The following is a 72,089-nucleotide window of genomic DNA, read 5'->3' as shown; positions in this document are numbered from 1 at the left end:
TCTTCTCAGATTCAATAATCTGGTTATACATGCTCTCAAAACCCATAGGAAAAAATGATTTAGATTTAGATTCTTTTCCATTATAGATTATATTATATTTAGATTCTTTTCCATTATAGATTATGACGTGATATTGACTATAGTTCCCTATGCTATATAGTAAACCCTTGTTGATTAATTTACGTAGGCCATTAATTTTGCATAAATCTGCATGGCCAAAACTTGGAATATAGTTTGTTTCTATAGTATATATAGATTTATATAAATCTATATCTATATAAATTTATAGATTATATTTCTATTTATATCTATATAAATTTCTGTAGTACATAGCTTCCAATTTATATAAGCTTGCTAGTTATTCAGAAACAGTGCACTATTTCCTGCTAAAAGAAAATTGTTACAGAAAAAAGATCTGGGCTCATCAGCAAGCTGCACACAAGACATATGCCACTCAGAATGATAGCATTTCAAGCAGCATGGTATTTGTCGTGAAGCATATTTAGACAACTTTGAAATTAGGTTTCTTCCTCAAAATGTCCAAACCATGTATTAAAGAGGGAACAAACAGAGATGTGAGAAACCACACAGGCTCTTAATGAAGACTTGAGTGATTGTCACTCTGACTGCGGCTTCCTTCCGTTTAGTCTCTAGTTTTGCTGGTAATCCTGCCCCACCTGGCTTCTGAAGCAGGAATGCTGGTTCGCTGTCAGGTGGGCAGGTGCACTGTGGAATGAGAGGAGAGAAAGCACCACAGCCTTGCTCTCAGCTGCTGTGTCCCCGAGGAGATCAAGCAGCTTTGAATATGTATCCTATTTGTGCAGCTCGCCATGTAAGTATACTTATATATGCCCTCCTGTGTTTATACTTGCACGCATGTGTATGGCTGGGTATGAAAACTATAGGTTTGTGACAACAAAATTGAATGATGCCATTGGGTTGCCAGCATGTTCACCTGGCATCTAGAGATGCTTTCAGAGCTGGAAGTTTCTGTGTGCACACAGATAAGATGCTAACACTTCTCCAAATGTAGTTTGTCTCTTCGTTTGGGGTCTGGGCATGAGAGGATTGCTCTGGGAGGAAGTTCAGTTCTTTGAAATACTCTTGGCTTCTTTCTTCAGAGGCTGGGGCAGTAAACTTATCTTCTCCTGCTCTCAGGTGGCTTCAGTGACAAAGAGCTTGTCAGGCAGAGACCAAAGGCCAACTGCATGTTGTATTATGAGCCTCTGTCAGTCCACACAGCCAAAAGGTTGGTGCTGAAGGAGCAGCAGTCATACAGGAAATTGGAAATTCTGTACCTGCATCTTCAAGATCTCCTGGTGGGAGAGGATGGAAGCTGGTGATCAGAAACCAGTTTGAATTCATTCTGCCATTGAGAGCTGTTTCTGGAGGTTTGTGCATACTCCTGGAAAGCAATTTAGAGAAGAAAATAATCTATTTGCTGGCAAAGGCAGTAAATTTTGTTATGGAAATGAATTTTAATAACTGCATTATCTATGTTGGCATTAAAGAAATGAATCACCAGGAGTTCCCGTTGTGGCTCTGTGGGTTAAGAATCTAATGCTATTTCTGTGAGGATGCAGGTTCAATCCCCGGCCTTGCTCAGTGGGTTAAGAATCCAGTGTTGCCACAAGCTGCAGCATAGATCATAGATGCCAACTTGGATCTGGTGTTGCCGTGGCTGTGGTGTAGGCTGAAGCTGCAGCTGTGATTCGGCCTCTGAGCTGAGAACTTCCGTATCCCACAGATCTGACAGTAAAAAGAAGAGAAAAGGAAATGATTTGTCATACATATTAATCTATCTGCATATATACACATACCTCATACATACATACACGCACATAAATATACACATGTCCATATAGATATCTAGATTGACCTCTATAGACTTGGGTTAGGTTGAATATAAAAGTAGAAAAAAGTATCGTGCAGAGAAATGTGAATATAAACCAAGTGGTTAATTAATACAACCGACTTTCTGTTTAAAATGCCCCATCTTTCTTATTTTCAGAGGTGTTTGCAGGGTTTTAGAATGATCAGTAGAAAGAACTGTGCTTTTCTTGCTGGGGTCACTATTTTCAAAGTCAAAGAACTCTCCAGGCACCTCGTTTTCTCGTGTACTAAATCAGAGGGTTAGAATGGAGTATTTGACAGAACTATTTTGCTTCAAGATTTCATCAGATGTGTTTGGCCCGTATCCTTCCCCTCCTGCATCTCCTCGCCTTAGAATTTTCCTTCCCTGTGCAGGGCTTCCGAGTTGACCCCACGCAGGGTGAGCGTGGCCCAGATGATACGGGTTTCCCTTCCCTGGTCCAGGGGTGGAAGCCTGCTTTTAGAAAAGCAAGAGCTTGAGGGGAGGGTGGACCCCGTACAGGAGAGAATTGCTCTCCCTCTGGGAGTGCGAGGGCCTGGGCTTGTGTTGTGTCGGGCTGCTGGGGGACAGTTTTGCTGGGATGTGGCGCAGAGTCTAAGTGAGACTAAAACGAGCGAAGAAGCAGCTGATCAGGGGGCCAACTTCTGTCCGTGTCCTGTCCACCCACCCAGGACATAGAGATTTGAGCACTCTTTTTTTCCAACATTTGAGTAAGGTCTCTGTGACTTGAATTTTTAAAACAGTGGAAAAGAGCTTGATGTCTTTTTTTTTTTTTTTTTTTTTTTTTGGTTCCCGTTATTACAAAAAAGGCTTGTGAATTTTATGTTTTTAATTTAATTTTTTTATTTATCTATTCTTTTTGTCTTTTTAACCACACACGCAGCATATGGTTGTTCCCAGGCTAAGGGTCGAATTGCTAACACCACAGCCACAACGCCAGATCCCAGCCGCCTTTGCAACCTACCCCACAGCTCATGGCAACGCTGGATCCTTAATCTACTGAGTGGGGCCAGGGATCAAACCCACGCCCTCATGCATACTAGTACAGTTTGTTACTGCTGAGCCGCAATGGGAACTCCCAAGCTTGTGAATTTTATAATGTCTTTAAGTTAAAGGAAAAATAAGTCTGTTGATTTCAGGATTTACACTGTATAGGTTTTTTCTATTTGTTTGTTTAAAACTAACGCATTTTTTATGGCATGCACGTGCCAAGAAATCAAGACAAAGTCATAAAAGAAAGAAATGAACAAGGGGTAGAGGAGTCAATATTTATTTGATAGATTTACTAAAATAGTGACTATTCATTATCTCTAAACATGGTACAACTTACAAGAAAATGTACTTTTTTATATTAAAGTCGTCCAAGCAGATCAAGCAATGCATAATCCTTTGTAGTCTTCTCACCACAAAAAGTAAGAACAAGTGTTTTGTTTAGGGGGAAGTTGGAATTTTAAGGCCCCACCGTTTTTCAGAGTTAAAGATATGCGCTCGAGAGGAAAGCATTGGGCTATTTAAAACCCAGACTGAACATGTCCCCACAGTGTCGGCTTTTACCCAAGGGTGAGTGGGAGCCAGGGCGGGGTTTTAGCAAAGAAGAGAAACCTCTGTGGCTTATATTCCGAAAGGCTCCTAGCTGCGGTGTGAGAACAGACCCTGGGGAAGCTAGAAGATGAGCAGTGAGACCAGCATCACCGACTCTGCGACCTCCGGGCGCAGCTTACGCGTGATTAACTAAAGCACAGGAGGTTTAACAGCCGTTCACGGAGACGGGAGGACACCTGTCCCGAAGGTATCCACACCCCTAAAACAGACCGCACCTATGCCTCACATTTTAATATTTTTGTATAATTTGGAGGTATAACGTCTGTGTCATTGAATTTGTCGACAAATTATCCCCAAAAGTATCTCATTCATTATCTTATGTAGTCCCATGCCCTTGCTAAATAATTGTATGTTTTGTTGATAGAGGCATTACCTTAAGCTTAAAATCATATTCACTGCTGACTTTTTTGTTTGTTTGTTTGTTTTGGTCTTTTCAGGGCCGCAGCTAGGGCACATGGAAGGTACCAGGCTAGGGGTCGAATTGCCACAGTCACAGCAACACCAGATCTGAGCCTCATCTGCGACCTACACTGCAGTTCGCAGCAATGCTGGATCCTTAATCCACTGAGCGAGGCCAGGGATTGAACCCAAGTCCTAGGGTTCGTTACCACTGAGCCACTGGGAATTCCTGATGATATTTTAACAGTTAAATTCTTTCGTTTCTACTCTGTGGGGTTTAAAGTAAATTATATGGCTTAAGGATTATGAGTTTGACATCTGACAACCTATGATATGAGTCCAAATTCCGGTTTTACTCATTTTGTTTTGTTTTGCTCTTTGTGTTTATACTCATGTGTTTTCTTGTGGCAAGAGAAACTTGTAAAAAAAAAGACAGAGACCTAACTGGAATCTCAGTGGACATTTAAGGAATAAAGCGTGGGGATTGGACAGTGGAGGCAAGGAAACTGAGCATCCGGGTAGACAGTGAGCCGTCAGGTTTTGAAGAAAAATAAAAGCACAAATGGAAATCCTGATAAGAGAGTGGATGGTTGCTGAACTTCAGATTTTAAAGAAACGAAGAGTTAAAAAGACCAAGGTCTCACATGACAGACCCGGAGTCCTTATATTATTCTTTTATTTACAAATATAAAAGTAATTGACTCAACTAGAGCATATCCAAGATGCTTGACCCGTTTTAAACGACACACAGGTAATCTCTCTCTGCCAGCTCTGGATCTGTGGCATATTTTCAGAGTCAGCTTCCTACACAGTGTAAACTTGTTTTTGCATCACTGCAGAGCATATGGCTAAAACGTGGTGGGGGGACCATTCAAGACGAGGCTGAAGAGGTTTGCAGAGACCCGATCACAAAGGGCCCTTCCCTCTTTTTGTATTTTAAAACTTGGGCAAGGAGCTCCCACTGTGACCCAGAGTTTTAAGAGCCTGACTAAGATCCATGAGGACATGGGTTCGATCCCTGGCGTGGCCCAGTGGGTTAAGGATCAGGCATTGCCACAAGCTTTGGCATGGGTCGCAGATGCGGCTAGGATCCAGTGTTGCTGTGGCTGTGGTGTAGGCCAGCAGATGAAGCTCTGGTTAGACCCCTAGCCTGGGAACTTCCATATTGCGCAGGTGCAGCCCTTAAAAAAAAAAGAAAAGAAATAAAACTTTGGCAATTTACTATCTTTATGTCTCTATTTCCTCCTTTTTAAATTGTTTTCATTTTTGGCCACCCTGAGGCATACAAAGTTCCCAGGCTAGGGATCAGATCCAAGCTGCAGTCGCAACCTAGGCCACAGCTGTGCCAATGCTGGATCCTTTCACCCACTGTGCCAGGCCAGAATTGGATCCTGCATCCTGGTGCTGTAGAAATGCCGCTGATCCCTTTGTGCCACAGCGGGAACTCCTATGCCCTCATTTTTGAGGTGCAGCTAATAGTGACAGCCTGTTCATTATGGTCATGGGTCAAGCATAGTAGCCAGCATAATGCCTGGCACTTTAAATGAATGCACTTCTTCTCGATCTTAATATTCTCATCTTTTCCCCAAATCCTCTTAACATTATTCTGTAATAAAACAAGAAAAATGGAAGAGGGAGTATGAAAGTGAGGGCAGAAAAGACAGAGGATTAAGGCGTATGCTTATATTTGAATCTGATACAGCGTGAAGGGGACACTTTAACAAAACTATTTCAATTTGTCATGATGCACATAAAGGGCGGAGGGATGTCCCTCGGCCGCCGGGGATTCGAGGTTCCTGGCTGCTTTAGGCGCTGGATGTGAGCGCCTGACCATCCCATTCATCTTCCGCTAAAAGAGCTGTTCGTCCTCTCGTTCCACTTACCCTCAGCAGGCTGCCCGCTCCACACTTGGTGCAGCTCGTCCATAAACCCGATGTTCACGTTGCATAGACTGTGGAAAAATCCATCCCGAGTGAGCCCGCTAATGGACTCGTTTCCCAGCTCATTTTGTGAGTGTTGGGGGCCCCTCCCAGCCTTTGGTTTGAGTCAGCCCCGGAGGAGCTGCTCTGAAGCACCTGCGACCTTGAAGTTCCCGCCCGTCGTGAGGTGTGAAATGACAACAGCCGCAGCTTCAGGGAGCTCCTGGATTATATCATTTCACATTTATAATAAGTGGTATCAAATATCCAAATCCCTTACAAGAGTACCGCCGGGACACCCGCTTCTCGATTCTGGATTTTGGGGGGTTTTGTTTCTGGGGCTTTTTTTGCTTAAAATTTTACTGATTTCATTTCTTTGTGTTGAAGGAAATCAATATATGTACTTCCAGGATTGTTGATAATAATACAGCCAAGAATAATATAAGGAATAAATACGTATAGAGTGTGTGTGTGTGTGTGTGTGGGTGTGTGTGTGTGTGGGTGTGGGTGTGGGTGTGGGTGTGTGTGTGGGTGTGACTGTGTGTGAGTGTGTGTGAAGAGTGTGACCCAAAAGGAGAAAAAGGAAAAGAAGTCAGCTCATCTGGGGAAAATTAAGGAGAAAAGGAAAGGAAAGCTTCTGGCTTAAGGAAGTTCTTGCCTCTTGGCTTTTTCGCATTTAGTTCTCACAGTCCATCACCTGGTCTGGCCCCTGGAATCCTCGGATCTTCCAAACCTTCACTTCAATTTCAGGATTAAGTTCTAGGCCAAAAGCGGACTGATGCCAGGATTCCTCCTGGAGCCTCCTGCGAGCACGTGGATCACTCAGAGGCCCAGCAGCTCAGATTGCTTATTCACTTTCTCTTTCTTCTGCTTGTCCTGCAGACTCCACAGGCCATCCCAGCGCCCTCGGAGGGACCCTGGGGCAGGACGCACCCTGTCCTTGACCACACGGGCCTCATGTTGACACAATGCGAACATCGAGATGGGCACAGACGTCACTGCTCACAAAGGAAATTAACTTCCAACCGGAGAAAGACCAAAGTTCTTACAGGGAGTTCCCGTTGTGGCTCAGCTGTAACCAACCCAACTAGTAGCTATGAGGACACAGGTTCGATCCCTGGCCTCACTCAGTGGGTTAAGGATCTGGCGTTGCCATGAGCTGCGGTGTAGGCCGGCGGCTGCAGCTCTGATTCACCCCCTAGCCCCGGAACTTCCATATGCTGCAGGTACAGTCCTAAAAAGAAAAAAAAAAGTTGTCACAAACATTTTTTCTTTATTTAATGATCGTTGCAAAAACAGCTTTTCAGATTATTTTATTTTCAGAAAGCATTATAATTAAAAAGTATGTGTTAATATCTCTTAATGGACATTCGTTGTAGGATTTTGATGTCAGACGTTTTAACAGGGATAACTGAATATATTTTTCACTTTGTCATCTAACAGGTACATATTTTTTATGTTGTGGAATCAACAGATTGGAGAATATGCCAAGAGTTTATCTCTGTAATATGCACAAATGTCCCATTTCTGCCTTTTTAATCATGAGTTAAGAAACAGATAATTATTCATATAATGCTAGTAAGGAAACATTTTCCATATTATATCATATCGTGAGCATGAATATATTTTCATATATTATGAGCATGAATGAAATACAGGAAGAATCTTTACAATATCAAAAGAAAGTTATCATTGAATATCTCCTTTTGTTTCATCATACAATTACAGGGCATCAATCAATTGTCATTTAGTTACAAGAGAGGATTCTAACTACTATATGCAAAATGCAGTGATATAGAGACATAATTCCTGGATTAGGACAGCTTAGATCTTCCTAAGGTATGTAAGCATGTAAGTGGACAAATAGTTAGACCAAAACATTGGAAAATAGGATGCATTACAGTCATAAGTGAGGTGAACTTGTATTGTTATTACTATTGCTTTTTAGGGCTGCACCTGCGGCACATGGAGGTTCCCAGGCTGAATCAGAGCCGCAGCTGCCGGCTTACACCACAGCCACAGCAACGCCAGTCACACCACAGCAATGCCAGATTCAAGCCGCGTCTGTGACCTACAGCAGAGCTCACGGCAGCACCGGCTCCTTAGCTCACTGAGTGAGGCCAGGAATCGAACCCACATTCTCAAGGCTCCTAATCAATTTCATTACCCAGTGAGTCACAATGGGAACTCCCTATACTTGTATTATTGATAAACCATGTGGAAAAGACAAGATTTTCAGCTCAGGAAACCCTAGTAAGTATCTAAGTTAGCCAATCATCATACTAGGTGTTGAGGATCTGGAGGAGAAAACAAAAAATAAAGGGCAATACAAGCCATGACTTCAGGAAACGTATTGCCTACCAGGGGCAATGGAGTCAAAATGTACTGGAAGACCTGACACCAAGCTAAGGCTTTGCGTTTCAGCCTGTAGTTAGGAGGGAGCCATCAAAAGGTCTTAAACAGAAGAAGACTTGAGTAGATTTCAAATTAAGAAACGGTACAGAGGTGGTAGTGTTTTCGACAGATTTGAGAGGGGGCAAGAAAGGAAGCAGAGACACCCTCTAGATTTTTACCTTTGCAGGTATATTTGAGAAACATTTATGTGTGGAATCAACAGGAATTCCTGGTGTGTATGATACTAGAGCTTAGATGGGTGGCGGGGAGCAGAAGAGCAGGACTCCCAACCATAAAATGTGGGTATTTTGCCAATAAGAATAGAGAACATGAAGGAGCCCACTGTGGGTGAAACAGGAACCGCAAGGGAGAATGCATCAAAGAGAAGTTATCTCCTACAGAAGAGCTGTTGAAAAAAAGAAACCTAAAAACCTCTAGGCCGAAGGGGTGTGCTATTAGAAGTCTTCACAATTCTGGAAGGAGAGAAAGCAGCAGACATAGTAAATATCTGAGTTAAAGTAATGGAATATTTTTCCACTGCTAAAACCTTTAAAATATGTATGACTTTGGAGCATAAAAATTCTAACCTTGTCTGGGAAGAGAGCAATATATGGAGATGTAACACACATGGAAGCTATAACATCCAGGGGCGTCTGGATGATTCTGTTTGGTTGTAAGTCTTCCGTGTTTTACTTGGTGGAGTTAAATTTTAACTTGAAGAAAACTGTGATGTTAGGCATGTGGATTTTAATCCCAGGGATGGACCGTTTTAAAAGAGTGAAAAGAGACGTCACTAAAAAGTAGCTATGCTAAAATGAAATATTATTTTTTATTTTATTTTTATTAAATATAGTTGATTTACAGTGTCGTGTCCATTTCTGCTGTACAGCATAGTGACCCATATATATATATATATATATATTTACACACACACATTCTTTTTCTCATACTATCTTCCATCATGTTCTATCCCAGGAGATTGGATATGGTTCTCTGAGCTGTTGAGTAGGACCTCATTGCTTATAAAATGAAGTATTAAAAAATATTCAAATGCACAGAAAAGAAGGCAAAGGATTGTCCTGCCTGGGCTGCCACAACAGAACTACAGACCGGGAGCAGCTGAAGCAAGAGACATCTATTTTCTCACAGTTCTGGAGGCTGGAAGGCCATGGTCAAGTGCCAGCAAACTCCCTTGCTGGTGGGAGATGTCGCCTGGGCTTGCAGGTGGGCTGCATCCCATTGTGTGTTCTCCAGACCTCTTCTTTTTTTTTTCTGCCTTTTATCATGATTATTATTATTTTAATAGTTGCTTTAGACCTCTTCTCTGTGTGCCGCTGGAGAGAGGGAGAGCGAGCAAGCCGGGAAAGGACACTAATTCCATTTGATTGGGCCCCTCCCCTCACGACCTACTTTAACCTTCATTACGCCCACAAAAAGGCTCTATCTCCAAATACAGTCACCATGGAGCTTGGGGCTTCAACATATGAATTTGAAGGCATCAACATTCCGTCTATCACAGCAAGGAAAAAGAATCAGAGCAACGAAATGAGAGGTGATGCTCAGAAAAGAAGTAACAACATGGTAGAATGAAGCCCCCCCAAAATCAACAATTACATTCAATTTAAATAGTCTAAACATACTGAGCGAAGGATAAAGATTAAAACAACACAATAAAAAATTTTAAAGACTCAAATATATGGCATTTGCCAGAAACCCGCTGTACGCATAATGGCATAGAGAGGCTAAAAGTGAACAGGATAGGAAGAGATGTAAGAAATAGACCCTGCAAATACTAAGCAAAGGAAAGCTGGAGTGACTATATTAATATCACACAAAGTAAACATCAAGAAAAAAAGAATTGAAGGGATAAAATGAGACATTGCGGAAGGATAAAGGCTAATGTACCAAGAAGACATAACAATCCTACATTCGTATTCACGTAACAACAAGGATTCATAATTTTACATTGCCTAATATCATCAAAAATCCAGTTGTTGTTCCTATTTCCACAACGGTCTGTACTTTGAGCTATACTTAAAAAAAATCATTGCAACAGTCCTTGAGGAAATGCAGAGGTTGGGTTTTCTAGACAAAGACTTTAACGCAACTATTATACGTATGGCCGATGAACTAGAGGCAACTATGTTTAAAAAATTAAAGGGGAGTTCCGTCGTGGCTCAGCGGTTAACAAATCTGACTAGCATCCATGAGGACGCAAGTTCGATCCCTGGCCTTGCTCAGTGGATTAAGCCTCTGGTGTTGCTGTGAGCTGTGGTATAGGTCAGATCCTGCATTGCTGTGGCTGTGGTGTAGGCTGGCAGCTGCAGCTCTGATTCAACCCTGAGCCTGGGAACCTCCATGTGCCGCAGGTGCGGCCCTCAAATGAAAGAAAAAAAAAAAGAGTTAAAGGGCAGGCGTTCTCTTTGTGGCTCAGTGGTTAATGAACCCAACTAGGATCCCTGAAGATGTGGGTTCAATCCCTGGCCTTGCTCAGTGGGTTAAGGATCCGGCATTGCCATGAGCTGTGGTGTAGATCAAAGAAGCGGCTCAGATCCCACATCACTATGGCTGTGATGTAGGCCGGCAGCTGCAGCTCCGATTTGTCTCTTAGCCTGGGAACCTCCAGGTGCCACAGGTGTGTCCCTAAAAAGCAAAAGAGGGGGAGGGGCAGCTCCATATATAATGATACAGAAATTATGAAGAAAAAACAAATAGAAATTCTGTAATTGGAAAGTACAGTAACTATAATGAAAAGCCCTCCAGAGGGGTGGAAAAGCATATCTGAACTGGCAGAGGAAAAATTCAGTTTACCTGAAGCAAGATCAGTTGGAATGATCACATCTGAAACACAGAAATAAAAAGAAAAAGAAGAAAAAGTGAGAGCTCTTCAGAGTGCTGTTGAATGTCACTAAGCGAATGAACACACAGAAAATGGCAGATCCAGAAAAAGAGACAGAAGTTACCAGAAAGAATATTTAAAGGAATAATGGCTAAAAACCCCTCCCAAAATCTTCTTAAAAATCTAGAAAATCTTAAAAACTGTTTAAAATCTTAAAGAAAAAATCATATAGAAAACAAATAGCAAAATGCATACGCCTTTCCTTCTTAGATACATACAGATGAAATGCAAAAGGATAAAAATGATATACCCGCAAACATCACCAAAGAGCTAGAATGTCTACACTAATATTAGACAAAATAGACTTTTAGAAAAAAAGAAAACTCTTACTGTAGACAAAAAATGAATTTTCATAATGACAAAAGGGCTTATCCATTAGGAAGTCATAACATTTATAAGCGTCCATCCACCTAGGAACAGAGGCACAAAGCGAAACCTGACCATGACCGACAAAGATTTATCCCAGGAATACGTGCGTTTAAAAATCATAGAGTCCATCGATGCAGAATAGAAATTTACATCTACAGGGCAGACGCAAAAAAAGCATTTGACAAAATCCAATAGTCCATCATGATAAAAACACTCAACAGACTAGAAACGGAAGGTAACTTTCTAAGCCTGAGAAAAGCATCAAGGGAAAACTCACAGCTCACATCACACTTAGCAGCGAATGACTGGATGTTATCCCCTAAGATCAGGAAGAGGACAGTGATGTCCACTCTCCACCCTCTTTTCCATGTTGCTCTTGAGTCTCTACATAAGGCACTTAGCCAAGAAAAAGAAAGGAAATATTTGTTATGGGCTTAAGAACATTCCTAGGGGTTCGTGTGTCTTGGCATTTGACCCAGAGTCCTGCCTATGGGCAAGGGTGCAGCCCTGGCCAGTGGGTAGGAAAACCAGCATCCTACTTCCCACTGAATTCAGTCTCCGTCAATCCACCAACCCAGACTGCTCCCACCCCGCAGCAACCCGAAGGAGGTCAGATGGCCAAGGACACGCTGTGCTGCTCTTTCAAGAGCCTGAGTCCCAGAATCGGAGCGTGGGATGCATTTGAAGCTCTGCCCCTTTCGTTCCACGACAAACAATCAGGAGAGGCCGAGATGCGGCACAAAGGTGCAGGCAGCCATCACCTCGCTGGGGCTGTGCAGCTGTGTCTGGACTGGGACTCCACTCCTTGACATTTCCCCATGACCCCTTGGCGCTGGCGACCCCTGACTGACACTGCAAATACTAGCTAAGGATGTGATCCACAAGGGGTCAGTTTCCAAAATGCACAAACAGCTTATACAGCTTAACATCAAAAATAAATAAATAAATAAATAAGCTGACAGGAGCTCCCGCTACGGCTCAGAGGGTTACAAACCCAACGAGCAGCCATGACGATGTGAGTTCAATCCCTGGCCGCGATCAGTGGGTTAAGGACACGGCATTGCCATGAGCGGCAGTGTAGTTCACAGACATGGCTCAGATCCCACCCTGCTGTGGCTGTGGTGTTGGCTTTCAGCCGGGGATCCAGTTCGCCCCCCAGTGCCTGGGAACTTCCACATGCCACAGGTGTGGCCTTTAAAAAAAAAAAAAAAAAAAAAAAAAAAAGCAGAAGATCTAAAGAGGCGTTTCTCCAAAGAAGGCATACAGATGGGCAATAGGCACATGAAAAGATGCTCAGCATCACTAATTATTAGAGAAATGCAAATTGAAACTAAATGAGCTATCACCCCACACTGGTCAGAATGGCTGTTATTCAAAAGTCTACCAACAATAAATGCTGGAGACAGTGTGGAGAAAGGGGAAACCTTTACTGTTGGCGGGAATTAAATTGGTGAAGCCACTATGGAGGACATTGGATAGATTAGATGGATAGATAGATAGATAGATAGATAGATCACGTTTCTATACACCTGCAACTACTACAACATTGTAAATCAACTACAAGTTTTTTTAAAAAAAAAAGGCATAAAGATTGGTGAGAAAGAAGTAAAATTACCTCTATTTGTAAATTTTGTAGTTTTCTATATAAAAAATCCCGAGGGATCTACAAAAATCTTATTATAACTAATGGATCATTTCAGTAAGGTGAAGGTCATAAGATTAATATACTAAAGTTGATTGAACTTCTAAACACTAGCAATTAACAATTCTGAATTTTTTTACTTTTTTAAAATCATTTATTTATATATCTTTTTCTACTGTACAGCATGGTGACTCAGTTACACATACATGTAAACATTCTTTTTTCTCACATTAAGTGTTCCGAGATAAGTGACTAAACAGAGTTCCGAGGGCTACACAGCAGGATCCCATTGCTAATCCATCCCGAAGGCAACATTCTGCATCTATTTATCCCAAGCTCCCAGTCCCTCCCACCCCCTCCCCTTCCCCTTTGGCAACCACAAGTCTGTTCTCCAAGTCCATAATTTTCTTTTCTTTGGAAAGGTTCCTTTGTGCCATATATTAGATTCCAGATATGTGATATCATATGGTATTTGTCTTTCTCTTTCTGACTTACTAAATGATGCAACTGACAAGGGTCTAATCTCTAAAATATGCAAACAACTTGTACAACTCAACAGCAAAAAGGCAACAACCCAATTGAAAAATGGGCAAAGGATCTGAAGAGGCATTTCTCCAAGGAAGATATACAGATGGCCAACAAACACTTGAAACAATGCTCAACATCACTGACTATTAGAGAAATGCAAATCAAAACTACCATGAGATACCATCTCACACCAGTCAGAACGGCCATCATTAATAAGTCCACAAATAACAAATGCTGGAGGGGATGTGGAGAAAAGGGAACCCTCCTGCACTGTTGGTGGGAATGTAAGCTGGTACAGTCACTATGGGGAACAGTATGGAGGTGCCTTAGAAAAATATACATAGAACTACCATATGACCCAGCAATCCCACTCTGGGGCTTATATCCAGACGAAACTCTACTTAAAAAAGACACGTGCACTTGCTTGTTCAATGCAGCACTATTCACAATAGCCAAGACATGGAATCAACCTAAATGTCCACTGATAGATGATTGAATTAGGAAGATGTGGTATAAATATATGCCATGGAATACTACTCGGCCATAAAAAAGAACAAAATAATGCCATTTGCAGCAACATGGGTGGAACTAGAGTCTCTCATCCTGAGTGAAATTTAATTAAAATAATTCTATTAACAATAGTACTCAAAAGGATGAAATAATTAGAATAAATTTAATAAAACAATTAGTATGTGTGCACTGAGAACTATAAATATTTTTTAATTAGGAAAACATAATAAATGGGAAGATACCCCACATTTATGGCTATGAAGGCTTCTTACTGTTAAAATGGCAAATTGGTCTGCTAATTCACCGAATTGGTCTACTAATTCACCGAATTGTTCTACTAATTCAGTGCAAGCCCTCTCAAAATCCCAGGTGGCTCTTATGCACTAATTAAAAAGCTGATCCTAAATTTCACATGAGAATGCAAAGGATCCAGAACAGCCAAAACCGTCTTTAAAAAAAAAATTTGGAAGACTCATACTTTCCAATTTTAGACTATTATACAAGACTGTATTAACAAAGACAGTATGATACTATCATAGGCTGGACATACAGTTCAATGTAACAGAATTGAGAATCTAGAATTACGCTTTCACATTTATTGTAAATTGAGTTTCCTGAAGGGTGTCAAGGGGAGTCAATAGACAAAGAACATTCTTTTACACAAATTGTGTGGGGAAAAAAATCCTTTAATTGGGGAATGGATAAATGAACTGTGGTTCATCCATACAATGCAATACTACGCAGCAACAAGAAAGAATGGGAGATTGAGACAGTCATCAATTAGGGTGTAGCTCAAATTCATTATGTTAAAACAAAGAAGCAAGACTCAGAAGGCTACATTCTGATCTTTACGTGTCATTCTGGAAAACACAAAATTATAGGGACAAATGGGCAGAGGATTTGACTACAAATGTCACTACTAGGAAGTTTCCCTGGAGGCTGAGGGACTCTTTTACATCTTGATTATGGCAGTCATTGCACAACTCCCTACCTTTGTCCAAAAGCATAAAACTGTACACAGAAGAAGAGTGAATTTTACGGTCTATAAATTTTAAATTACCGTACTTTTACCTTTAATTCAAGAAAAGAAGTTTTCTTTTCAAATATCATTTGTCACCATTCTCTTTGGTGTGATTTCTCAGGAGACAAGAATCCATTCATTTTGAAACTTTCTTTAAAGATAAATAAAAATTTTTTTTAAAAAAAGTACTCTTTGAACTAAGTTCATACCTGGAAAAATCTGACCAATATGTGTATTTTATGTATTGTATAACATTTTGCTCCCCCTTACATATTTGGGTCTCCATTTTGGAGAAGTTCAGAAATCTATCCCATACCAATTAAAACCTTGAATAAGGAACTAGTGGATTTTGAAGCACCTCCAAGGGAGTTGCCTTTAATTGCCCACTCATAATGATCTCTAGAATCCACTCCATCTCTTGCTAATGGGCTTCACATTAATATTTCATTTCTATAACAGCTTATAGTGAAAATTATTGCCTTGTTGCTCAGATGCCTATGAAGTGCTTCCTGCCCTTAAATTAAGACCACGCCCACCCAGTAGTTTTCATGGGAGAGCTCTCAAGGTGGGAGAAGGATGAAAGGAGAAGGAATTTTCTTCAGAGGTGTGGGCACGGCCCATTTCTCAGATGAGCTGACTGTGGGAAATAACAGATGGATATTTTGTCAGCAATTCCCACGGAGAGTTAAGGGCAATGGTATTTATCTGCTTCCTTGAACTTTTCTCTGTTTATCTTTCTCATGAGTTGCTTCAGTAACTTTCCTAAATTTGTATTTGCTGGTTGTCTTGGTTGTTTGAATTTCAGGAGTATTTAGCTAGCTGTTACAGACCCCCAAAGGCCATGGTTTATGAAGCTCAGTTTAACGTGTAGGCTTACTTCCAGGTTAGCCTCAATATCAAATTTTACTATAGTAATTACTATTAACCATAATTGTCATTATAGGCATCTCTAGTGAAATCAGAAGATCATAGGATTGTAGAATGTTAAGATAATTTATTTTAAAGAAAAGAAAAGAGAAAGCCATTGCTGCATGTTTTTATGGGAGCTCATCTGAATAGTTCCTGCTATTTCCTTGTCCCTGTTGAATCATATCCTGTGATTCAAGTTCAGGCATAACAGTTTTGCACAGCTCTGTCCCATTTAGAACGACGATAGTCTGTTGGTACAAAAGTACCATAAACAGTCTGAAATGATATAGATATTTGCCTGCGTAGTGAGTTGAGGAATACGTGTAAATGCTGCCAAGCAGCCTGTACATAGATTAAGGGTGTTTACTTTTAGGAGGAGGTTAATGTCTTCAGATTCAATTGGCAAAAGCACAAGGCAGTGGACTGAGAGGAAGCTGGGTTCATGCACAATTACACACACTGATTCATAAACAAAATATGGGGTTGAGTTAGCCTGGTCTTCTGACGATAACCAGCCACTCCTCTCGAAGCTTACCTGCTGGATGCGATCCATCTCTGGCGTGTATTGACCAAACTGTTTCCTGTGAGTTTTGCTGTGAACCGCAAGGGGAAGGTGATTAAGCAGTAAAGATCTTGGAATGATTGCTCAGGTATCTCAGTGGAAATGTGGTCAAAAGTCCTGGAAACAAAAGGAATGTTGTTTACTTCGTAACCAATGATTGAAAAATTAGCCTAGAGCCTCCGTGTGGAAAATGAAATGTTTTAAGACCCCTGAGACTCCTGGGGAGGTGGAATCACCAACTGGATATTTGATGATATTAAGAATTACTGTAAAATGTTAGGCATGATGACGGTGTTGGGGTTATATTTTGTAAAATGTCTTTCTTTAGAGCAAAGCATTGACTGCGGCTGCTCTAGGGTCTGGAATGGTTTCAGGATCATCTGGGGAAGAGAGAGTGGGGGGTTTCGATGGAGTAAAACTGGCTGTGCGTTGATGCCACCGAAGTGAGGGATAGACTGGGGGAGGTCCGTGGCATGAGGCTCGCTACCTCTTATCCTTATGTTACCTTTGAAATGCTCCACAATAACAAGTGAAATACGTCTATAGGTTTTTAGGAAGGAATACCAGCAGTGGCCTCACAAGTCTTTGGTTTTTCAAACTTATCACAGGATTGACGGCCCAGACTCAACATGGGGTCCAGACAACCAAGTTCATGTTTTTAATTGTGAGAAGGAATCTTTCTTTTCTTTTACTTTTTTTTTTTTTTTTTGTCTTTTTGTCCTTTTTTAGGGCTGCACCCACGGCATATGGAGGTTCCCAGGCTAGGGGTCTAATTGGAGCTGTAGCTGCCGGCCTACGCCACAGCCACAGCAACGCCGGATCCTTAACCCACTAAGCAAGGCCAGGGATTGAACTGCAACCTCGTGGTTCCTAGTCGGATTTGTTTCCACTGCGCCACGACAGGAACTCTGAAATCTTTCTTTTCCTGCTTTTGTTTGGGGAGAGGAGGACTATTTACTTAAGGATGTCTAATCATCGAATCATGTTAAAGTTTCTTTGCCTCAAAACACCTGCCAGTTCTCTTTTCGTTCCACCTTTTCTCTTCCCCTTGTCTGTTACCTGCTCTCCTGTTTTTGCCTTACCGCCTACCCTCTTCTACTCTGAGGTTTCATCCCTTATTTCAAACTGTTTCCAGTGAGAGTCAGCCCAGGACCTTATGTGTCACCACTGGATGCAGACTTCGTCCTCAGCTTCTCTGTCCTTAAAGATCACTTCTCTGATAACATTTCCAAGACAGACAGGGGTGTCGGAGAGGCTTTAAAAGGGTACATTTTCAGGAAGGGAAATATTAGCATTCTCCTTACCCCTACTTAGAATCTCATCAGCCGCCCAAATAACAGATCGGGGGCTTTGGCTAACCCATTTCCAAGGAGCTCAGGGATTCAACCTAAGTAAGCATGCTTATCTTTCCCGTCTCCTGGGCTACAGGGGATGTTCTAAGTTGCTTACTTGTTTTTTACTGTGTCATCGAGAACAGGGCTTGCAGGTGGGGTTGCCGATAAGGGAGAGGAGGAGGTCACTGGCAGCAGGTCTGGACCAGCCTCATGTCCTGTAGGAAAAATGCATTTAGAGGGAATGAGGCTTGAGTCACAACCCGCCTGCCATTTACTGATGTGTCATCTGGGATGGAGGGTTCAACCTCTCTGAAGACTCTTTCCTCAAGAGGAAACTGAGAAAAAGTAATATCTGATTTATAAATTGTCTGGAGGATTAAATAGACTGAGAACCTGTAAAGAAAGTACAAATCCAGTGTTCTCGCTGGAAGACTGCAGGAACCCACCAATATTAATCTCCCTCCATCTTTATACCATTCCTAGTCACCTCCGGCACAGAACTGGATACTAAAAGAATGAAATGGGATTGAATGTTTTAATCGCCTAGTTTCTGGAAGACAAACTGGATGTCTATTCATCTTCTCGTTTCCTGCTTCTTCCTCAAAAAAGAGAGTCTGGAGAATTTTTCTCTCTACTTATAATGAAGATAAAAGGGAATTCCATCATCCTGCAAAAAAAGGGCTCCTCAAATACACAGCCTATGGAGAGAAGGAAGTTGGGTTGGACAGAAAAGAGAGCATTGACTCAGAGTAACTGGATAGATGTGGAGATTCATTTATGTCTGAAAGGCAGTCAACTCACGTATGAAATGGGTATAATCCTGTCATTTCTGAGCACTTGCAAGTGCTGTTAGGACAATCAAATCGCTTATCAAATGAACTCAGAAAAATTATAACACACTTTATAAGCATAGAGCGTAAAAAAATTATAGGCCATGACATTACAATATACTTAGGCCTCTCAACACAATAATACAAATAAATAAATGCATATCTACACACATACATATAAACAAACAAACAAATCCTCAAACACTCTGCTATGTGATCCCAGAGGTGGGGGAGGAACAGAAAGTGTGATTCATCTATTGCCTTGGGAAAGGAAAGTTTTTATTGCCTTTTGCAGAGTTAGTCATGATAAAAAATTCACCTTTTCCTTGAGTTATAGCCTTTGCCCCACAGATTCAGGAAAAAGCCCTGAAAGCAATTCCCAAGTGGAGTTTGGACTCCAAGTGAAACAATTGATTTAAAAAAAAAAAAAAAGCAAGAACATACAGTGGAAGAAAGATCGTATCTTCAATAAGTGGTGCTGGGAAAACTGGACAGCTACACGTAAAAGAATGAAACTAGAACAGTCTTTAACACCATACACAAAAATAAAATCAAAATGGATTAAAGATCTAAATATAAGGCAAGATACTACAAAAATCCTAGAGGAAAACATAGGCAGAACACTCTTTGACATAAATCACAACATCTTGTTTTATCCACCTCCTAGAATAAGGTCAATAAAAACAAAAATAAACCAATGGGACCTAATCAAACTCAAAAGTTTTTGCACAGCAAAGGAAACCATTAAAAAAAGAAAAGACCACCCACAGAAAGGGAGAAAGTCTTTGTCAATAATGCAACAGACGAGTGTCCAATCTCCGAAATTTACCAACAACTCATACAACCCAAAAACAACCAAATATGACCCCATTGAAAAATGGCCAGAAGACCTAAATAGACATTTCTCCAAAGAAGACATACGGATGGCCAACAGGCACGTGAAAAAATGCTCAACTTCACTAATTATTAGAGAAATGCAAATCAAATCTACAATGAAGTACCACCTCATGCTAGTCAGAAGGGCAGGGCCCTCATTAACAAGTCAACAAATAACAAATGCCAGAGAAGGTGTGGAGAAAAGGGTAACCTCCTTCACTGTTGGTGGGAACATAATTTGGAACAACCGCGATGGAAAACAGTATGGAGGCACCTCAGAGAACTAAGTATCGAACTACCATATGATACAGTCATCCCACTCCGGGGCATATATCCGGACAAAACATTCCTATAAAAAAATTCATGCACCCCTATGTTCACTGCAGCACTATGCATGATAAAAAACATGGAGACAACCTAAATGCCCATTGACAAATGAATGGATCAAGATATAGTATATATACACAATGGAATACTACTCTGCCATAAAAAGGACAAAATAATGACATCTGTGGCAACATGGATGGAGACTCTCTTACTGAGTGAAATAAGTCAGAAAGAGAAAGACAAATACCATATGACATCGCTTATTTGTGAAATCTGAAACAGGGCACAAAGGATCGTATCTACAAAAGAGAAACAGGAAGGAATCAAGGCCAAGGAGAGCAGATGTGTGGTTGCCAGGGGGAGGAAGTGGGATGGACAGGGAGTTTGGGGGAGGAAGTGGGATGGACAGGGAGTTTGGGGTTGGTGGATGCAAACTGTTAGCTTGGAGTGGATGGGCAGTGAGGCCCTACGGTACAGCACAGAAAACTGTGTGACTGGGTCACTTTGCTGTGCAACAGAAATGGAAGAGACATTATAAATCAACTATACTTTAATAAAAAAATGGTTTTTTCCTGGCCAGAAGCCATCATTTTACTACAATTTAAATAATGATGTAATGCTTCTAACCTGAAAAACTTATGTCTTTGGAGCTTGGGATTTGGCCTCAAGTACTAAAATGAGTGGGTTATTATAGTAAGAGCTGCTGGGGAATAGAATCTTGGTCAATAAAATATTGTCCTACTGCTAAGAGAGGCACCTCTTTCTCATTGATTAATTAATATTAATAAATGGCCCTGGCTCCTGCAATGGCTGTATGCAAATAGACGAGCACATTTGAAAGTGAAAATAGCCTTGATTTGTGTTGTGTTCATTGTACCGTCTCAGCAGCAACAGCGAGCCCAGTAACAAAGTGTATTGAATAGATTTTCTTTCTTTTTTTTCCCTCCAGAAATGTATTTATTTCTTTAAATTTTGTAATGACGTTTATTTTTTCCAGTGGAACTGGGCCGCCTTGCTGTACAGTAGAAAACTGGCAGAACACTGAATACATTTTTGAGAGCCTCCCTGAACAGGGGTGTCCAGGCCCAAACCTGCGATCTGAGCCTCCCTCCTTGGTTCTCACCAGGACCAAGAGCCCTCGACTCTGTCAGGTCTGGACTTCCTTGTCCCACCGTGGTCTCAGTCCCCCGAGGGCTTGAAGAAGGACACTCAGGAGCACAGCTTCCTCGGGCGCTGGCATGTTTCCCTGGCCAGGAATCCGGGAAACACACCTCCCGTCTCACCTGAGTTTCGCCTCATTTCCAGCTCTGCCGTCACTTCACACAGGGCAAACCCTGACCTCCGTCTGAGTAGGACGTTTTGGTGCCTGTAGAAGGAACCACACTTGGGATTGTAAGGGGCTTACGCAGAGTATTTCCCACTCTGCACCCATCGCCAAGGCAGGGAAGACAAAAGCAGAGCCACCAAGCTCCAGAGACTACGGGGTTCGTTCACGGAAAGCGATGCTGACAAGGTCACCTGGATTGGATGTCAGAAGGGCAAAGAACCTGGTGAAAAGGTGTGGTGCCAGGAGGAGGTGAAGGGGAGCTTGGGGACATTAGCATGCCCATAGGAAAGTGACAAACGGTTAATGTTGAAGACTAGCAATGGGACTCAGACCAGGACTAAAGGGCCAAACTGAGTACTGTAGAGGCAACCCCAGTGCAATGAGGAAGTCTGGTCAGAAAACAATGCAATAAAGTGATGTATGAAAAAGTGGAAGGGTGATGAAAAGCAGGACCATGCGATAGTTTTCAATAAGACTCCTTGGTTGGGCAGTGTGGGCTGAAATAAAGGGCAGCCAAGAACAACAGAGGATATGCCTACTACGGTGAGGGAAGGTCCTGGGTCTGAGAAGAGGGTGGTTTATTCCTGAGCATGACGCAGTTTCTCTGTAGGAGGTGGTGGGCCAAGTTCAGCCCTGCTGGAGGACCTCAGGTCTCGTGATCAGCAGAAGGTCGAAAGTTGCAATGGGGGCTCTGGGCAGAGCCGTGAATTCTGCAAAGTCCCTCTATCAGCCCTAGCGAAGGGAAAAACAGAAGGCACCCCCTCCCACTCTCCTAATGGCTGAACAGGAGACGGGAAGCAAATGGAAAGGCACCCTTTCCATCTGCCTCTTAGAATCAACCTTGTTTAGAAATTGCTCTGCATATGTGTTGGTGATAAACAAAGCTAGTCCCCAAACTTGAAATGCAAACCTGACTGTCGGTCTGTTCTTGTTTACTGGCATTTGAAAATTTTTGAAATATCCAAAATTGATATATACAAAGGAAATGGGAGATTATGAAAATAGAGTGAGAAATCAGATCTAGCAAATCTGAAATTGTCTGTGTAGAGGTGAATACTGAAATTCTATAAATGATAAAAAGTGGAAAAAAGAGTGATACGATCAAAGGATATGTGATAAATTAAAAGTCCAAGTTAAACTTTTAACACCTAAAGAGGTAGTGGGACTCAACAGGAGGCAAATCCCCAATCCCCACCTGCTTTCACCATTTCCCTGGACCATTTGCATTCCTTACACATTTCTCTTTAATATTACACTATCTTTGGGTGTCAGATTTTATTTGTGGAATGGATGATAAGAGCAATTTTGAATGAAGAGTCTAAAAACATAATATCCACATTGATAACAACAAACCGAATTACCACCTAGTAGATAGATAAGGAATACAATGATGATTTAAATATGGTGTACTGAAATAAAAAATCACATCATTTTATAAGCCTGTTAGCATACTGTCTAATGATAGGATCAAGGAAATACTGGTTTCCTTGACATAGGTGAATTATTTGGAAACAAGAGACATGGGTTAAAATTGACCAGAATATTTAACTCAGAGAGCTTGATTTGAGAGAGAGAAATAAAAAACTGTCAACTTGCAAACACATCTTTTTTACCCTCGTTCACTGAGATGGTCATCAGAACCTTGGAAAAAAATGTGCCTCAAGTTATTATTTGCCAGTGTTCAGGGATGAAACTTTTCATTCAAGGGTCTTTTTATCAATATTGCTTAGCAGTTGTTAATGTCATGTTTAATTTCCCAAGCAGATTATCCTAGGCATAGAATGCTGGTCTGAAAGTTGTAGAAGTTGATATGACAGATGACCCTTCAAAACTTTTTCACTGGGTTGAGTGAAGGTCACCTAATGGAAAATGAAAATTATTTCAAAGGTAGTTTCAGTGCTCTTAGCGTTTGGTCAAACTTTTTCCACCAAAATCATTTCTAAACAAGCATTTTAAAACATTTTTATCAGCTTTCTTCCAAGCGCCTTAGAAAAATATGAGAACAGGAGTTCCCGTTGTGGCGCAGTGGTTAACGAATCCGACTAGGAACCATGAGGTTGCGGGTTCGGCCCCTGCCCTTGCTCAGTGGGTTGACGATCCGGCATTGCCGTGAGCTGTGGTATAGGTTGCAGACACGGCTCGGATCCAGCGTTGCTGTGGCTCTGGCGTAGGCCAGTGGCTACAGCTCCGATTCGACCCCTAGCCTGGGAACCTCCATATGCCGCGGGAGGGGCCCAAAGAAATAGCAAAAAGACAAAAAAAAAAAAAAGAAAAAGAAAAATATGAGAACATAAGTAAATAAACATGAAAATATCTTCTGTTCCATTCAAAATACTAGTTATAGAGATATTCTTCTATGCCAAGATCTGTGCTGGAGTTGGAGTCTTGAAAAGCAGATAAGATACTTGCATGCTTTTATTCTGGAAAAGGAAGGAAAATCTACATGCAGATTGTTTTGATACAATGTGGTAATTGAAATTACAGCCTCTGTACTCTAACCACACGGTATGAGGAATATGCAGAAGAGAGGTTCTGTGGGGATCAGAAAAAGCTCCCTAGAGAAATGGCCTCTGAGCCAAGTTTTGGGACAGCATGAAATAAGCCAAGTAAACAAAACATGTTGAATCACAAGAGCAAAATTCAAAATCAAGAAGCAGTTAGGTGTCAGTGTGAGTGTGGGGGGCCAGGCTGGGTGAGCAGAACCCGAACAGGGAGGGTGGACAGGTTGGTGCAAGCCGGATGCTGAATGACTGCCGGTAACTACCCCCTGGATGTATCAGTGCTTTCACTGACTCTGCTGCTCATTCATTATTGATGGACAGGAAAGGGGAGCATGAGCCATGTGATTCGTTGAGTTTAAAGTTTGGAAGCACAGGCACCCTCCTTCCCAGGGAAGAATGCAGGCAACTGGTCAACCCCATACAGGATTTTTGGCCGTTCTACAGAACGCACTGACCCGGGCAGAGGGGCAGAAACTAGACCCCGGGTATTACTGTCATATGTGGTCAGCTTTTGCAGGAAACAAACCTATTCTTAGTGGGACTGTAGGGGCCCAACTGATAGGACTTTCAGTACTTCTCCTCCACATACACCCCCTTGACCTGACGGACAAACCCAACAAGACAAACCAACACAGGAAGACCCATGAGAGGCCAAACAGTACCCTTCATTAGGCTGGTAGTGGGGTAAGTGGCTTGTCATGGGAATGGGAAGGCTCCCTGGTACTGACCCCAGCATTAGGCAGTGACTCCCTCATAGCCAGCCTCCCTGCCTCCAAGGGAGGCTTTCTCCAGTGAGGAGGGGCTCCTATAAACTGATACAGGTGCCATACGTGGCCTATAAGAGATGGACAATGTTGCTTAGTAAATTAATTGGCCAGGAGTTCCTATCGTGACTCTGTGGTTAACGAATCTGACTAGGAACCGGGAGGTTGCGGGTTCGATCCCTGGCCTCACCCAGTGGCTTTGTCGTGAGCTGTGGTGTAGGTCGCAGACGTGGCTCGGATCCCGCATCACTGTGGCTCTGGCATAGGCTGGCAGCAACAGCTCCAATTAGCCCCCTAACCTGGGAACCTCCATATGCCGCAAGAACAGCCCAAGAAATGGCAAAAAGACAAAAAAAAAAAAAAAGAAAAAAAGAAAAAAAATTACTGAATTGTAAGGAAAAAATACTTGAGTACCTACATCTGTCTTAGAAAAAATGCTTTTCCAGATTCACTCTGCATTCTGTAGCATAGAATTCCTACAAATGCAAGTCCTGTTCAGAAAACGAAAAAAGTCACCCCACTTAAAAAAGGAAAAATAGTTTTCTTGAACCTGTCTCACCTGCCCAGGAAAATGGCACTTCTCAGTGTGCTCTAATCTTCATAAATGTCCTTAAATCAAGTCTTTAAAGGAGACGGATATTCAGAAGAAAGACATCTCTAAGGTAACACACACAGTGAAGGTCATCCAAGGTCAGAAGTAATAAGCAAAGGTTCTAAAGCCTAAGCGATGGGGTTGGTTTTCTTTTCTGCCTTCCGCTGCCCTTCTTTGTACCTCTGGAAATGTCTAGCTGATTTTATGTTGTATGAAGAAACTGAAATGAGATAGAACACAAGGTCTTTCCTGGAAATAATATTTATGTAACTTCCTGACTTTAGAAAACCTGCCTCTTTTTTTTTTTTTTTTTTTTTCTCTCCAGAAGGCGGGGCAATGAGCCACAGCAGTAGACAGCAAAATAAAAAAGGAGGCGGGGCCTTTGGAAAGACTTCTGGAACTTCTTGATTACAAGGCTGGGACTTAATGCAGCATCATTTTACTCTAGTAGCAGATATGCTGGCTCCTACCCACTTACCTTAAAATCCAAGACACAAAACCGTGAGAAACACTATTGACCATGACAGACTCATGACATGGTCATGACAGACGAGTTCCCGTCGTGGCGCAGTGGTTAACGAATCCGACTAGGAACCATGAGGTTGCGGGTTCGGTCCCTGCCCTTGCTCAGTGGGTTAAACGATCCGGCATTGCCGTGAGCTGTGGTGCAGGTTGCAGACGCGGCTCGGATCCCGCGTTGCTGTGGCTCTGGCGTAGGCCGGTGGCTACAGCTCCGATTCGACCCCTAGCCTGGGAACCTCCATATGCCGCGGGAGCGGCCCAAAGAAATAGCAAAAAGACAAAAAAAAAAAAAAAAAAAAGAAAGCCAGCTTAAGGAAAGCTGACCAGGAAACAGGGCCCCAACATTTTATGTAAATAAATACCACTCTTCGCTCTTACCTAAAATGTGACAAGGGATTTACCTAAAGTTCCAGGGCCCCGAGTATACAGATGGACAAACTTCAAGAACCACAACTAATTCTAGGAGACAGATTTCACAGAGCTTTTTCCAGGAAGAAAAAATAAACAGTCTTTTAATAGCTCTTGTTAAAACAAAAACACATTGAAGCAATATTTACCCATGTATCAAAATAAGCTGTGAGTGGGTTAAAGAGTAGAAGATCAAAAAGCTAAAAATGAATAGACATGCAGAGAAATAACAATGCCGCCCTCTTTGGTGTATAGAAAGTAAGACTGATGCAGTTTAAAACGAATTTAAAAACTAAAAACTACAATGAACAGTGAAAATACACTTCAAAATATATTCTTCAAATGTAAAAACTAAATATAATAAAAACATGCTAACAAACTAGGAAATACATTTGCATGGGTTATCACAGATGCATCTTAACATTTATGCTAATTTCAAAACAAAACAACCACAGCCCCAACAGCCACATCTTTAAAGAATATAGGGAGTTCCCATCACGGCTCAGCAGTAACAGACTATGAATACACAGGTTTGATGCTCGGCCTCGCTCAGTGGATTAAGGATTCAGCATTGCCATGAGCTGTGGTGTGGGTTGCAGACGCAACTTGGATCTGGCGTTGCTGTGGCTGTGGTGGAGGCTGGGAGGTGCAGCTAGACTGGGAGCTTCCACATTCCGCAGGTGCAGCCCTAAAAAGACAAAAATTAAAAAGTTAAAAAATAAAGAATATTAACAAATAACTGCCCAAAATGAAAAAGCTAAAGAATGCAAACATATAAAACATCTTTAACTTTGGACAAAATAGAAATTACAAATAAAACAATTTAAGGTCAGTTTTATACTAACAAATTGGTAAAAGTTATTTTCATTAAAACATTTTTTCTGTAAATTGTTAGAGTTTATGTATGTATTTTTAAATTAAGGTATAGTTCATTTACAGTGCTGTGTCACTTTCTACTCTACAGCAAAGTGACCCAGTCATACAAATATATAAATTCTTTTTCTCATACTATCTTCTATCATGTCCTATCCCAAGAGACTGGATATAGCTCCCTGTGCTGTATAGTAAGACCTCATTGCTTATGCATTCTAAATAGTTTGCATCTATTAACTCCAAACTCCTGGTCCATCCCACTGCCTCACCCACGCCCTTGGCAACCATGAGTCTGTTCTCCATGTCTGAGAGTCCATTTCTGTTCTGTAGATAGGTTCATTTGCGCCATATTCTAGACTCCACATGGAAGTGAGGTCATATGGTATTTGCCTTTCTCTTTCTGACTTACTTCACCTAGTATTTTTGCTTTTAAAAATATGAATAAGCCTCTTAGTCTGCATAAAAATATCGATTGGTGATAGCGTGATGAGAAATGCATGAAACTACAGCTCACAGTTCCCCATCTTGGGTCCCTTTATCCAAATTGCAAAGGTAGTACCTGGAGAAGCTACTGGCATCAAGCATGTTGACCACATAAACGGATCCCAACAACATGACAATTTGCAGACAAGGCTACCTCTGACAGAGATAAGAGACCCAAATCAATATACAGCAACACCACATAATATTGCTCGGCCCTTAAAAAGGGGGAGAGAGAGAATATCTTTTGCAGCCACACGGATGGACCTGGAGCTTATATGCTGAGTGAAGTCAGACCAAGACTGATGGTGTATGATACACTATATGTGGAATCCAAAAAAACGTTACAAATGAACTTACTTACAAAACAGAGATAAACGCATAGACTTGGAGAACAAGCTTGTGGTTACCAAAGGGGAAAGGGGTGAGCGTTAAATTAGGAGTTTGGGATTAATATATACACTCTACTACGTATAAGATAACAGACAAAGACCTACTATCTCGCACAGGGAACTGTATTAAATATCTTGTAATGAACTATAATGGAAAAGAATCTGAAAAAAAATAGATAGTTATACGTCTAACTAAATCTCTTTGCTGTGCACCTGAAACCAATACGACATTGTACATCAACTATACGCCAATAAAAAATTTTAATTAAATAAATGCATAAATAAAAAGCAAAAGTCAAATTAAGAAAATACCTCAGGAATCAATTGTTGGGAGGCTCACTATGGCCCTAAATAAGCAATCTAAGAAAAGCAACCAACAAAGAACAAACTAGCAAATAAACGGTCCCCACATGCTGTCAGGCTTGAGGCATCAGCCATCGGCTGGGATGTGTCACCGTGCTGATAACAATGTCACAAGGCACACAGAACACAGGCTCCTTCAGTAAACAGGACCCGCTGGAAAACTCGTTCTAAAGCCAGAGGCTCCCACACCCCTGAGTCAGGTGTTTGCCTCCAGGGGCGGGCTGGCTCACTGCTTCTCCAAGCCAAGCCAGTCACTGTCACAACCCCTCAGCAGGTCACAAAGGAGCCTCTGAGTCTCATTTGTATCTGGTGTCCCAGGGGTAACCATCCGCTAATGACTGAGTACATGCACGTCTCACTTGCTACGATAGAAATGTGTCTGAAACACATCATGAGCCATTTTCCTCCTTCCGATTGCCAATAGATTGTGAATCGTTCTATGTTAAGAAGGTACCACAAACTACTCTTTAATGGGAAATTAAACGGATGTTAAAGAAATCCCTCCTGTGGCCCCCTCCTGTGCAAAGCAGGACGTTGGTGGGCTGAGATGGCAGGGCCCTTCAGTGCTCCTGTCAAGACGATGCAAAAAAACAAAACAAAAGCAAAACAAAACGTTACAAGAGAACAGATTTAAGTGGGCACACAAACTTGTGTGTTTCTTCTGAGCTGGAAAGTTATGCCTTCACGTATTTCTTACGTCCTTGGCATCTTCCTGCAGTGAACAGGAGGTGCCTGTGGGGGGAATGAATGGCTGTGCAACAAAAGGAAAAGACCGTTTCCCGAAGGCGTGCTCAGTCCGGTCATTTGAAACATTTCTCTCTTTATTGGAGGGCAAATATCTTGTGTATTTAGCCACCTTGATGTCTCGTTTCATCCACAGAGCCCCTGCACTTGCGCTGGATAAAACAGACCCGGGTTGGAAATCAAACAGCCAGGATGCTTCTCAGATGTGTCGCTGTCCATCTGCTGGGAATGAAATCAGCTCCCCTTGGGGCCTCCATTAAAATCTGATTGGAAATGCCTTTGAGACGGGAGCACTCTCTTGCTCCCCGGCTCACTGCACCTCTGCCTGAGTTGAGAACCTTTGACAATAGTCCTTTTGGACTACTTCTAAATATTTTTAGACCAAGATTCGTATTTTAGGCTTGATTTCTCGCGATAGCATCCGTCTCCCAGGTAATGATCAATGAACCAAGGGCCATGAGCATTTTTAAGCAATGGTCAGAAAGACTGTAGAGTTACATGTCCCAAAGCGAAGTCAGACTCATGCCATTACACCTTTCGAAATTTATGAAAAGAAAAAAGTCTTAGTATTTCCACCGAGGTGACCATTGACAAGGATTGGCTTTTCTTAAATTGTATTCTGCATTGATATTTCCTCTTTCACCATTTGCCAGTGTTCTTGGCCCCTTTTTATTGGTGTCGGGAGTTTGCACACTCTCATGCAGGGATGTGTGCTCGTTTGCACACCTGTGTTTGTTTTCTACTGTTTGCCTTTTGGCTTGATCATTAGGTTTTTCATGTGCAGAAAAGTTTATATTTTATACAGGCCAACCTGAAATAGTTTTGTTAGTAAGTTTCGCCTTTCACTTTTAAGCTGACTAACCCCATAACGTATCTTCATGCACTTGCCTCTAACCCCGTTATCTTTCCTCCTTAAATGCCCTCCTGTTCCTCTCCCTTCTTCTCCATCTGTTTGTTTGTTCTTCGTACCTTTGTCTAGTGCACCTGCACGGTCTGGAGTGTGGGGCATGAGGTGAGCCCTTCCCCTGGATCTGTAATGCAATATCATCATGTATCAAATTCTTATCAATGGTTTGAGTTCTCCACCTAATGTTATAATGTCTAATGTTCTCTTACCAGATATACAGGCATGAATTACTGTAATTATGAGAGGTTAAGCGTGCTTTAACATTTACTGGTAAAAGTCACATCACTCTTTTTTAAAATATTCTTAAACATTGAAGATTTTCATGTGCCCATCCATGTTTTTACATATCTTCTGTTAGGTCGTTTAAGGTAGAGTTTTTTGCATTTCTTGGGTAAGCCTTTTGAAATATAGCCACATGTTTAGAAAGGGCACACATATGGTAGTAAACTGATTTTATATCATGTGAGGGTTTTTTCAGGTTTATGTAAAGGCTTGTTTTTGAATACTGGCCCACAAATATTTTCTCTGGTTCATTCCATCTTCTTGGTGCCTGTTTTTAAAACATCTTTATAGGATCAAAAACATTTCTCCAAATATGTATTTTCTTTGACACATGAAAAAATTCTTCTTTTTGTACCATACATCCTATATTTTGTTTTATCATTTTCTTCTCAAGTCCATTCATCCATTGGTGCTTGAATCTTCCTCTTATTAAATAAAATACACATGGGAAATCACATTATGAACTCTATTGACCAAGAACAGTGTTTTGTTTCGTTGTTGTTGTTTTTTTTAATAGAAGTCAGTTCTAATTCAGGCTTATAGAGAATTCAGATCAAAGCGTCTCTTTTTGAAGTAATGTGAGAGAATTAACCAATAAGAATACAATGGTCTTGGGGGTTTACGTGATAAGTTTTTGAGTCTCAGATTGAAATTAACAATGAGTGTATCTAGAATATTTTGAAAAAGAGACCAAAGCCTGAAATGATATTTTATCCAAATAGGTAACAACATTCAGACCCTGGAAAGAGAAATAAAAACGCCCACATTGCTGAGCATTGTCTGTAAATCACGTGACAGTTACTGCCCTTAGCCTCCACAAAGACCTGTGTTTAAAAGAGAATGGCTCTGCCTGGTCGTCTTTGCCCTAGAATAATTTCTAGCATAAGTTTAAAGTGCAGAGTCTAACCTCAGTGATAGGTCATTATTTCTCTCTGCTCCCTGGGTTTGTGTGTTTTTTCACTGTTTGCTTTGACTACATAGTTTCCGTGATGACTCATTCTGATATCAGATCAAACTGTGGCCCTTTAGACCTATTTCGCTGTAAAAGTGACTCACAAAAGTAAACAAGCCATGTGAACAGCACATGTAATATTTCCAAATATATAACTACCTGGACTTGAGAGAATAAAAAGCCCCCCCATACACTGTATTATCAAAAGATCTTGCTTCAATGTAGCATTTTTTTGTAACTTCCATATCCTAAAATAGTCTCAGCATTCTGTGGATGAGGAAAGTAAAAAAGTTCATTTATTTTCCAACTGCATTATCTGCCAAGTTCAAACACCCAAGTCCACGTTATCCAAAGCTGACTTTGAGAGACGTTAAATTTAGCCACTATTCTGAGTGCGGCTGATTGCAAGAGCAATATTTTACACTTTATAAGTAACAATCGGAAGCATTAATTTTTATTAGGTATTGATTTTTCACTAAATTATGTTACTTTTTAAATAATTTTCCAAAGTTTTACATTTTCATGTGTGGAAAATCTTCTCTGGATTTTCAATTTAATTTTACCATTTCAAATTCATATTAGTTGTATATACTATGTGAAATATATACATTTTATTTTTCTTAATATATTAAGAAATTAAACTCCTCAATCATTGGAGAAAGATTTAAAGATAAAAAAAACTATAAGGTAGTAATTTAGATAAATGCCTAACATGGCTGTCACTGAATTTAACCATGTATTTCAATCCAACCTAAAAGCTGTTGAGTTCAAACACAGGCAATGGATATAAAGGTAAGAAATAATTGCTAAATGTATAAGGATCCCCCTTTATGAAAAACTCCTGGTGTTTCTTAATCGTCTAAAGTTAACATATTTCGTTGACTTTAAAATATATTTCTATTTTTTATTTAAGAGCACCCGTAGTGTTAGCAATTTGAAAATAGAGGTTTCAGCTCAAAATATTACTTTTATACTTAGGGTAGATATCCAGATACATTTCTTTTTTCTGAGCTATTTAACAAAAATATAAACATCATTTAAATTTTCAAAGAGCATGTCCCAGTGAGTTTCACTCCTGAGAAGGTGTGTGTTTGCATAAACTCGGTAGGTTGTGAGGACAGGTATGTCTCACCCTTGAGACTGGACGCATTAGGTCATAGAAATTTGGAAAAAAAAAATTCAGTAAGTCTTTTTTTTTTTTCTGTATCCAAAGACTTTATTAATTTTATTTATTTTTTTTATAATGATTTTATTTTTTCCACATAGCTGGTTTATAGTGGTCTGTCAATTTTCTACTGTACAGCAAGGTGACCCAGTCGCACATACATGTATATATTCTTTTTTTCTCACATTATCATGCTCCATCATGAGTGATTAGATGTAGTTCCCAGTTCTATACAGCAGGATCTCATTGCTTATCCATTCCAAACAGTAAGTCTTTATGGAATTTTGAAAATGTCCAGTGTTCTACTCTTATGAAAGACTATTCAAAGGGAACTATTCCCATTATTGGGTAAAGTCCAATTTTCACTCAGGCTGGAAAATGCCATGTCAAGTTGTCATGTGACAAGGAGCTTAAGTGCAAATCAAAGCCTTTGTTCCCCAGCCTTTGCCCTTTTGGTTATCACAATGGAGCTTGCCTCTGAAGACACTCTCAGAAGTCAAGGTTGACTTGCCCAAGACTCTCCCCTGCTCTCTGGCCTCCCAAAGAGAGAGCTGGCCTCTGGCGGGTCCCCCAAGACATGGGTTACAGCCCAGGGTTTCAGGCAGTAATTTCCGATCCATCTTAAACTAATGCCATCAGGGCTGATGCTTTCCCAGCCACTCGGATGGGCAGCTCCTCCCACTAGTTTGCCAGGTCATTCAACCACAGTAGCAAGTCTTGGCCCCCAGCCCCCAAGGGCCTCCTCACCAATCACTCCAGCTTAGCAGGCAGGTGTGCGCAGGACCCAAGGTCCTACAGGTGTCTCTCCTTCCCCATCCATATTTGAGGCGCCTCAGAGTTGGAGGGTGGAGGTCCTTGCCTTGAGTCAGCCCTTGGGCACGTGGGAAACTGCCACTGCTCCTGCCACCAGTTTCCCCAGTGATGCTTCCTCAACAGGCAGGGGTGGGAAGACGTGGGGTTGGGGGGTGCTGCCTGTTCAGGTATCAATGTGACACCATCTCTGCGTGGGTACCGTGCACTTCTGCTGAGTAAGAACCGCAGTGTCTCCTGATGAGCAGACTCTGCAGGTCCACCTGGGCCACACTGAGCCGCCCCGAGGGAGGGTACAGATCTTCTGCTGGTTGGAGGACCTCCCCCACCCCGCTGCCCTTGGACCAGCCCTCAAGCCAGGACTCCCCCGAGGAAATTCCATCTACAGCATCTCGTCTGACCCCCAACGCTCACTCCCCAGCTTGTGACACTCCGTGTTACTTTTCTGGGGTAAGACCCCATCTCTCTAAGCTCTCTCCTTCCCCGTTGACCCTTCAAGAGTGGGGTGTGGAAGTTTCTGTGCCATATGGCTTATATCCTAAGGCAGATCATTCCAAACATAGTCTACAAATTTAGTGACAATCTACCAATTTTTCAATGATTTAGTAACAAATTAAAATTTATGAAGCTCTATTGATGTACCTTTTCTTTATTTGCTTTGTTCTTGGGGCGTGAGGAGCAAAGGGATTGGTGGCATCTCTGCAGCGTAAGGATGCAGGTTGGCTCCCCCACCTGGCACGGTGGGTTCAAAGGATCCCTGGTGCGAAAGCTGGAGCATAGGTCACAACCGCAGCTCAGATCTGGTGCCTGACCCAGAACTCCATATACTTGCGGGTGGCCAAAAAAAAAAGTCGCATGATCCCACAATCATGTTAGGCTCTTGTATCAAGAAACTTGAGTTAGGGTTTTCTTTCTGTTTTATATCCTAGTCTGTGTGAACTTGGGAACATTTTTCTATCTGTTTATATGTAACACACACATATATGTTTTTTATTTATTTATTAACATTATTTGTAAAACTAATCTATACACGTGAAAATAATTTTTAAATAATAAAATTTCTTATTATTTAAAAAATATTTAAATAGTAGCAAAAGCCATCACCATTAACTAAGGTTTCCCCTCGTTTGTTTTTCTGGACTGAATACGACCTTTATAATGCAAAGGATGACAGGCAATCTTAAAAGTGACAGGAAAAATGATAGCACTATAAATTTTATATAGGAGGAATCAAAATAGGGTGGATTAATTACGGCTGTTATTTAATTAAAGGGATTCTAAAAGGTCAGTCTTATACCAAATATTCCATACCCATATTGTGTCATAAATCTTCTGCATTGTTATTAAAGCAGTATATCTGAGCAGGTCACTGTTAAATTGCATGTAACCTGGAGGCAAACTACACAATGCCATCTGTATCTATTATTATATTCATATAAACCACTGCATTACATCCACTGCCTGAGTCACCTCTCAGGGGTCTACTCAGATCGTAGGTGTTTTTATTACGAGATGGGTCAAGGAAGAGCCACAGAACAGAGTGTTGTTGTGGACGCAGTTTTGAATGGAGCATTGCAAGAGCACTAAACTCATGATGGCTTTGCACAGAAGTTCAGGTTGAAAATGAGAAATAAGATAAGGAAAGGTATGAAGCAAACTAAACAAAAACCTGGACCATTTTACAATTGCTGGAAATGCAAAGGGGTTTTACTGAGGCTGAAAAAGCTATCTGGAAAGACAATGAAATGCAGGATGCCTAAAATGTGAGAGCTCATAACTTCTAGCAGATGGAGAAAGGGAGGGAGACAGACAGACGGACAAATAGAGGTTTTCATTCTCCCATAAAATCATTTGATTTAGAGCATTTTATGGTTGGTTTTGTATCTTTCCCAACCCCTGAATCATCACCAAAGTCTGGCTACAATGTATTTTACTGATCATTTGATTTAGAGCATTAATTCCTTCGGTCACTAGCACAGCAAAGTGATCCTGATATGAAGGTAAACACAGGACTAGATATTTAAGAGGAATGGAGCAATTCCAAATAAGAAATTTATTATTATCAGTTCAGAGCTAAAATGACATTTCAGTTCACCACGAGTGTTGATTTTATTAACACTTTTTTTCTACAAGAAGAAATAGCATGTTTGACGTCATATATATTTTGCAGATTTTATATACAACCTATCCAGCTGTCAGCGTGTTTCCATGTGGTCTTAAGTTATTCAAAAGCTTTAAATTTTCTTTACTTTTTCCCAAGTCAGTGCTCTTCAAGGGCAGCTTCCTAGTATTTATCAAGGAATGGTCATTCTGAGTGCCAAAATAAAATAAATTAAAATATATGTTGTTTTGTATTACTTCTTCTTTATTGAAAAAATAGATGATGGAAAAAATGTATTTCAATAAATAGTGATTGCCAACAAATTTGGAAAGTAATCCGATTGAATAGACCAAAAAAATACTTTAGTTGCCTAACATACTAATAGGATTGTTTTAATTAATCGAAGAAAAGATATGTGTACATGTATAACTGAATCACTTTGTGGTACCGCAGAAATTATTACAACATTGTAAATCAATTATACTTCAATAAAACATTCAAAAATGAAAAAAAATTCATTCCAGATATGTGACAGACATATTTTACAAGCATTCCTTTTATAGGGATGTGTGGGCTTTTCTTAATCCATACATTGCAACCTTCAGTTGTCTATATCCTTTCTGCCCAACAGAAATCAAATGAGAGCACAGAGGTAATTTTAAATTCTCTAGGAGCCACTTTAAAAAAAAATAAAAATGCGCTATATTAACTTTACTATGTATTATTTAATCCAATGTATTCACGAATTATCATTTCAGTGTGCAGTCAACATGAAAATTATGAATGAAAGTGCATTCTTTTATTTCCTACTATGTCTTTGACATCCGGTGTGTATTTCACACTTGAAGCTATCTCAGGATTAGTCCCATGTTAAGTGCTCACGGTCACCGGAAGCTAGCGGCTAGTGTCTCGGTCAGTACAAGTCCAAAGCATAGTTATTACTCACTTCAAGTTCAAAATGATTCATCATCTCTCCTAAAAGCCTTACAGATTTACTTCCTTACTTTCTGTGTGTTTCACATTGCTCATTGCTTATAAATGCTGATCCCAGTAATATATCAGTACAGGAATGAGAGGAATAATTGAGTCATTTAGCCAGTGGTGCCAGGAAATTACTTCAAGTGTACTGATTGTTAAAATTGCTTCTAATGGCATAACATCTGACATTGTTTCTCAGTTTTGTACTTCTTTAGGTGATTTAGAGATATTATGGATTTTTCTTAAGTACCAGTTTGATGTTTCCGTTTTATATGCTATTGCAAAGCTCAGAGACCACAGGAATAATGGGGAAAAATATTTATCAACTTAGGGAATTTTTTAAAATGTGTTATGATTTCTGCCTTTCATGAAACTAATAGACTAGTACATCACAATATGAAGTGTCGTAAATAGTTTGACCTTGATGCCTTTTTATAGACCCTATGCATCAATATTGAAACTGGAAGTGATAAAATATTCATAATATAATAATATTGCCAAGACAATGTAATTTTTGAACACACACAAAAAATTTTTTGAGGGGATATGCTGGCTTGAACTCATTAATAGGAATCAGTACTAAGTGGAGACACGATTCATGAGATGCCCTGTATTGAAATAGCAAATGGCACTGTTCGGAATAAGATTTTCATGACACAACCCCAGTATTCTTAATAGACATAAGTTTATTTGGTTGCCCTCTGTATGTCAGTACCTTGCAAAGTTAATAGCACTTAAATGACAGTCAGTAAATATTTGCTTAAACAAATGGAAAAATAGCCATGGAAAATGCCTATTGTTTTTTCAACCCTGTAAGTAACAACAGTTTCTTAGGATATGAAATTGCATGCAGAGGGGTCCTGGAACACTGAAAGAAGAAAAAACTATTTTGTTTCCTCACTATCTTTGGAGTTACAGTCTATATTTAAAAGCATTTTTATTAAATAACCATATTTACAAAGCAAATATTATGACTAGATCGATACTGTTCTGGAGATATTTGATATCTTCTCAGGGATGAAGAGCCCCAATTAGGGTGTGGTTGGTATATAACAATGTGAGAAAAAAACATTTAAGAATTTAGATTACTAAGAGGTGAATGTTTTTAAAAAGTGTAATTAGAAGTGCTTTTATAAGGGAAAAACAATTAGCATCAAGGCATGATATTCCAACTTTTAAAGTCTGCCCATAAACAGATTTTTGCCATTTGGAAAGATAAAGCGAAATAAAAATCAGCCATTTATTCACATACAATGTGCCTTCCAGATAATCATAAAACATAGTAAAAGAGTGAAACACCTGAATTTTTTTTTAATGTTTAAGGGAACAGTCTTCCTGCCTTTATTATACATAATTGTAAATCATTTAAATCTTTATTCCAATCACATTATCAGCAATCAGAGCATATGACTGGGTCACATCCCGGTACCAGTCAGCTTATTGAGATTTCTTGAGGTTGCTGTGCCTTTATAGACTGATACCAATATTTACTTAGCGATGATATAAGGGAACATTTTGTATAGAGCGTTGTATAGAGAAGGCCCTTTTCTACTGAAATACAACCATGTCAACATAATTAAATGATTGGGAGAACTTTTATCCCAATCACGTTGTAAAACCATAGTCTTATCATACCAATATTTGGGGTTTCTTTCATTTGGGTTGAAGAAACTAGAAACTTAGTAAGGTATTCCAGACCAAAAATGACAGCAATGGGCTTCAAATATCATATTCTCACCAAAAAAAGAATAATAATGCCTCAGGAAGGATGGAACCACTGAGTATCATGTGACCTATGACCTCTGTATTTTATAACATTGGTTCTGAAACTTGGACTCAGGATCCTTTTACAGTTTTCAGAATTTTAGAGACTCTCAAAGAGCTTTGGATTGTATGGATTACATCTATAAATCTTTAGCATACTCAACATTAAAATTGACAAAAATTATAATGACTATTTGTCAATTCATTTGAAAATAATAATAATAAACCCATACACTGTTAACATATTTTTGAAGAAGAGTAACTATATGGTCTAAAAACAACAAACAAACCAAATGAGAAGAAAGGCATTGTTTTACCTTTTTGAAAGTGTATTTATTATCTGACTTAATAGATATTCAACTGTTAGATATAGTCAAATAATAGATATAAATATTAGAGAAGCTATAGTTGGTGTTTCTGAATTCTGAGTATCTGAAGGTCTGTTGTTGTATTCACCATGTTAAAACGTGCTTTGTTGGAGGAAGTACCTAAAAAAATTCAAGCTCAGAGTTCCCGTTGTGGCTTAGCATTTAAATGAACCTGGCCAGTATCAATAAGGACACAGGTTCAATCCCTTGCCTCGCTCAGTGGGTTAAGGATCTGCCATTGCCATGATGTGTGGTGTAGGCCAGCAGCAATAGCTCTGATTTTACCCCTAGCCTAGGAACCTCCATTTGCCACAGGTGCAGCCCTAAAAAGATCAAAAAAAAAAAAAAAAATCAAGCTCATCCAAATACATATCTGGAAAAGGGAAGAATATTGCAATAACTTTTCAGATCATTATTATGTTTTTTGATACGATGCCAAAATTGGACAAGTGGGAGTTTCTTATAAGTTTCAGTGTGAAAACTATAAAGTTGAATCAGAAACCTTAGCAATAAACTTTTGGGGTTTGTTACATTAATATCCATGAGTTTATCTTATATTTTGAATAGATCTTTTACCCATGCATAATATCGTAACATCATGCATTTGTTATTTGGAAAATATCGCTTTGAGTAATTCAGTTCTTTTGAATATTGGCATATCTCAATATAGAACATCAAAAATTGCCAGTTATACTATCGCTACTGAGCTCCTCAGGAAAGTACGTAAATACTAGAAAGTTACAAGATCACCATGATGGATGCGAATTTTCCAAATTCTATCATTTGAAACCTGAAAATATATCGGCAACAAATAGCATCTGTTGAAAAACGCTGCATCTCATTCCCATGAGCTAGGGCTCACTGGGCTTGGAGAGCCAGGTGACAGAAGGCGCAGCCCTTGTCTAAGGACCCTCTTCTACAAGAGCCCTTTTCTGGGCTGCAGAAACCGCTCTCCTCATTTTTGCCCCATTAGCACCGTGGGGGTAATAACTTCCCAGAGTCTTAGCTTCCGCATATGCTTCTGCAGTGCTTCTTTGCCTTCCTCAGCTCTACCTAGACCTTTGCAAGGCTTCCACTTCCGGGCATCTTTTCAATCACCCTTTGCAAAGGCGATACCATGGTATGCCAACCAAATACAAGTCATAAAAATATTATTAAGAGTGCGGGAAAACAGTGCATTGTATCTGCAACATTTTTGATATCTTTGAATGGCATTTTATTACCAAATAATGAAAAGTTACTGTTTCCAGATAGAAATATGTTCTGACCTGGGTACTTTAAATGGCTATTGTATTTCCGATTTTTTGGGGCTGCAGTCGTAAATATTATGACTGTATTATGAAGTTATACCTCAGGCACCCTTGTTCACAAGGTTAGGGCCACATTTAATGCTTCTTTTACTTCCTTTCTGGACTCATTGGTCATAAATAGACCCTTTATTTCAGAAATCACCCGGATGTTGTCTAAATTTCCATTCCTTTGGGAAATAACACCCAAGATAAAGACTATTTTATGAACTTCTGGGTCCCCAACCATCTAACATTGTACCTGAAAACTATTCCTATAAATAAATGGACCAGCAAATGAAGTGACTCTCATAGTTGAAGCTAGTGTTGTTACATTTTAGCACAGTCTGTGGGTCTCTGAGTCCTTTTATCTGTTCGGATTTCCCTCTTTAATCTCTCTCTCTCCCTCTCTCTCTCTCTCTCTCTCTCTCTCTCTCTCTCTCTCATACACACACACCCCTGCCTTATCACCCCCATAATATGGAAAATCCAGGGTAGACTATGGAGTCCTCATGGTTGTCTTTGTCTTTATTTATTTCTTTTCTTTTTTTTTTTAATATATATATTTTTTTATTTTCCCACTGCACAGCAAGGAAGTCAGGTTATCCTTACATGTATACATGACAATTACATTTTTCCCCCACCCTTTCTTCTGTTGCAACATGAGTATCTAGACATAGTTCTCATCCATTTATTTCTTATGCTGCTTTATCCACCTCCCCCCATTGTGACCCATCACAGCTCTTTGTAACAAGGAAACACAAACATAAAATGTAGCAGCTTTCTTATCATTCCCCACAAACCATAAACATGAGGATATTGCCGGCTGTGCAATTTGAACTAAAATTGATGTCATAAAGCCGCTTACTCCATGGCACCCGTGTCAGCTAAAACTTGTCTATTCTTTGGCCCTGTACCTCAAGCTCTTACCCAGTGCTCCTTGCTGATGAACCTTGTTCCTCAGAAAAAGCAAAGCCTTTTATATTTGGGAGGGGGGGGCTTTCACTCCTTACTGCTTTTCGGGTGGCATCTTTTCTTTAACCCCACCCTCACCCCTTCCCTGGCCTGGATCCAGGACGCGAACATTTTCTCGTGTTTTATTAAGGTTTAAAGTAACTTAAGAGGAAGGCAGTCATACGCGGTTCCCAAGTCAAAAGTAGAAACTTTTTCAAAAAAAAGCCTCCTTCCAGATAGGAATTGTGACCTTAGCCTGGTCATCAAAACCAGCTGAAATCAGTTTTTTTCTTTTTCTTTTCTTTATTTGCTTTTTAGAGCTGCACCCGTGGTATATGGAACTTCCCAGGCTAGGAGTCAAATCAGAGCTACAGCTACCAGCCTACTCCATAGACACAGCAACACGGGATCTGAGCTGCACCTACACCACAGCTCACAGCAAGGCTAGATCCCTGACCCACTGAGCAGGGCCAGGGATCGAACCTACATCCTCATGGATACTAGTCGGATTCATTTCCACTGGGCCATGAAGGGAACTCCCCAGTTTTTTTCTAAGTAACATTTTTTCTTGGCACATAAACAGTTTTGAACATCACTTTTTGGTAGGTTTTTTTAATTTTTATTTTTTAAATGATTTTTATTTTTTCCATCATAGCTGATTTCTAGTGTTCTGTCCATTTTCTGCTGTACAGCAGGGTGATTCAGTCACACATACATATATACATTCTTTTTCTCACATTGTCATATGGCATAATGTCTTGAACTTCCTTCCCCTCCTCCATGGCTTCTAGGGGCTGCAGTGGGGAATATAAAAAGTGCATTTGAATCATGGCCTCGATTCAGGAGCCGTGCAGAGCAGTAGAGACACTCCAGGCATGACCGTCTGCAGTGTATCTGCAGGATGCATGTGCATGTGTGTTGCGTGTATGTATGTTAAATAAAAAAGATTCTTCCAGCAGAAAGTAGGATATCTTCAAACGAGGGTGTCTCGGTCATGTTAGTGCGAAAGGGAAGGGTTGGACGACACTCTATTCTAAGATAAAGTCATTTTGTATAATGCGGATTAACAGAAAAATAATAGGAGACAGAAAACAGCCTGAGAAGTGACTGAAAGTGCACTGGATAATAGAGATTAAGTTGTACGATACTCATAAGGATTGATGCAAAGGTGTTTGAAAAAACACTACTTATTTTCTTTACTTGTTTTACACGTTAAATTTTCAATGAAAAGGAAAAAATAAAAATTAGCAACAGGGGAACTCATTCTCACGGGAGTAGCACAAATGGGAGAATAAGGTAGATACCATTCTGATAATACTTCCCAGGAAGAAAAAGTGGGCATCATATTACTTTACCGTTCACAATACTTTCTACCTGTTTTTGTAGGGAGTGTGTAAACAACCTATGTGATAATCATACATATAGAGGCAACATTAATAACATGCTTTCTTCCCTTCTCTCTCTTATAAAAGCAGCAGTACTTTTTAATTTAATTTTTTATTACTCAAATGAATTTATCACATCTGTAGTTGTATAATGATCATTGCAATCCAGTTTCACAGGATTTCCATCCCACAACCCAAGCACATCCCCCCATCCCCCAGACTGTCTCCTCCAGACACCGTAAGTTTTTCAATGTCTGTGAGTCAGTATCTATTCTGCAAAGAAGTTCAGAAAAGCAGTAGCATTAATAGCAGTGGTGGTAATGAGGGGTCTTACTAACTTATCTGGTACGGAAAATTCAATTATATGGGAATTAAAATAATAAAATTAAAACACACAAAAAATAAAAATTGAAAAAACACGGGATTGACAAGACTTAAATCAAATCATCTGCAAGACACTTGCCACCTCTGTCGCCTCTCAAAGCCCTTACACATCACAGGTGCGTCTTCCACGGTTTTACGCATCAAACCAACCCATCTTTCTACAGCGTCTGATTATTACTAAAAGGCTTTTGCCTGAGTAACAGTCCCTGGATCCTCCCTCATCAGTGGTGTCTAAAAGGACTCTACAGTTTATATTCGGCCAATATCAAACAAGGTAAGCCTTTGTGCAAAAATGGATGTGTCGAGCCTTCCTTCTTATTTCACCCATATTTCACTGCCGTCCTTTTTCCTTTCACCGCATTAGCCAATCTACTCCCCAGATGTAATGTCCTTGACTATTTGCTTTCTCCTGCTCCACTTTTCTCTGGTTTATCCATGACCTCCCATTCAGAAAATGGGATTCCCCGCTATTATCACTTCATAAGCTTAAATTTCATCAAGCTCCCTACCAACAGTATTTCCTGGCTAAGCCAGCCATCAAAACATGCACTTGGCTGTGACGCTTTCAGAATTCATTCCAATTTGTGACATGAAGTTGAGACATCTCGGCAAATGATGTAAGCACATACGCATGCAGTTATTGTGTGTCTGCCGATTTTCTTTGCATGAGTTTTACTTTCTAATGCTCCTACCTAACCTGTAACTAAAACTTGCTGGTGTGCATGAACCATATATATATTATATGTATACATAAAATGGAGATTTGGAACTCTGCCATGAAATCGCTTTTCTATTGGAAATTGAGACTAGCCACAGCACACGAGCTCTCTGCTCGGTTCGTGAAGATACTCATTTTGTCAGTGAATTGGTGTACGGCCCTAAACCTGTGAATTGGAGAGAATGATAATCTCTGTCTATGTGGAAATGCTTCTGCCATCATAAGCAAGAGTACAAATGCATGTGTATTACCAACACATATCCTTAGACATAACAAATACGGCTTCATAGCACCTGCCTATAATAATGATTAACTGTAATTGTATCAATATATTAGTCATTCTGACATATGACTGAAGATATCTCTAACAACTCAGTCAAAATAGAGTTGACATCGACCACATGCTCCTATAGGTTTTATTGCCTAAATTTGGTTTGAGTTTGTTTCCCAAAAAGCCACGACATCTCACTGCCTTAAAAATCTCAATTGTCTCCCCATAGGAATCTTGAAACAGCCCTCCCAGCCTGGGTACAAAATCAGATTTGTTTTATTTTATGAGGGTCTCATGACCTCATTCAAATAAAGTGTTTAATTATAAAAGATGAAATATGGCTAATTAAATAAAAATTAACTATAATTTATAACTCAAAATGCAAATATATACACATTATTCCAGAAGTATGCTATGTGATTTTCTAAGAAAATTTTCCCATGGAAGAAATTAAGAACGGCATGTGTGGAGTTCCCACTGTGGCTCAGGGGGTTAAGAACCTGACTAGTATCCATGAGGATACAGGTTCTATCCTTGGCCTCACTCAGTGGGGTAAGGAGCCAGCATTGCCGTGAGCTGTGGTGTAGGCTGTAGACATGGCTGGGATCTGGCATTGCTGTGGTTGTGGTGTAGGCCAGTAGCTACAGCTCCAGTTCGACCCCTAGCCTGGGAACCTCCATATGCCACGGGTGCAGCCCTCAAAAGATAAATAAATGAATGAATAAATGAATAAATAAAGTTAGAATATTTATACATAAGTTTTTATTTGCCTTTATTTTTCTTCCCTCTGTCCTGTTTATCCCAAGACTGCCTACCTCCTAAATTTATTTCCAAGTAGTCCTTTTTATCTGTATTCTTGAACAAAGAAATATGTATACGATATTTCTAAGCTGCATAGAGCAGCACAGGTTTCTCCCCTATTTTTAAAGAGCCATTGCTCTAGAAGTGACATTTATTTCACTCACATTCCCTTACCTCTCCCCTCGTAGGGATAAGAAGCCCGTTCATGGATTTAGCTCTGTATAAAGGTTAGACTAATTCTTCATTCAGAAATATTTTAGTTTAAGACTCAACTTTGCGGAAAGAAAACTTGCTCACCCCTCCTCTTTCTCTGCTTCCTCCTCCTTCTCCACAAAACTTCCCTCCTACCGATCTTTTCTCTCTTAACCATCCATCGTGGGCAATTTTCCACACAGTCAATGTTTTCCACAACCCGATTTTCAGTGGTTGTGTCATATTCTACCACACGAATGACTCTAATTCATTTTAAACTCTTCCCAGTTACTAAACTAGCCCTTCGGTTCTCAAAGCTGATGATATCGAGTGTATCTAGATGAATAAGTGGAAGTAAAAATTAGGCATTTTTTCCCATGGTTGGTACATCCCTGTGAACCTTAGGGCTACCTTGAGCTTATTTCAAAAGGTCTGCTTCTAAGTCATATCGCTATGAACTTCAGAAAACTCTGCATTAAAAGCCATGCCACTTTTTGATTGACGTGTTAGGGATTGATAGCTCTGTTGGTGTTCCCTCAGCATCTCATAACGATACTTTATGGCTACATAGACCTACCCAGTTGTTCAACTGCAGTGCTGCTTAAATCATTAGTCACACCTGAAACTCATGCATATGCAGACATTATACACTGGTCTACAGCTTTTCTTCTGCCTTCTAGTCTTACTATTCGGTCATTAGAATTTACAGAGGAGTCACCGTATGGCCAATCCTGTGCAAGGCATGATGCCAAAGATATGGTAATGAAGACCCTGGAATTAAGGGTAGCAATAACAATAAACACTAATAATGATAGGGAACGGTGTGTGTATATATATGTGTGTGTGTGTGTGTGTATATATATATACATATATAACACACAAATCATAAATTGTCTTACATAATTTGCATACATTTAATACTTCCTCCTCACAACAACCTAGAAGGCTGTACTGCATATCATTGCTCCCACTGTGCATGAAGAAAACCAAGGCACAAAAATGTTTAAGTGGTTTTCCCAAGGTTGCACACACTTTTTAAAGTGAAAGACCCAAGACTGAGTCTCAGGTGGTTTGGAATCAGGACTTGATCTTTATACTATGGTTGGGGGGACAAGTAGCATATTCAAGAACAATTCAAGAGCTAAACAGTTCATTATCAAGGGCTAAATCTCTAGGTAAAACTAATCGTGCATTAGCTACTGTACCATGAAGCACTGATTGTGTGGCATGGAAAAAAAGGCTTGAAAATGAGATCTCCTTGGACAAGGGTGATGAAGGAATTCTCCAAGCAGAGAGTGTAGATGCAAGAAAAAGACAGACCAAGACTTCCTCAGACTGGGGGCAGAGGAGGACAAACCATTCCTCCTATCACCAAGGTCAGTTTTATATTTTTCTGTTGCCCAGGAGCAACAAGCAGGGGTGTTGATGTTGTGTATTTGATAGGGGAAAAAAAAGTGTGGTGTTTTGTATAATTTTAAGTCACTTTGAAGGAACGAGTTCTCATGGAAATTTGCTTTGCTTAAGACTTGTCAGTAATGGTGAAAAATTACATAATGATAAGAATTTCCAGGATACTTGCTTTCCACCTGCACAATGTGCTAGTCTGACAGACTGAAGATTCCACTTTTTAAAAAATCGTTCTAGTTCATTATGTAGTACATTAGTAACTTACCACTGATTGAAGCAATTTTAAAAGAAAAGTGAACAACAACAAAACCTTGTATGTGTCGTATATCCACCCCTCTGACCTTGAATTATTATGGCCATATTTACTGGTATAATTTATCCAGGGAAAATTGATAACTGTAATTCATGTTTGCTAGGAAACGTGGGAATCTTAGAGAGATGAGTCTTTACTTTAGGATTTTGATTAACTGTAATAAAACTCCCAACTATTTTTGTTTTAAAGGCCTTGCTAAAGACATCAGCTTCCCTTTTAAAGCAAGGTCAGTTGTTCTAACAGGGAGTGAGGAAAGTTCATGTTTGGTGACCTTCCCAGATAAAACAACCACATTCAAATCTGGCCTTAGCTAAGGTAAGGTCTAGTTGTGCTCAAAATGTACTCCAATCCCCTTCATTCTAAATAGAAGCTCCTTAATGAACCCAGACCACAACTGGCTTCTAGTAATATCTTCACCCACCTCATGCAAAGGCTTTGCTTTCTGAGTTTTCGGAAACAATGACAACTGAATTCATTTTTATGGTTTTACTATTTATCGTGTTAAGGAATACACAGAATACTTCTATCACTATTAATTGATTCATTCCCCCTGTGCTTTGATGATCTGCTGTCTTATCTCATCAACACGTTCATGTTGGTCATACATCTGTTTCCCATGGGTTGATTCTAAACGCTAAGGGTGGTTTCTAGCCCAGCTCCAGTGAGCTGGAGACCCTCCATCTTTTCTCGCAGAAAGGAAGATGTGTCTCTTCCAAGGATGGATGGGACTCCTACAAAAGTGTCGGACCTACCTGCCTTTTCAGACCTCGTGCATGCACATGTTGACTAGCTCTTACTTTAAGAACTTCGTTATAATAACTAAGTGTGAATCATTGTTCTTCCTATTGTTCCGGGTGCAATTCTTATGGAACTTCTCTCTCAACAAAGTAAAGCTGCAGATTTGCCCCAGCATCTGAGTAAAACTCCTGCAGTGATTCCAGCTGGAAGTGAAGAGGAAGAAAAACAGAGTGTCTATTTGGCTTTAGTATCTGGTCTCCCAAAGTTACAGAGTGGGATGGACAGAAACATTGTAGTTTGAAAGTGTAGGGAATCCATAATGTCTGCAAATGGTCTAGGGATAATGTTTTAAGGGTTTAGTGCTCCATGGAGCAGTTAATCAATGGGATTTTATGTTGGCTGCCGATTTGTCAGTATGTCATTCCCCTCTGCTAGCAGTGAGTGGGTTTCCCGAAATGTGCACAGGAAGAAGTCCCAGTCCACTGGGATGCTTCTGCCAGGGAAGAAACTTCTCCTTTCAGTAGGACCACAGAATGACTTTGAAAACACCTCAAGTCCCAAGTCCAATTGTCTGCAGAGAAACAGGATGTTTTTTCACCCCCCTTTCCTTTCTGCCTCTTTCATTATCCCTGACTGTAATTCCATGCCATTCTTGCTTATAGTGACTGGCCATTGTTTTTTTAGGCAAAGTGTAGATTTATTAAGATAGGATGCTTGTGAGAAATGAAAGCAGGCATGCAAGGAGGCTCTGTGTGACTCGCCATTTTGTGGGAAGAAATTTATTCTTTCTCTCAGTCATTAAATATTTCATCAGGGACTGTATCATGCAGTTACATTTATATCATAAAGATCTCACCTAAAATGTCAGAAGCCATTGAAGTCTTTCATTTTAAGGAAATATTTTTAAAAGGTATGAGAAGCTGTGGACTTTTTATCCTGATAATGACTACACTGTAATGAAGGAGACTGGGGGGGTACCACAAATGCACGAGGTCAATATTGAGAGGAGCAGTAGGGTTCCTGAAGCAACTACAGTGTTTTGCCTGTGGCTAACGTATGTTTTTCTAATCGGGTCAGTTACGAGGATGTTGGATGCCAGCTTGTCAGTTTCCATGAGTGTCACATGCCTGGATACCTGAAGGGTTACATAATGCAGCTCTTACGGTCCATCCCCTGGGCTGTAGGCATCCATCTGCTGGAAAACCTTTCTCAGTCCTTGTCGGCAGTCAGCCGAGGGCGAGGAGGAGGACAGGCACCCTCCCCTCTGCTCCTCCTTCAGTGAGTCCAGCACCCGGGAGATGTGCGTCTAAGGCTTGAGATGCGAGCATCACCTGTCCCCAGGAGGATGTGACATGGAGAGGACATACAGCAACAGCTCTCAGAGCAACGTGGTTTGTGTCAGAGAATGACACTTGCAATCCCACGTAACTGGGACAGGGTCTCAGCTCCGGATATTTTAAGTTTACGTAAATTGTCTAACTATTAAGATAGGGGGAAAATACCTTTCTCAAACAGGTTTTTTTTTTTTTCTTTGTCTTTTTCTTTCTTTCTTTCTTTCTTTTTTTTTTTTTTTTTTTTTTTTTTTAGTTTACCATACTTATTTCAAAGGTTATACCATCCCAAATTATCTCTTGGTTTGGTTTTTCTGGTGATGTTTCCTCTTCCATTGCCTGTAATTCATTTTTCACCATGGATGGGTCATCGCCACGAAAGACTGGCTTTAACTACAATCTCTAGAAGAGAAGAGAGGAAAACATCGCTGAATTAAAGTCGAAAGACAATCTGGGTCATCTAGTTTGGTAGAAATTTCTGCCTACCCAGAAGAATTTTGAAAAACTATGTATCTCTTCACACAACTTTAAGTTGCTACTAAAAAAAAAAAAAAATTGTCATAAGTTGAAATAGTTCAAAAGAGTATAATTTCCAGAGGAACAAACATGGGAGTTTTAAAAGTCGTCTACAATGTAGATATCTGTTTTTAAATTTACTTAGCAAAATTTAAAAGCTGTAATGATTTTATATCTTGGATCAGCCATTGAAAATTACACACAAACACGCTCAAATAATAGCTATTTTCCATGACTTTTCTTTCTTGAATGTAAATTTCATTCCTTTGAGTTTTATGTTATTGTAAATTGTTTTGTTCCTGAAAATGTGTTGTCGATCTCACCATATTTTTCTCATTCCAATAAAAGTGTGGGCAAAGTTTTCTAAGGGTTAAATGTTTCTTCTGGATTTATTTTTCATTATGATTACTCATTGATACAGAAGGAACCCAGCAGCATAAATACATAAATACAGAAGATTTTTATCAAACCATGGAAATACAAGGGCAGCATAAATACCAGGATTAATCAAACAGCAGAAATACTAATGGATGGGGCCTCTGGACCTGGGGTGGTCCATGACCCTTCAAAAATGGGGGTAAGGCTGCTTTATCGACTGTGGGCAATTCCTAGACGCAGACTCAGCAGTACTCGGTCAAATCCACCCTCCCGGCGGTGATGTGAGTGCCACCATCCTGGAGGGAGAACTTGGCAGGCGGGCACTACAGTCTCTTCAGGGAATGCGTAAAAGCATTGGGACAGTTCTCAATGGACCACATTTGATAAATTACTCAGAAATTACTTCTTCAGTGATCCATTGGTTGTTTAGTGGCAGGTTGTTTAGTCCCCACGCGTTCGTGTTTTTTGCAGGGTTTTTTTCTTGTTGTTGATTTCTAGTCTTATGGTATTGTGGTCAGATGAGATGTTTGATATGATTTCGATTTTTTTTAAAAAAATAATGCCATTTGCAGCAACAAGGATAGACTTATAAACAATCATACTAAGTGAAGTTAGGCAGGCAGTGAAAGACAAACATCATATGACATCACCTATATGTGGAATCTTTAAAAGAGAAAAGATACAAATAAACTTATTTGCAGAACAGAAACAGGCTCACAGTCTTTGAAAAACGTACGATTATCAAAGGGCACAGGTGGGGTGGGTGGGAGGGGTGGACTGGGGGTGTGGGATTAGCATATGCACACTGAGGTCGATGGAATGATGGGCCAGTGGGGACCTGCTGTGGAGCACAGGGAACTCTACTCAAAATTCTGTGATCATCTATGTGGGAAAAGAATCTGAGAGAGAATAGATGTGTGTACATGTATAATTGGATCCCTTTATTGTGCAGCAGAAATTATCACAGCCTTGTAAATTAACTATACTTCAATAAAACTTAAAGAAATTTTTCATCATGAATAGGTTTTGTGTCTAAAACTAGACCGAAGAGAATATTTTATTACATTACCAGTAACTTAAGACCTCTCGCATGAATAAAGTCAAAAGATTAAAATATTGGACACATAGGGGAAGAAGAACCCAAGTAATTGCCTAATGCATCTGAACAGCCAAGATCGTATTCTTCTGCTCTTGGAAAATAAAAACCAAATTCCTACATTTTATAATTTGTCAGTTATTTGGGTAATTGCATATTTTCTGTAGGAGAACTTTATTTATTTATTTATTTATTTATTTATTTATTTGGGAGTAAAGTTAAGACCAGCTTCTCTTCCCAAGAGAGATCACGTTATGTCTCTTATTTGCTGGTCCCGTTGAGGAGTTCCTGTGGTGGCTCAGCGGGTTAAGAACCTAACTGGTATCTACGAGGATGCGGGTACAGTCCCTGGTCTCTCTCAGTGGGTAAAGGATCTGGCACTGATGCAAGGTGAGGCATACGTTGTGGATGCAGCTCGAATCTGGCGTTGCTGTGTCTGTGGTGTAGGCCAGCAGCTGCAGCTCCAATTCTACTCTCCCCTGGGAACCTCCATATGCCACAGATGCAGCCCTGAAAAGTCAATAAATAAATAAATAGTCCCTTCAGAGTCCCCTAGTAGCTCAGTGGGTTAAGGTTCTGGAGTCGTCACTGCTGTGGCATGGGTTCAATCTCTGGCTCCAGGTCTCTGGCCAGATCTGGTCTGCATGCCACAGATCTGGCCAAAAAAATAAAATAAAATGAATGAGCCCCTCCCTCCAAGTTTTATATACCCTCACTTCTGCTCCCCACCAAATACACAGATCATACGTGTTTTAATTTCTCTTAAGTCAAAGCTTATGAGAAAGGTACAGTCTTTCCAAATTCTACTAAGCCATTCCTAATATGTATGGAAAGACATGAAAATGTCAAGCATACTCTCTAGATGGATGTGTGTGAGTTGTTAAGGAAAGGGTTTCATATTAAAATTATTGTCCTTACATTACATGGACCCTTTTTTTTGAAAAATGAGTTACAGATGTTGAAATCCACTATTGTTTGTTAAGTGTGTTTGCATAAATCTGTCTTTTACTCTGAGAAGATAAATATAGGATTTGAATTATTGAACTGCTGCTTGTAGTCAATGAAGAGCTTACTATATTTTAAACATGTTTTAAAACATATTTTGGAATAGAAAGGAAGACTTAAATACTAATGGAGATGGCTAATTTTTTAGAAATATTTAAGCACTGGAGTTCCCTTCATGGCTCAGAGGTTAAAGAACCCACTAGGAACCATGAGGATGCGGGTTCGATCCCTGGCCTCGCTCAGTGGGTTAAGGATCTGGCATTGCCATGAACATGGTGTAGGTTGCAGATGCAGCTCAGATCCCGAGTTTCTGGGACTGCGGCTGTGGTGTAGGCTGACAGCTGTAGCTCCAATTTGATGCTTAGCCTGGGAACCTCCATGTGCCGCAGGTGCGGCCCTTAAAAAAAAAGAAATATAAAAGAAATATTTAAGTATTGACCAAATAGTCATGCAATATACTCCTAAACTCTACAGATTGGTTTAGAACATTTATTTTTAGCAGGAATTGCAAAACTCATCTGGACTTGAGATTCCTAATTTTACAAATGCAGGATACAAAGAAATGGAGAGCTTGGTTACCCATCATTTTGTGGGGAGGGAGTCTTTTTAGGGCTGCACCAGTGGCATAGGGAAGTTCCCAGGCTAGGTGTCGAATCGTAGCTGCACCTTCCAGCCTATAGCACAGCCACAACAATGCCAGATCCGAGCCACATCTGTGACCCATACCACAGCCACAGCCACAGCCACAGCAATGCAGGATCCTTAACCCACTGAGAGAGGCCAGGGATCAAACCCTGTCCTCAAGGATACTAGTCAGTTTCCACTGAGACACAATGGGCACTCTGAATTACTATTTTCTAAACATTTGAAAATCTAATGCATGATGTCTGTAGTTTAAGGGACAAGTTTAAGTCTGCTTCCTACATTTTATTAGGTGCAACTATATCAAGGGTTCATTTTGGTCATCTAATTTTTTTTTTTTTTTTGTCTTTTTGCTATTTCTTTGGGCCGCTCCCGCGGCATATGGAGGTTCCCAGGCTAGGGGTCGAATCTCTACTTGTCACTTATTGAAATCAGGAGCAGTGAAAAGAGCTGAAAGCAGCCGAGAGGTTAGGAACCCTGGTGCGTATGAGAAGAAACTGTGGCTATTTTGCAGCGTGGATAAACTGTCAGTGGGTCAATGGTTTTTGAAAATGATTTGCCAAGCGGCTGCAGGGGACAGAGAAGTCAATGCTGATGGATTCCTTGAAGGGCGCTGGCTCCCAGCTGAGGTAAAGGACTGGAAATGTGCCCTCTGGGGCTCCCGTTCTTGTTCCCCACCTAATCTGCTGCTCCTGAAGCCAGCTCTTGCCATTCGATGTGCCTCGGATTCCTCTTCCTACAAACAGATGGCATCTCCTCTGAGAGAGGTTGATGCTGGCCCGAAGCACAACCTTCACCAGCCCAAGGTGAGGCTGGAGCGCAGGTGGAGGAATTTGATAAAGAGTCAAGGGAACAAGGGCGCTAAAGGCTGCAGGGGACCCTGCATATGATGCTCTGAGCCGCAGATTTACGGCGATGGCTGTCTCTGAAACCCGCAATAACGCTGACAGCCATAAACGCCTGAGTGTCCCTGGGAAGACCTCCCTCCGGGATCAAGGTCCTGCTCGCCATGAATAAACACGCTCACAGCGCTTCGTCCACCTGTATTAAGAGAGGATCGCAAGGGTCAGACTTGAGGACCCTGGGCCACAGAATCAAATCTGTTCTCCTTAAAGCAACACATCCGCTCCTCTTCAGATTCCCTTCCCAAACAGATTGTTACACGGTATTTGGTAAATTTCCCTGTGCTCTACAGTAGGTCCTTGTCTGTAAATATATATATATATGCATTACTAATTTATTTTGCTGTTTCCCTGAAATTAAGACGACCTGGTAAGTCAACGTTATTCCAATAATTAAAAAAAAAAATACAGTACAGTAAAAAAAAAAAAGAAAAAAAGCACCATATCCTTATCTAGGCTCTGATTCAGATTTTTGATGGATTATTCCTCTCTCATCCAAGTCCTTGAGAGTTCCTACATTGTCCAAAGAAGATATCACTTCAAAAATGTGAGTAACCTGGACAACAGGATGTGATAAACTTAACTCGAAAATGAAAGGTTTATACCTAAAACTATATGATTTCAGAACTCTTAGTCTTAAAAAGGAAGGAAATCCTGGCACAGGCTACCACTTGAGGGAATCTGGAATGTCTTACGCCCAGTGAAGTAAGCAGGACACGCAAGGATGCGCCCAGTATGATCCCAGGTAGATGAGGTCCCTTGACTAGTCGATTCCTAGACTGAGAGTAGAAGCGGGTTAACCAGGGGCCGGGGAAGGAGGGAAGGGGGAATTTTTCTCTGATGGGTACAGAGTTTCACTTTCCAATGATATGAGACAGAGGGCGGTGATGGTGTCACGACAAGGGCAGTGCACTCCCTGCCACTGCACTGTACACCTAAAACTGATTAGAATGCTCGATTTTATGTCATGTATATTTTACCGCAATAATTCGAAAAAAATTTTTTAAAAGAGGAGTTCCCGTTATGGCTCAGCGGAAACGAACCCTGCTCGGATCCTGTCTTGCTGTGGCTATGGCTGTGGTGTAGGCCGGCGGCTGCAGCTCCGATTCAACCCTTAGCTGGAGAACTTCCATATGCCAAGAATGCGGCCCTAAAATTAAAAATAATAATAAATAAAGCAAAAATAAATAAATAAATAATAAAAATTAAAATAAAAAAAGAAAATGCTGGGGGAAAAAAAAACAGAACAATCCTTTAAATGCAGAGTGTTGAGTGGGTTTAAAGCACCTTAAGATTGTACGGAAGCATCTGAAGATGACTGGGCTGCCGCTGAAGTCTCCAGACCCCAAGAAAAGCTGAGGACCAGGGCTACGCCCCCAAGTGGCGGAAGAAGGGAAGGCAGAACATCTCAAACCTCGGTCTCTGCTGGATGCTGTTGCCCCCGGCTGCCCTCCGGCTGAGCCCACAGCCAAATTCAACACCCAGGGCTGAGCAGAGTTCTCGGTGAGGAAGAGTGTGGGCCTGTCGGCGTCCTGGTGATAGAAGCCGAAATTAAGTGTCATGGGAGAGACAAGCTGAACAGATCTTCCTCTTCCGCAGGTGTCAGGAAAATCGCAGTCGCCAGCGGAGCGCACGCTCATGGGAAACTCGCTGTATTGTTGAAGGACCTTCCGTGTGTCTCTGGGACTTTGAACACCTTTCCAGCAGCGGGCTCCCTGACTACCCGCTCAGGGTATCTGAAAAGCAAACAGCACGGAAGATACAGCGTCTCCTTCCAGAGCAAAGGGAAGACGTACTTACTGCTCCTGGTAGCAGATCAGCCTCTCCAAATTCAAGGCGCCTGTCCACTGCACACACATGCCTCCCTATGGGTCTTGGGGACAAGCAGTGCAAACTTGGCAAACATTTGCTCAAGCAGCCTGCTGCACAATGACTCGAAAAGTGCTTTGTTTCTGAGCTGGCCATCTCATGCCTTCTGAGACCATCCGGGAAACTGACAGCCTAACTTGTTGGTTGCAAGATAGGCAACATCTTAGATGCTTCACAGCTCTTGACAGTCCTAAAAGGACAGTATATCTGTGTCTTCAGAGCAGTCACACAGCTGGGTAAAAAACAAACTTAAATTAACCAAGGGCTTTGGGAGCCTAGGCTGAACAGCTTTATAAAAACGGAAAACGATATTACGTCTAGGTGCTGTGTACCTTAGAAATTCTTCTTTTTAAAAATCAGTATCTTCGTGTTCTAAATGAAAAATCACTCTCACCACCCAAAAGGCACTTCAGGGAGTATTCAAAATATGGGAGTAATATTGACATCATAATTTTGTTTTATTGTGATGTCTGATGAGGCTATTAATCCATGGATGAGAAGGAGAGAGAGAGAGAGAACAGACACATTCGGAATAGAGAAAGTTGCCAGCAGGGCCAAGAGCAGGCTGTTACCTTTAGTCACTGCCGAGATTTTCTTGCCTTTCAATAACCTCAAATGCAGTTATTCTACCATTTAGTATCATTATTTTGATTCCGAGAGGACTGTTCATCTTCTAAGCCAATTCGTTTGACTAAAGGTTAATTTTCATGGTTAGTATTTGATCTTGTTCGAGTGGCTCAGAAGTTCGAGGGCCCGCGTCTCTTTTCAGTCTTTCTGTTGGTTCACCCTACTTCCCATCCATCATTTTCTCAGCAACATCCCTGGGAACTGCTAAGGAAATGATTTGCTTAGCAGACTTCATTAGGGCAGAATTTTGCACAGAGAGGGAAGGTTTTATTTAAGATTTGAAATCTGTGCTTGTACTGAGAGCCCATTTTCCCGTTAGCCTGCAGTGAGAGAGTTGATGCTGGCTGCTTGATGACAATGGAAGGAAGAGAGGCAGGAAGGCACCCCCAGAGGCAGAGCTGCAGAAACCTGCCAGGATGGTAGAAGCCTCACTGCCGACAGCAAGTCCTACTCCAAAGCCACACCAGGAAATGAATGAGCTAAGCAAAGCCTGGGAGGAGCTTTATGCAAATGCAGCTTCCTCACAAGTCTCCTAGACTCTCCTTCCATAAAGTTATCCCTTTAACTTTATAGAAATTTCTAGACATTCTGGAACTACCTCTGGAATGCCCTTCTACCGAGAGACTGAATGTAGAAAAGGTCAAGGGCTCGACTTTCCGTGACAGCAGAACTCTGACCCACTGCCTGTGCAGCTGCAAAACCCCAGGAATTTTTTTGTCCCCCCCCTTCCCCCACTCTCCTTTCCCAGGAGCCCCCTTCACGTGACAGCTTTCCCACGTGGACACACCTGACCTGGGCACACCTGAAGCCTTCCCTCTGGTCCACGGTGGAGCTTTCCAAGTACCCCACCTGCCTTGGGTCCCTTGATGGTGGCTGACTCCCATTGCTTAGCAAGCTCAGAATAAATAGCCTTTGCATGTCCTCATTTATTTCCAGGTAGTGTAGCAGGAAGAGGCTGAAAAGTGCCAACAATAACATCTTTCAATTATGGAATTGCAAAATTAACAAAAGCCTTTTTTTTTTTCAGTTTGTATTGCCACCAAAAATAATAATACAATTATAATCATAAAAGTATAAAAGGAAAGACGGTGAGGAGTTCCCCTTGTGGCTCAACAGTAACAAACTGGCTCGGATCCTGCGTGGCTGTGGCTGTGGTGTAGGCCTGCAGCTGCAGCTCTGATGTGACCCCCGGCCTGGGAACTTCCATATGCCTCAGGTGCAGCCCTAAAAAGCAAAAACCAAAAGGAAAGAGAGTGAAAATTATATGAAACCACGAGAATAAATACTCGGCCCAGGTACACGCCCCCTCCCCCCAGGGCAGAACCGCTTGTCTGTCACATCTTGTCTGATCCCCACCCGCCCCCAGGCCTCAACCCTGAAGGAAGAGGCAGCACAGGCTTTACCCTTTGAGTCTGTATTTAATGAGCAGACCTCACAGGGGTCCAGGTTCCCCATCTCTTATCCACAATCCAAAATCCAAATTGCAGTTTAAAAAAAAAAAAAATTTCCTACCCCCCTCTGACTCAGCAGTGGACCTGAACGGAGCAGAAACTACTCACCGTCTCTATTTACCTCCAGAACTGCTGAGATGCTGGACACTGGGGAGCGGAGCGGCCCCAGAGCCAGCTGGGGCCCTTGCATAATGCGCTGTATCTGCCGTGTGTTTCCTTTCTAAGATCCAAAAGGAAGAAACAAATCTGAATTCTGAAACACAGCAGAGCCAGCGTGTTTGGGGTAAGACGGTGGGGACCTGGCTCGCCGGCTGCCTCAGCACCGGCTCTGCTCCCCACCCTCCCGGCTCCAGCGGGGCCCTTCCAGGGATGCGCCCACCTAGACCTGGGAAAGGAGCCACCGCGCCCCGTCAACGACGCCCAACTCCTCCTGCTCTAAATGGGGAGACAAAGGATCGGGGAGGTCCCCACAACCAGGTGTCACATCTTTTTCTGTGTCACAGTGCAAACATTTGAACATTTGGGCAAGGTTTTAGCAAGGGCGGGCACTCAAAGAAAAAAGGTAATACTGAGTAAGCAGTATGTTGCCGTAATTCTTACTAAGTTCCCATCTCTTTCTTGGTTCGTAGAATGAAAGTCGTGGGTAGATTTTCTCCTTTTTAAGCTTCTCATCATTTAAAAAGAAAAACAGTTATGTTAAACATTAACCACAGGAAAACACGGGATATGCAAAATAGTGTACATTTGGATATGAAGATAAATTGTCAGACATTTTAAATAATGCAGACCCCGCTCCCAAGAGAATATTTTGCCAGCATTTCGTCCAGGAATAGTTTCTAATGAATTAGAATCAGGAAAGACATATATCCTCAGAGATCGTCTCCCATTCAAATAGGTATTCAAATAAAATGTCTTTCACGAAATTTTCCCATAATGTTGTCGAATCGCTCTCCACAGCTGTTCACACAGAGCTCTCACAGCCAAATTGGAGAAGTTTCCTTCTTCCTTTATTTGGAATAAGATGGTAAAGTCGCCAAATGTTAAACCTTGGAAGACTCCAAAAGAACATCCGATTAGGCCATTTACTTTTATAAGTAAAAGGACATTCAGTTCTTTGCTAAAAAGCCTTCTGCTCCAAAGTTGCATGGGCTGGAAATTGGATGTGGCCATTTTGCTGCAGTGTCATGGAAATTTTTAAGACAATAGCAACCAGTTTTTTGAGCCAGGCAAAGGGCAAAGGGCTTTGTCTGCATTTACTCATTTAATCTAAAATATAGATCCCAATGGACAGCCTTTGTCAAATTGAAATTTAGTTAAATGTGCAACGATCTGGGCAATTTGATTTCCAGAAACTTTTGAAAGGAAGCCATTTGTTAAAATAATATTTTGAAGTCTGTAAATTATCTTTTTTTTCCGATCAAATACTTGATCGGAGTTCTGTTTACTGTGGATTGTCTCTAACACACGGCAAATCATTTTGTTGTTAAACTACTAGGCTCATTTTCAATGTCTGAAAGTATTCCCAGCTGATAAAAGGAAATAAAAGGACGGATCTTGTAGGAGGCCTTGGTTTTCCAGAAATGTCATCTTTCCTCGCCCTTTCCACCAAAGGTTCTAATCCATAATTTTCAGCATCAATCATTTACGGTCTTTCAGACGGTTTCCAAGCCACTTGGCAATATGAGCAGGAAGAAATAATGTAAATTACAAAGAAAATGTGCCATGCTTTAAAGTCTATGACTGTTCTATCCAATTTCTGTCCTTTTCACTTTCCGGTAAGGTGATTATTGGGGGTACACTGTGTTCTCTGTGAACTCAAGCTTTTGTTACTCTTCTTCTATAATTTAATAATGCAGCTTCATGCCCGTCTCCACTTTTTGATCAGTGACACACATTTCCATGGGCTTCCTAGCAACAGAGCAGAAGCTAGGTCTCCTTACTCATTCCCACTGGGTGAGATTTGCTGATGCCCTAGGAAGTGTCTTCTTAGTATAAATCAAACATGTGGGAGTTCCCGTCGTGGCTCAGCAATAAGGAACCTGACTAGGAACCATGAGGTTGCAGGTTCGATCCCTGGCCTCACTTGGTGGGTTAAGGATTTGGTGTTGTTGTGAGCTGCCGTGCAGTTTGCAGGCGTGGCTCAGATCCGGCGTTGCTGTGGCTGTGGTATCGGCTGGTAGCTACAGCTCGGATTTGACCACTAGCCTGGGAACTTCCATATGCTCCAGGTGCGGCCCTTAAAAGAAAAAAAAAAAATTAATAAAAAAAAAATCTATGAAAAACCCCTTTCCTTCTATTGCAGAAACAGCCAGAAGCTGGGAAGGCAGCATTTGGCAAAATGACTTTGCTGGGTCATAGGCAGAAATGGAGATGCTTTTAGAAAATGGTGAAGAGGGGACAGAAGGATGGTATGTTCTCCCTGAAAAGGCCATTGCTCTGAAAATATGAATGTTCTTACAAGAGAATTGAAGAGACTCTACAAATATCAGCTGAACAATATTCTTAACTTCAGTGGCTCCATAGCCACTCCCTAACTTGTGGTCACTGGACTGGAAATGCTGTTTGGCTGGGAGCAGTGTGGCTGAATCAGTGCGTCCTGGACCCGGTGACAGGGCCGGGATTCCCACCAAGATCCTCCCCCGCTCGTGTCTGCGCCCCCCGGGCCGTTACACAGAGACATTGGAGCAGAAACCTGGAGGGTCCCTTTTAGTTCAAAAAGCCAGATATTGTCTGCAATGGTCCTATCACTACTCTAATACTTATTACAGTTATAATTCCACATAGTAAAGTCATGGTAGTTTTAGTGCATTAAGAATTAACAAGCGAAGGGATAAAATACCATTTTAGGTGGTTTTCCGTTTGGGAGCCTTCCTGCTGGTTATAAAATAGGCCGCTGCGCCACCTGCTGGTAGTTCTGAGGTTGCTGCTCAGATGACCAAAGGTCTTTTTCTCCCTTTGCCTCCAAAAGCTTTCAAAATGTTTTCTGATGTCCCCATAAGGTAAAATAAATGCCACGACGGTTACGATGGTCTGTAAGTCCAGTTGTGAGCGTGGAGGCATACACGTTCACATGGTTCTCCAAAGAGGCACTGATACATGCATTTTTAAATGCGATGTCTAAATTGAATTTGCTGATACCGCTACGTGGAGCGTTTGAACGCTCTCCCGTGTTTTAAACGGAATCCCTTCCTCATCTAAGACGCCCTCCAGGAAGCTGAACGCTGCAAGATAAAATGGGTTCCGTGGCCAGCACAATCGAACTCTCTCTCTTCCCCCACGGCAGGCAGTCGGAGGTCCTTCCTCGAGGACACTTGGTGAGGGTCCATACACAGCAGGACTCCGCGTTGCCAAGGAAATGAAGGGAGGTGGGGGGGCAGCCGGGCTCCAAGTGAGCATGAGCAAAGAACTGTAACCAACAAAGGACAGGGGAAATGCCTTCTTGAGGAAAAGGCGCACGTTGGGTAGATTCATCAAAGAAATGAAGACAGGAATCCTCTATACGCACCACTTGAAAGTTCCCCAAATTATGTCTCTTTCAGCAACCTAAAGGGCCTTTGAAGATGCTCTCCTTAAGTTTCCAGAGGGGGCAGGGTGTAACCAAGAGAACGCCTTTAAAGTCTGAGCTCTCTCTTTGAATGGAGAATAGGATGGGTTCAAACATTCCCCGTGTTATAGAACCATGGCGTCATGCTTGGAGGCCTTCTGGCAGCTAATTACTGCGACCTCTCATAAATACGATGTCCTAAGGGCGTGTCACAGGCAAAACAAGATGTTCCCAAATGGAAACCACTTTAGGTTACCTCCTGAAGGGCTGGTAACAGCATTCACATCTGCAGCTGAGTGTGGCTGCAAGATCCAGGGGCTTCCACTGGAATGCCAGCCTGGCTGCCTTTGACTTCCAAATCCGTGACAGTCTGTGATTCAATCACAGCAAAGGTGGGATAGGATATAGTCAGGAAACACAGGCGCATTTTTTGATGGGGGTCTTTTTGTCTTTTAGGGCTGCACCTACAGCACATGGGGGTTCCCAGGCTCGGGGTCCACTCAGAACTGTAGACGCTGGCCTATGCCACAGCCAGAGCAACATGGGATCCGAGGCTGTCTGCAGCCTACACTACAGCTCATGGCAACACCAGATCCTTGAACCCACTGAGTGAGGCCAGGGATCCAACCCGCGTCCTCCTGGATGCTAGTTGGGGTCCCAACTGCTGAGCCACGACAGGAACTCCGACAAGCTCTTTTTCACATCAGTGTAAGGTCAGGACGTGCCGTTCAGATGGGCTGCCCCGTGATGCCCTGTGATCTGCTTTATCTCTTCCTTCATTCCTTCCGCCTCCCCCCCTCCTCCCCCAGGGGATGGAGGGCAAAAGCAATAAGGCTGTGGAACCAAGAAGTAGATCAGGAGTAGATGGGAAATCATCAAGGAGCCCCTAGACTCAAGGCCGCTCCTTCCTAAGACCCCCCTTCCACGCTTCCTGAAGGAATAAAACCACGTCTACGCCCACAAGCCTGTGAAAGCTACATCTATAGTTGAGTCAGCAGGTCTGAACGTCTGTCTTGATGGGTTGGGGGCCTTCATACTTTTTATGGGAAAATGTTTGACTGACACAGACACAGCCACGGCAGTGGGCGGTGGGGTCGGGAGGGGGTGGGAGAGAAAATATTTACATCTGCTCAGCACTGCTGCTTTCAAAGGAAGCTCGTCCTGGTCCCAGACCGCATCCTGCCTGACATATTAGGCCTGGGCAGTCACACGCATGGAAGTGGCAGGAAGGGACAGAATTGAATCCAACTCGAGACAGCACCAGCCCAGCCTAATTCGATCGGGTGACAGCTGAGAGGACCCTGGAAGCCCATTACCCTGACTCAGTTAGTCTCTCTTGCGGGCAGAGAGCCCTAAGCCAGGGGGCCGCTGGAAACGACCCATCGAGGGCTGATCAGCTTGAGAGCACCTAACTCCTAAGAAGGTGGATTCAAGTGATTTTTCCCTTTCTTTTTCAGAAATGACTCTTTCCAGTGTTATTGAGCCGCCCTTGACCTATAACAGTTGTGTCAGTCAAAGATGAGCCACGTGATGGTTTGATGACCACCTAGGCGACAGCTAACGGCTACGTCACATCACTTAATTGCCATGGCGTGTGTGTGTGTGTGAGTGTGTGTGTGTGTGTGTGTGCACATTTAAGATTTTCGCACTTAGTCACTTTCAAGTCCACAATACGGTGTTATTGGTGTTATTAACCCGAATCGCCATGCTGTATATTGGACCCCCCAGAACTTAACTGTCTTTCAACTGGAAAAGTGTACCCTTCAGCCGCTGTCTCCCCACTCCCTCCCCCACCACCGCTAGCCTCTGGTTTTTTTAAAATGTAAAAATGCTCTTGCTGTCTACGCAGAGATGGCGTCTTCAATGGCCTTTATGAATCTCTGTCAACTGCCGTTCTTTAAATATTTGGGAATCCAGTCTAAGGCTTACGTGTTCAGATTCTTTCCAGAAATTTCACAGCATATAACATCAATTTAAATTTCTCCATCCTACGGAGTATCAGCTCTGTTTCCCAGCTGCATCCTCAAGACAGCGGGGTGGACAGCCTTCTCAGGGAAAGAGACCCCTAATGCCAGCAGTTGGCTTTTCAGTGCAGGAAATGATACACCTCAAGGTTCGCATTATCTTTCTTCTTTTTTAATTAGTAAATCATATACTTGTGCACGAGCCTGAGTCAACAGACCAGGCTTTATTGTCTCCAGCATACAATTCTCTCCTACCATTAGGGAAATTGGCTTATTCCTGGATGTCTCAAAAGCTTCCTAAACACAGGGAATTTAGACAATGAGAAAAGGGTTTTGTAATGGAGCGTCTTTCACAAATCAATATTAAATCACTAACGGACTTGGAAAGGGGTACAGACCGGAAAGCCATTTGTTTTAATGGAATCTCATGAGGAATGCGTAAAAAAGAATATGCCCTGAATATCTTCCTAATAAATCAAAACAAGGGAATCTGTATAATAGTAAATATAACTTTGAGAAAATGTAATTATCTTAATTTTTTTTAAGGACCAGCCCCAGACATTGTTTTGAGAACCACTACTTCGTATGTTCCTGTAATCCTCTAACCTCTGAAAACCATTATACATGATACATCCAAATTCTAACCATGGCATTGGTTATTCCAGTATTTTGAGAACTATTTGAAACATAAAGGTAAAGTTCCTCCATTCGTGAAATTAACGCAATCTGAAAATTCACATATTAATCCAAAAAAAGAAAAAAAGAAAGAGGTTTGATTATTGAAAATATTATAGCTTTAGAGAATGAAAATTACACTGGAGGGGTAAAATTTTTAACAGCCCACTTAAAAATGTGGAGCAAAATATTTACTTGGCTGTGAGCATCTCTGTCAGCAAACTTCTAAATGATTACCGTGTCTTACGTGCAAGATGATATTTCGGTTACAATTAAAATCATTGGTTGGATTTTAAGACGCCTCCGACTCAACCTACAAATTTGGGATTTACTAGGAAAGAATAACAAAACATCTTAAAAACTTCTTGAAGGGTTCTTTTCTTCTTATATCAAGAAGCAAAATGCACTCAGTGCCCTGTTGAGTAAGTTAAAAAGCATCCAAGACATAGGCAAATTCCCTTGATAAAAATGTTTTCTAGATTAATATTGCTATTCAAAGTCCTTTCCACATCGCTTGGATTTTTCTTTTCCTTTTAAAGCACCAAGTTTCTCCTCCTGGTTTTGGAATCCATGAACAGATCCGGTGCCATGTCACAGACACAGTCAGATCCTTTAAAACCTTTTCTCTTTCTGTTTCTTTTTTTGAGTTTCCTGTCGGCCTGACACATTGTGTTCTCACATCCCTTGGAAACCACGTGGGGAAGAAATAAAGTGCACCCCTCCGTCCACAGATAGGCAATGTTTGCTCACCGACTGGGGGAAACACAACAGGTCACTGCAATTGGCTATATATGGTCATTCAGTCACACGGAGCAAGGGACGAGGCCAGGACACAGGAAACACCTGTGGAAAAGGACTCCGAATAATGGGCCCTTTTGCAGTTTAACTGTTCACAAAGCACAGAAATACCAAATACCAGCAACATGTTGGCCAATGTTATTTAAAACGGGCTCCCTGCAAAGACAGGGGAGCAGGTGCAAGACTTGCCTCTCAAAAACGTTCTGTTTTGGAGTTCCTGTGGCTCAGCCAAAACGAATCCAACTAGCAGGCAAGAGGATGCCAGCTGGATCCCTGGCCTCGCTCTGTGGGTTAAGGATCCGGTGTTGCCTGTGAGCTGTGGTGTAGGTCGCAGTCTCAGCTTGGGTCCTTCGTTGCTGTGGCATAGGCCAGGGGCTACAGCTCTGATTGGACCCCAGCCTGGGAACCTCCATATGCCGCAGGTGCAGCCCTAAAAAGCCACACACACCAAAAAAAAAAAAACGTGCTTTTTCTTTAGCACCAAGTCTTGCACGTTGTAGCACTACCCACGGTAAAAGCAATGAAAAGTCTTCAGGGCAGACACTAAAACTGTCTTTCAGGGATGTCCTTTCCTGAAACCTGGAAGATGTGGAAACAAGGAACTTGTGCCTGAGGATGTAGCTCCATCTACAGGACGTGGGAGGTAGGACAAGGTCCATGTAAACAAATTCTCCGGCCACACGCGGATATTAAGGTTGTGTTTTGCTTCTGATAAATGAGCTTTTTCACTGAGAAGAAAGGAACGTGAAACGAGGGGTGACGTGCACGTGGGCCATTCATTCCTGAGGCTTTGATCGACTTAGTTTTTATTCTCTTCTTTGTAAATTAAAAAAAAAAAAAAAGTCCATGTAAGCTCATCTTTGGTTTAAAAGAAAAGGCAGTTCTGGTTGGGGATGTAGATGGCGGGGGCGGCTAGGCATTTGGGAAGCCGAGGGCATATGGGAAATATTTGTACCTTCCTCTCCATTTTGTTGTAAACCTAAAACGGCTCTAAAAAGTGCTCTTTTACATAAGAGAACAGACTTGTGGTTGCCAAGGGGAAGCCGGGAGCGAGGAGGAGTTTGCGGTTAGCAGATAAAACTAGTACATGTAGAATGGATGAGCAATGAGGTCCTACTGTACAGGACAGGAACCATATCCCGACTCTTGGGATAAAACATGCTGGAAAATAACACAGGAAAGGGAATGTATATATATACGTATGTATACATATATGCCTGGGCCACTTCGCTATACAGCAGAGACTGGTACAACATTGTAAATCAACCATATTTTAATTAAAAATAAATATAATAACAAATAGGGGTTTTGTTTTGTTTTGTTTCTTAGGGCCGCACCCATAGCATATGGGCCTATGGAAGTTCCCAGGCTAGGAATCGAATAGGAGCTGCATCTGCCGGCCTAGGCCACAGCCACGGCAAGACCAGATCTGAGCCATGTCTGCAACCTACACCACACCTCACAGCAACGCCAGATCCTTAATCCACAGAGAGAGGCCAGGAATGGAACCTCATCCTTATGGATACAAGTCAGGTTCTTTACTGATGAGCCACAAGGGGAACAATAAATCGTTTTTTTAAAACACAAAACCTCAGGCAGAGTCCACTCAGGGAGCACTGAAATTCTTTTAGAAAATGGTATGGAGGTACCTCAGGAAACTAAACATAGAACTACCATATAATCCAGCAATTCCACTGCTGGGCATATATCTGGACAAAAGTTTCACTGAAAAAGATACACGCATCCCTGTGTTCATAGCAGCACTATTCACAATAGCCAAGACATGGAAACAACCTCAATGTCTATTGACAGATGAGTAGATTAAGAACATGCAGTACATATACATGGTGGAATATTACTCAGTCATAAAAAAGACAAACAAATGCCATCTTCAGCAACATGGATGGATCTAGAGACTCATTCTAAGTGAAGTCAGAAAGAGAAAGACAAATACCATATGGTATCGCTTGTTTGTGGAATCTACAATATGGCTCAGATAATCCTCTCCAAAAAACAAAAACAAAAAAACAAACACAAAAAACAGAAACAGATCATGGCCAAGAAGAGCAGACTTGGGGTTCCCAAGGGGAGAAGGGGAGGGAGTGGGATGCATGGGCATTTGGGGGGGGGGGGTTGGATGAAAACTTATATTTGGAAGGAATGGGCTGTGGGTCCCTAACGTACAGAACAGGGAAATGTGTGTGATTGGGTCACTTTGCTGTACAACAGAACTTGATGAAACATTGTAAATCAACTATACTTTAATAAAATAATAATAATAAAACAAAAAAGAACATGTCAAACTAAAAATAAACTTAAAAAACCTTCCTCCAGTCCATCAAAAGAAAAAAAAAGAAGCCCTCTCTCCTCTCTGTTTTGGGTCCCGCCTGCTCCCGGCTCTCGGCTGGCCAGGGACTGCACGTCGGCACCTTCTTCCCACTTCTCCTCCCTCCCGGGTCCCATGGGCTCTGCACCCCCAGGGCAGTGGCCGGATAAGGACATGCTCTTGATGTCCATGCAGGTGCACAGAGCCATTTTCCAGCTCTCACTTGCAGGAGAGGCGGCCAGTCTCCTGGAAGCCTTGGGCAGGACCGCGGCTGGAACTCGGCCTCTGGCCACCGCTGCCTAATAGAAACAGAGAGACAGAGCTTGGGGCAAAGGAGGAATGAGTAGCTTCATTGCCTTGCCAGGCTAATGCCCTAAACACAGTGCCCTCTCTGGGGAGACCAGGAGTGGTCTTCTCGTTTGGGAGGGGAAGATGGGGCTACAGATTAGGCTCCGGGTAGCAAGCTTGTATTCCTCTTCAAAGCTGGTGTCAGGTGGCCCCGGGACTGGTTCCGGTGGTCCTTGAGATTATCAGGACACGCCCTTCTCTCCGGAAAGAAGGAGGCTTCACGGGTAGTCAGCATCTTCCCTTTGTTGGGGGCTTTAGTTTGGCAGGTATTGTTATGCATATTCCCTTAGAAGGAACCAGGTCCCTGCCCCAAGGCGGCACTATTGTCTCCTGAATGTTCCTCCCTGGTCTCTGCATCCCCTCCATTCCCAGATGAGCAACAGTTTCAACCCGCCCTCAGGGAAGGTCACAGAAGCTGAAGCTTATTCCCTACAAACCGAAAGGTGGGGACACAGAGGCTTCTGTGCCCAGGAGCCCGCAGGGTCCTGGTTTCAGCTCCCTCGTCCTGGAATCTTTTATTCAGGTGGACATCCAAGGTCCAGGAGCAAGGGCCAGATCATTGGCCCAAACGTCCCCTTTCTAGGTCTGTCCTCTTGTCCCCTACCTCTGAGCCCCTCGGCTCAGCAGACATGCTTTTGTTTACTTGAGCTCCAGAGAAAACGTTTCAAAGCAGAAGGGGAGCCAGGCTTCCTGGGCTCTGAAGCTGACCTGATGGGGGGAACCTAAGTAGGAAAAAGGAAAAATACAGAAAAAATGAATGGAATCAGCATAGACATCTCCACAAATTACAGATCGTTAAAAAGCTAATAAATGCCACAAGCATCACATTTAGAATTTTTTAAAAATTAATTTGCTGCCCAGCCATTTTCCCAGCTCTCACCCTGCATTTCTATTTCTTTTTTTGGGGGGGGGATTTCTTTTCTTTTCTTTTTTTTTTTTTGGCCACACCCCCAGCATGAGGAAGTTCCCTGGCCAGGAAGGACTAGGGATCAAACTCGAAATACAGCAGTGACTCAAGTTGCAGCCGTGATGACACTGGGTCCTCAACCTGCTAAGCCACCAGGGAACTCCTCTCTCTGCGTTTCTGATTCTATTCTCTTTGAGCATGTCTTCATTGGGTGACGATTTTGTAACATAAACTTTTATATTAAAAAACAAAAACCGGAGTTCCCGTCGTGGCGCAGTGGTTAACGAATCTGACTAGGAACCATGAGGTTGCGGGTTCAGTCCCTGCCCTTGCTCAGTGGGTTAACGATCCGGCGTTGCCGTGAGCTGTGGTGTAGGTTGCAGACGCGGCTCGGATCCTGTGTTGCTGTGGCTCTGGCGTAGGCCGGAGGCTACAGCTTCGATTCAACCCCTAGCCTGGGAACCTCCATATGCCGTGGGAGTGGCCCAAGAAATAGCAAAAACGACAAAAAAAAAAAAAAAAAAAAAACCCAAAACATAATTCAGGTTTTCTTTCTCTAGCAAGGCAGGCCATAACTTAAATTTTTGTTATGACAGCTTTTTTTTTTTTTTTTTTTTTGGTCTTTTTAGGGCTGCACCTGCGGCATATGGAGGTTCCCAGGCTGGGGGTTGAATCAGAACTACAGCTACCAGCCTACACCACAGCCACAGCAACGCCAGATCCGAGCCGTGTCTGCAACCTACACTACAGCTCACCTCAACAGAATCCTTAACCCACTGAGCGAGGCCAGGGATCAAACCTGCGTCCTCATGGATACTAGTCAGGTTTGTTTCTACTGAGCCACAACGGCTGTTATGAAAGCTTTGAGCAATTCACAGTTCTTGTCACTTACACTCAGGGTTGATCATTTCATGTAGATTTTTAGGATGCCTGTCATATTTAAGAGAATCTTTGTGAAGGTTATTGCTCATTTGAGCTGTAAGGTTTTAGAGCATTTCTGGTATTCTTGTGTAGTGACAAATCATAAATGCTCTGAATTAATAACTACTAGCTTTTTTTTTTTTTTTTTTTTTTTTTGCTGCATCTGTAGCATATGAAAGTTCCCTGGCCAGGAATTGAAACTGCATCAGAGCAGCAGCCCGAGCCACAGCAGGGACAATGCTGGGTACCTTAACCACCAGAGCCACCAAGGAACTCCTTACTTTTTATCATAGGTAACATTTGAGAACTCTGAAAAAAAAAAAGGAAAAAGAATCCACGGTCTTCCGGTTGTGGCACAGTGGAAACGAATCTGACGAGGAACCACGAGGTTGCCTCACTCAATGGCTTAAGGATCCTGCGTGGCCGTGAGCTGCGGTGTAGGCCGCAGACGCGCCTCGGATCTGGCATGGCTGTGGCTGTGGTGTAGGCCGCCAGCTGCAGCTCTGATTGGACCCCTAGCCTGGGAACCTCCATGTGCCCTGTGAGTGGCCCTAGAAAAATGCAAAAGGACCAAAAAAAAAAAAAAAGAAAAAGAAAAAGAAAAAGGATCCAAAATTATGGCATCCACAAAAGCAAGCCAAACATGGTCTTGAAGTGCAAATCCTGTCACCATGTCATCAGGCTGCTTTTGGATCCACTGGGCACTCGGACGCTGGTGTTCTCAGGACCTTGTCTGTGTGTGTGGATTGGTCTATGGTGTGGACCGAACGTGTCTTCAGAAAAATCGTACGTCGAAGTCTGAATCCTCAGGGTGCTGGCCTGGGGAGCTGGGGCCTGTCACCTTACAAAATATGCACAAACTAAAAGTTGAGGGTTAAGTTTTATTTGGGGAAAAATGAGGACTAGAGCCCCGGGGATGGCATTTCAGAGAGCTCTGAAAAAATGTTCCAAAGAGGCGGGGAGAAGGGCAGCATAGATGTGATTTTGGTGAAGGGGGGTCCATGCAGCCAGGCACACATTTTGCAGGCATTTGCTGCTGGTCTCACCAAGGTCACTGCTAGTCACGAGGCGCTGACATCACCATGAAGGATTTTAGTGCTTTTTTGGATATGAGGAGATGCAAGAATTGGGCTCATAAAATCTTCTCCTGAAAATACACATCTGAGGACCTGTTCTGCCGGTTTTCCTAAGCCCAGAGCAGCTCACTCTTGGTCTCCACCCTGAGCTCCTTTCAGGGGGTGTTGAGAGTTGGCCGCTTCAGGGGCTCATGACTCAGTCCCTGTAGAGGCAGATGGCAGGTGTCTGTCTCCAGGTCCCAGGCCTTTGGGAGGTGATTAGTTCCTGGGGGTGGAGCCCTGGTGATGGGATTTAGTGCCCTTATAAAGCTGATCCTACCTGTGAAGATCTAAGAAGAGGACCAGCCTCCAAGGACACCTTGACCTTGGACCCCCAACCGCCAGAACGCTGAGAAACCAGTGTGTGCTGTTGAAATCAGTCCGTCTGTGGGCATCTGTTCCAGCAGCCTGGGCAAACGAATACGCTCTGGAATCCTGCGACTCTGTGACGGCAAGATGCCTGATTGGATAGCTTGGGACTTGGCTAAAGCTGGACACTGGTTCGAGTGTCAGGGGTGATCCTGGTCAGTTACACATCATTGCAGCAGAGAAGAGAGTCTGATATAACTCAGACTCAGCCTCCATTAGTTCAGGCGTGACTGTTTAAAGGGAGAGGGAGGGATGGGGGGGCCGAGGGGCCTCAGGAGAGTCAGGGAAGGAGAATCCCAAAGGAGGGCGGGATTAAATGCGACTGGGCCAGCTGTGTCTGCTGCCTGGCGATCCTGTCCTCCGCCCAGAGGGCAGACAGAGGCCCATCCCTCAGAATGACCACATTTGAACAAAGTGGGTTTCAGATCCTCGAGAAAGATATTCCTAGCAGCCCTTTCCACGTAGGATTGTTAGAAAGGGATTGAGTTTTATTGTTTTAATTTTTTTTTAATTTTACTTATTTATTTATTTTTCTTTTTAGGGCCACACTGGCGGCATATGGAAGTTCCCAGTCTAAAGATTGACTCTGAGCTGCAGCTACCGGCCTACACCGCAGCCGTAGCAATGCAGGATCCAAGTCACGGCTGCAATCTCCACCACAGCCCACAGCCACACTGGATCCTTATCCCAGTGAGTGAGGCCAGGGATAGAACCCGCATCCTCATGGGATACTAGTCCAGTTCCCAACCTGCTGAGCCACAACAGGAACTCCCAAGAAAGTGACTGAATTTGGTAAGTATCTCTCACTAAGCTGCAACTTGGGGAGACCCTGCCTCACCCTCCCCTTAGCCAGAGCCTCACATTCCCACGGTCTGTCCACTGCCACGTACAGGGAGTGTGGCAGAGGGGGAGACATGCCAGAAAGGTCTCTCACTTTTTGCAAGCTTTACAGGACATATTGCCACCGGGGGAGCATTGATGGCGCTTCCCCTGAGATTCTGGGGCGGGTCTGTGCCAGTACCTTTCAAGTTCAAGTTGCACGTAACTCTGTCTGTTGGGTATGAGTTTCAATCCTCTTCTTTCCAGGAAATATCAAATCCTCTGAACATCTGCCCACCCCACCTAACAATGCTAGCTCTTGATATAGGGGAGGCAGGTGGAAAATACCGGTGCTTTCTCAAAGTGATGCCGGGAAGCTGGGTCCCGCCTTCATTCCCGCTGAAGGTTAATTGACAATAAAGGTTATCTGTTTATGTCAGGAGAGCACAGGCTCTCAGCGACGGGTCTGTCCACCAGAAACTGCAAATGAAATATTCCGCTTTCCCCAAAGCGTGGAATACCCTCCGGAAGAACTAATAGTTGGTGATATTCTTTGCCAAGTCGGGTCCTTGTCACCGAATTTCCTCTGCAGAGCTGAGGAGAGAAGAGGCTGATGCATCCTTCTGCCAGCCGAATGACCCCAGATTTCCGGAATCTAATGCCTTATATCTCATCGCTGAGACTCTAACTCTGAAATTAGGCTTAAAATGCTCTCATCACACAGGGGGACTGCCTTGTTTATGTATCTAATTTCCATTTCTCAGTGAAAGCACCGCATCTCAAGATGAGGAGACTGCATCTGGGCTAGTCTCCCGTGCCAACCAGCACGGCTGGGTACCACGGCAACTCTGCGTTGAGTCTGTGAAACTGAACTCACCAAATCACCACGTTCCAGAGTAAGCAGAGGATTTACCCCAGCGATGATAAGCTTCTCGGATTTCATAATTAGACGTTTTTCAGCCTCAGGCCTTTTCAGGTTTCCATTACTTATGCATGAGTGATAAAGTCATAAAACATGGGTTCTGCTCTACTAAATAATGCACTGTAGCTGTCAGAGGATTTGGAGATAAGCTTCATAACAAGACTAAGCAAAGAAACTGCAGGAATTCTAGTCGAATGTAGTAGAAGATACACAGGCTCACCAAAGTCTGTCTGCTCCTTCTGGAAGTCCTACTAAAATGGCAGACAAGAAGTACAAACAGCAGTGGACAAAAGACACTAAGAAATACTTGAAAGAAAGTAAGGAGAGTTCCCACTGTGCCTCATCAGGTTAAGAACCCAACATAGTGTCTATGAGGGTGTGGGTTTGATCCCTGGCCTTGCTCAGTGGGTTAAGAATCCAGTGTTGCCATGAGCGGTGGTGTAGGTCGCAGATTCGGATCAGATCTCGCATGGCTGTGGCTGTGGTGTAGGTCTCAGCTGCAGCTCCAACTCGAGCCCTAGCCTGGGAACATCCACATGCTGCAGGTATGGCCTTAAAAAGCAAACGACGGGGGAAAAAATAAAAGAGAAAGCAGGGGCCGTGGAAATGGACTTAGGATGGAAGAAGGTAAATCCAGAGTGGGTTCTTCGCTAAAGAGCCTGGGAGGACGGAGAATCAGGAGTAGGGGTGCAGCAAGGAGAGGGAGTGAAGGGCCCCAAACTCCAAGGGGCAGCAGCTTGAAAGCAGAGTGATTGGGTGACCTGGCCCCCTTCCCCAGCCCCTAGAGCCCCGTGGCTGCAGCTTCCCCTCCCGGGAGGGAACGGCCCA

The 72,089-nt window shown here is 42.1% G+C and overlaps 1 long non-coding RNA gene across 1 annotated transcript; it reads right to left on the bottom strand.

The window, feature by feature from the left end:
• Positions 1–56,013: 56,013 nt before the first annotated feature.
• On the bottom strand, positions 56,014–56,736 carry LOC110255725 (uncharacterized). The gene is made up of 2 exons (XR_014818376.1): positions 56,662–56,736; positions 56,014–56,057 (listed from the first exon to the last, which is right to left on the bottom strand). It is a non-coding gene; the product is annotated as an uncharacterized LOC110255725 (long non-coding RNA).
• Between the last annotated feature and the right edge of the window lie 15,353 nt (positions 56,737–72,089).

This window comes from Sus scrofa, chromosome 10 (assembly GCF_054392235.1).
Source record: "Sus scrofa isolate SSC_HxYL_T2T_F1_AM1 chromosome 10, Sscrofa_HxYL_maternal_Yorkshire_Landrace_v2.0, whole genome shotgun sequence".
Classification (NCBI taxonomy): domain Eukaryota; kingdom Metazoa; phylum Chordata; class Mammalia; order Artiodactyla; family Suidae; genus Sus; species Sus scrofa.
The sequence above is the reverse complement of the archived record's forward strand: the minus strand, read 5'-3'. Positions and strand labels throughout refer to the sequence as shown.